The sequence below is a fragment of the Microcaecilia unicolor genome, chromosome 11 (genome assembly GCF_901765095.1).
Source record: "Microcaecilia unicolor chromosome 11, aMicUni1.1, whole genome shotgun sequence".
Lineage (NCBI taxonomy): Eukaryota > Metazoa > Chordata > Amphibia > Gymnophiona > Siphonopidae > Microcaecilia > Microcaecilia unicolor.
Genome location: NC_044041.1, coordinates 207,760,719 through 207,831,196, shown reverse-complemented (window position 1 = coordinate 207,831,196; position 70,478 = coordinate 207,760,719). Strand labels below are relative to the sequence as shown.

The 70,478-nt window shown below is 45.5% G+C and overlaps 3 protein-coding genes across 8 annotated transcripts in view; all 3 read left to right on the top strand.

Moving 5' to 3' along the window:
- Window positions 1-13,911, top strand: part of NT5C1A (5'-nucleotidase, cytosolic IA) — a 17,873-nt gene extending 3,962 nt beyond the window's left edge. The window contains exons 2-6 of the mRNA XM_030218898.1: window positions 4,394-4,561; window positions 5,719-5,848; window positions 7,717-7,839; window positions 8,564-8,748; window positions 12,507-13,911. Of these exons, the coding sequence (XP_030074758.1) occupies window positions 4,394-4,561; window positions 5,719-5,848; window positions 7,717-7,839; window positions 8,564-8,748; window positions 12,507-12,872 (972 nt within the window). The 3' untranslated portion in view covers window positions 12,873-13,911. The remainder of the gene's footprint in view (window positions 1-4,393; window positions 4,562-5,718; window positions 5,849-7,716; window positions 7,840-8,563; window positions 8,749-12,506) is intronic.
- Window positions 13,912-24,122: 10,211 nt separating this feature from the next.
- Window positions 24,123-52,482, top strand: LOC115480309 (polyadenylate-binding protein 4-like). 5 transcript variants are annotated; one of them, XR_003943805.1, is made up of 16 exons: window positions 24,124-24,513; window positions 38,225-38,418; window positions 38,519-38,634; window positions 39,500-39,639; window positions 40,153-40,247; window positions 41,194-41,331; window positions 41,714-41,809; window positions 41,958-42,230; window positions 43,250-43,337; window positions 43,524-43,646; window positions 43,886-44,013; window positions 44,508-44,601; window positions 46,703-46,833; window positions 48,075-48,173; window positions 49,849-50,126; window positions 51,997-52,482. XR_003943805.1 is itself a non-coding variant. In XM_030218894.1 (15 exons), exons 1-14 carry the CDS (start codon window positions 24,312-24,314, stop codon window positions 48,159-48,161), a joined length of 1,905 nt encoding a protein of 634 aa, XP_030074754.1. In that variant the 5' UTR covers window positions 24,123-24,311; the 3' UTR covers window positions 48,162-48,173; window positions 49,835-50,273. The 5 variants fall into 5 exon arrangements, 4 of the variants coding, with proteins under 4 accessions (XP_030074754.1, XP_030074753.1, XP_030074755.1 ...); XM_030218894.1 differs by lacking the exon at window positions 51,997-52,482 and having other exon boundaries at window positions 24,123-24,513; window positions 49,835-50,273; XM_030218893.1 differs by lacking the exon at window positions 51,997-52,482 and having other exon boundaries at window positions 49,849-50,273.
- Window positions 52,483-62,254: 9,772 nt separating this feature from the next.
- Window positions 62,255-70,478, top strand: part of LOC115480313 (peptidyl-prolyl cis-trans isomerase E) — a 9,045-nt gene continuing 821 nt past the window's right edge. The window contains exons 1-8 of one of the 2 annotated variants that reach the window (XM_030218899.1): window positions 62,255-62,356; window positions 62,441-62,539; window positions 66,079-66,122; window positions 66,283-66,309; window positions 66,698-66,779; window positions 68,753-68,850; window positions 69,021-69,144; window positions 70,106-70,291. In XM_030218899.1, coding sequence (XP_030074759.1) covers window positions 62,326-62,356; window positions 62,441-62,539; window positions 66,079-66,122; window positions 66,283-66,309; window positions 66,698-66,779; window positions 68,753-68,850; window positions 69,021-69,144; window positions 70,106-70,291 — 691 coding nt within the window. In that variant the 5' untranslated portion in view covers window positions 62,255-62,325. Of the gene's footprint in view, window positions 62,357-62,440; window positions 62,540-66,078; window positions 66,123-66,282; window positions 66,310-66,697; window positions 66,780-68,752; window positions 68,851-69,020; window positions 69,145-70,105; window positions 70,292-70,478 lie in introns of those variants that run through there. The other variant, XM_030218900.1, reaches the window with a different exon arrangement.

Below are 70,478 nucleotides of genomic sequence, written 5' to 3'. Positions count from 1 at the left end.
AAATGAAAACGGTAACGGAATTCAAACATGTGTGGGATAAACATAAAGGAATCCTGTTCAGAAGGAATGGATCCTAATGAGCTTAGCCAAGATTGGGTGGCAGAGCCGGTGGCGGGAGGCGGGACTGGTGGTTGGGAGGTGGGGATGATGCTGGGCAGACTTATACGGTCTGTGCCAGAACCGGTGGTGGGAGGCGGGGCTGGTGGTTGGGAGGCAGGGATAGTGCTGGGCAGATTTCTACGGTCTGTGCCCTGAAAAGGACAGGTACAAATCAAGGTAAGGTATACACAAAAAGTAGCACATATGAGTTTATCTTGTTGAGCAGACTGATGGACCGTGCAGGTCTTTTTCTGCCGTCATCTACTATGTTACTATGAATTGAATCATGGACGTGCTATAGACGTAATCTACTTAGATTTCAGCAAAGCTTTTGACACGATTCCCCACAGGAGGCTCTTAAATAAACTTGACAGGCTGAAGATAGGACCCGACGTGGTGAACTGGATTAGAAACTGGTTGATGGACAGACGCCAGAGGGTGGTGGTTAATGGAATTCACTCGGATGAGGGAAAGGTGAGTAATGGAGTGCCTCAGGGATTGGTGCTGGGGCCGATTCTGTTCAATATATTTGTGAGTGACATTGCCAAAGGGTTAGAAGGTAAAGTTTGCCTTTTTGCAGATGATACTAAGATTTGTAACAGAGTGGACACCCAGGAGGGAGTGGAAAACATGAAAAAGGATATGCGGAAGCTAGAAGAATGGACTAAGGTTTGGCAATTAAAATTCAATGCGAAGAAATGCAAAGTGATGCACTTAGGGAGTAGAAATCCACAGACCAGCAGAAGAATGGAGGTGTTGATGCCCCTGTATAAGTCATTGGTGAGGCCCCACCTGGAGTATTGTGTTCACTTTTGGAGGCTGTATCTTGCTAAGGATGTAAAAAGAATTGAAGCGGTGCAAAGAAAAGCTACAAAAATGGTATGGGATTTACGTTACAAAACATATGAGGAGAGACCTGCTGACCTGAACATGTATACCCTGAAGGAAAGGAGAAACAAGGGTGATATGATACAGACGTTCAAATATTTGAAAGGTATTAATCCGCAAACAAACCTTTTCCACAGATGGGAAGGCAGTAGAACTAGAGGACATGAAATGAGATTGAAGGGGGGCAGACTCAAGAAAAATGTCAGGAAGTATTTTTTCACAGAGAGAGTGGTGGATATTTGGAATACCCTCCTGCGGGAGGTAGAGATGAAAAAGGTAACGGAGTTCAAAAATGTGTGGGATAAACATAAAGGAATCCTGTTCAGAAGGAATGGATCCTCAGAAGCTTAGCGGAGATTGGGTGGCAGAGCCGGTGTTGGGAGGCGGGGCTAGTGCTGGGCAGATTTCTACGGTCTGTGCCTGAAAATAGCAGAAACAAATCAAGGTCAGGTATACACAAAAAGTAGCACATTTGAGTTTATCTTGTTGGGCAGACTGGATGGACTGTACAGGTCTTTCTCTGCCATCATCTACTCTGTTACTATGAGGGGCATAATCGAACGGCGCCAGCCAAATCGATGGCTGGCGAGTTGAAGAGCCAAGCGTATTTTCGAAATATGCTTGGCGCCGGCCAAATCGCTCGCCGGGTTTAGAGTAGGATCACCGGCGAATCGCCGGGTTGATATGAGATGGCCGGCTTCGGTTTTCAGCCATAATGGAAACCGGACCCGGCCATCTGAAACCCGGCGAATTGCAAGGCATTTGGGCGTGGGAGGAGCCAGCATTTATAGTGCACTGGCCCTCCTCACATGCCAGGACACCAACCGGGCACCCTAGGGGGGACTTCAAAAAAGTTAAAAAAAAAAAAACCCAAATAGGTTCCAGGTGCATAGCACCCTTACCTTGGGTGCTGAGACCCCCCAAATCCCCCCTCCCCAAAACCCACTCGCCACAACTCTACACCATTACCATAGCCCTAAGGGCTTAAAGGGGGCATCTGCATGTGGGTACAGTAGATTTTGGAGGGCTCTACATTAACCACCACAAGTGTAACAGGTAGGGGGGGATGGGCCTGGGTCCACCTGCCTGAAGTGCACTGCACCCACTAAAAACTGCTCCAGGGACCTGCATATTGCTGTCAAGGAGCTGGGTTTGACATTTCAGGCTGGTATACAGGCTGGCAAAAAAAGTTTTAGTTTTTTTTTGGGTGGGAGGGGTTGGTGACCACTGGGGGAGTAAGGGGTGGTGATCCCCGCTTCTCTCCGGTGGTCATCTGGTCAGTTGGGGCACTTTTCCCAGACTTGGTCCTAAAAATAAATGGAGCAAGTCTGGCCGGCGAAATGCTTGTTTGAACCTGCTTCTTTTTTTCCATTATAAGGCGAAGCCGGCCATCTTGTACCCACGCCCCCGCCCCGCCTTCACTACCCTACTAACACACCCCCTTGAAGGTTGGCCAGCGCTGCGATGACAAAGCAGTTGGGGCCGGCCAAAATCGGCTTTCGATAATGCCAATTTGGCTGGAATCAGGAGATCGCCGGTGATCTCCCGATTTGTGTCAGAAGATCGCCGGCGATCACTTTCAAAAATGAGCCTGTATGTTACATCTTGCTTCAGATCTCATCTGATATACATATTTCTTTATTTCAGACTTCCATTGTACAATAAGCCCTTGTTTTTCAGTCTTATGCAAACAAGGTCTGACTGCCCAAATATTTTTGGCATCAGCGTGAGAAAGAATCTCTGGCACTGAGACAGGAAATACTTCAAACTCAACCTTAACCAAGGTCTCCCTCTCTCCCCCCTGCCAGGGGCTCTTCTTTTCTCCTTTCTTCCTCCTTCTGAACAGTGTCACAGAGAAGTAGATTGGATTTTTAGATTTACATACTCATCTTTCCAACTCTGAGCTAATCAATAGAAAGAAAATAAGATGATACCTTATTTATTGGACTAACTTAATACATTTTTGATTAGCTTTCTATCTGATGAAGAAGGGCTACTTTTGAAAGCTAATCAAAAAATGTATTGTAAGTCCAATAAAAAAGGCATCATCTTATTTTCTTTTCTATGTTTTATTTTATTTCTGTTGATTACCTTTAAAAGTGGACTAACACGGCTACCACATCTCTCAACTCTGAGCTGAAGGTGAGTAAGTCTCTGCTAAGGGACCTCACACAATCTAAATTTGTGTCTGAGGTGGTGGAGGGTGAAATAACTTCTCCAATGTCACAATGAGTGTCAGTGGGAGATGAAGGATTTTAATATGGTGTCCAGTTTGCTGCTACAACCACTAGGCTGCTCTTATCCCAGATAAAAAAGGGCTCATATCTGGAACAGAGATAAAGGTGCTCAAGGGAGGCTGAGTGCAAGCTCCTGACTGGGATGGGGTAGAGGTTTATAATGAGGTGAAAGAGAGATCCCCAGAAACAAAAGTATTACAGGAAAGGGGGGGTGGAGAGCTCAGAGCTGAGACAAGGATTGAAAGAGGTTAAGCAGAGGCATTAAATTGGACTCCTGGAGAGACCTAAACCAGCCTGAGTTTCAGGATATCCCACTGCTTCCAGTGTATGTAAATATAATTCGATGTATATTCATTAGGAATACCCTGAAAACCAGATTTATTATTTATTTATTTATTGCACTTGTATCCCACATTTTCCCACCTATTTGCAGGCTCAGATTGGTTTGCAGCCCTCCAGGACAGCGTTTGACACCCCCTGGGCCAGGGATTTGCATTTAGTTCAAGATTAGAGCAGCAGGCTGAGAACCGAGGAAACCAAGTTCAAATCCCTCTGCTGCTCCTCATGATCTTGGGCAAATCACTTCCTCCTCCATTACTTCAGATAAAGACTTTTAGAATAGGAGCCCTCTAGGGACAGGAAAATATGTACTGTATCTGAATGTAACCTACCTGGAGCTATTGAGGTTAGAGAGCACCCCTGCCTGGGACAGGGATCAAGGTGTTACTTGGAGGACAAAGAGAGCTCAGAGGTATTATAGGGAGGTGAGAGAAAGCTCCTGCCTGGGATCATGGAGTAAAGATGTTACTGGGAAATGAGAGTGAGTGAGCTCTTTGCTGACTGGGATAAAGATGTTATTGAGAAGTGAGGTTAGTATGAGTGAGCTCTTGGCTGTCAGGGATAAAGGTGTTACTGGGAGGTGAGGGTGAGTGAGCTCTTGGCTGTCAGGGATAAAGGTGTTACTGGGAGGTGAGAGTGAGTGAGCTCTTGGCTGTCAGGGATAAAGGTGTTACTGGGAGGTGAGGGTGAGTGAGCTCTTGGCTTACATGGATAAAGGTGTTATTGGGAGGTGAGTGTGAGTGAGATCTTGGTTTACAGGAATAGAAGTGTTACAGGGACGGCAGAACCCTTGTACCCTGGATAAAGCCTCGCTCTTTTTTCTCTCACAGCCAAAGCCGCAAAATGCTATAACCATCGCAGTGTCCTCACTAGCCCTCTTCCGTATGGAGGAAGAACAGAAAATTTACAGGGAACGAGGGCTTGAAGAGTATGTGAAATATCAGCTGGAGCATGAAAATGAGCCTCTCAAACCAGGTGCAGCTTTCCCCTTTGTGAAGGTAAGAATTCATCTTTCCTCATCTACATCTAGTCAAAATTCTCCTGCCTCTCAAAGCCAATAAAAGAGACTTCTCTCTCCCCTGCCACCCTGCCCAAAATGCAGTAGAAATAGGACTGGATTAGTAGAATACAGATCCAAGTGATAACCCAATCTTGTTCGTTCGTCCATCCCTCTGTCCAATCATCCACCGCTGGTCCACCTTCAGGTTGTCCTGTTTCCAGTACCCATGCACGATTTTGTTTTAATATGTTTTAAGACATTTGCTATTTTAAGCTGTTTTTGTATTAATAAGGTATTTGTGTGTTATGTGGAATTTGTTTATGCTTTTATGTAATCCGCCTAGAACTGTGTGATGGTGTGGAATATATATTTTCCAAATAAATAAACAAATACAATTTGACTCTCTTCCGTACTTCCCTGCCCCCTTTTCCATATTTAATTTATTTTCTGCCTATACCTAAACATACATCATCAAAAATATCCTAATAAGCATAAACACAAAACATGGGTCATAAAAGAAAAGAAAATAACTAAAACACATATAATCATTAACAACAACCATCATAGACCTGCATAACCACTGTAGAAGGTTAGCAAAGATAAAACAAAATCTCCTTGCCACCAAAGTTGTAATTATCAATCTAATAGATAAGACAACAGAAAACACACCCAGAAGTCCTGCAGCACAACCAAAAACAAAACAAAAATGCTAAAATTAAGTCAGAAAAAGGCTGCATACACAGCGAGACCTTTAATTGTTAAAATATAGGGACCCTTTTACCAAGCAGGGCTAGACAGTGGTCTGAGGTAGCCCCAACGTTGGTCTTTCCTGCATGCTGAGGCCACTTTTACTGCTGCCAGTAAAAGGAAGCTTTTTCTATTTTTCCAATAATTTTTCCAATAATGGCCACACGCTGAGCCCCTACCTCGAGGGCTAACGTGCTAGCCACGCACTAACCTGTTAGCATGAGGCGAAGTAGTGTTCACATGCGAATTGCGAACTCGGAGACAGGGCAACAGGCGTGCACCACGGCACCCACCCAGCGGCATGCACCCGGGACGGACCGCCCCCACCCCCCCCCCAATTGGTACGCCACTGCCTTTGAGGCTTCCCACTGACACAGATGAAACAATTTCCTTTCTTCTACACCACAGGCCCTGGAAGCAGTGAATGCCCACCTGCGAGAAATATATCCTGACAGTGAGGATCTCTTTGATATTGTTCTGGTGACAAATAATCACGCTCAAGTGGGGGTTCGGCTGATTAACACCATAAACCATTACAGTAAGTGAAAAGTCAGTTAGGCATTTTAGAGGCAATTTTCTAAAGACTTTTCAACATGGAAAACCTGTTTTACATATGGAAAAGGGATTTTATAAAGTTGTGTGACCACATCTAAGGACAGGGAAAGGAAAATAGGACTTGATATATCACTGCCTTTCTGTGGTTTTTGCAACTACATTCAAAGCAGTTTACATATTATATACAGGTTACTTATTTGTACCTGGGGCAATGGAGGGTTAAGTGACTTGCCCAGAGTCACAAGGAGCTGCAATGGGAATTGAACCCAGTTCCCTAGGATCAAAGTCTGCTGCACTCCTCCAGTCCGAAAAGGTAGACTTGCATAGGAAACTGTGTGCCTACTTTTAGCTGTTAAGCATGTAGACATTTCTGGAGGTGGAGTCTGGGCAGATCAGACACAGCATACTTTTAATAAATTATGCAAGTAAACATACAGAGTAAAAACTCACCTGTAAGCCATATTGAACTGACAGCTGGATTGGAAAATGTGGGGTAGAAATATAGAAAATAAAAGACATACAGAGGCCCACATTGTCTTTACAAAATAGTTAGAAAATCAGACCCTTGATGTCCAGAGACTGGAGACCCGACACAGCCAAGTGTTCTGAGCTTGGGATCCCTATGAACCATTTGCCCTGAGGCTAGGACTCAAATGGACTGTAGAAAACTGGTGCCTTGAGTCTGGGGCTTCTACAGAGCCAGCTGTCTCAAGCAACTTAGGGCCAGATGCACTAAACTTAAGGAGCCCTTAACGAGCAAGAAGTAAACCCTGGCATGCACTAAAGACTTTTTTCCTACAATGTAGCAGCTAACGAAAACGGAATGCAGATGAGCAAATTGTGTAGAAACCCTATTGTAATGAGATGCACTAACCTTTTCCAATCGCCTTAATGCTGGAAAATCTAACGAGAGGTCTGTACCTCTTGTTGGGGCTGCGCGGGATAAAACTTGGCCCAAAGTAACAAAAAAAGAAATCGGGGAACACAAAAACGCTCTGCTTAAAAAAAAAAAAAAACGTCACCCCCCCCCCCCCGCAGGCTTTAACCCTGCTTCTGAACCCTGAAGAAGAAGAGGTTTCCCTGCTAATCACCCCCCCCCCCCCCGCAATAATAAAAACGTCTTTTTTGGCAGTGCTTCACTCAGCTGAGACCTGGAAGTCCCTGAGCCAATCACAGCGCGTTCAGCCGAGCTAAACGCGCTGTGATTGGCTCAGAGACTTCCTGGTCTCTCAGCTGAGTGAAGCACTGCCAAAAAAGACGTTTTTATTATTGCAGGGGGGGAATGACGGCCAAAATGGACGTTTTTTTTGGATGGGCATCCTCAACTGCACTGTCCTCTGGATCGAGCTGCATCGGAGGGGGTGAGCAGCGCCGCGTATTTGGCATGCGCAGAGCAGCCAGCATAACGCTTGGCTGCTCTGCGCATGCTCGACCGGCCGATTGGCCGACTGTTTAACGATGGAATAGAGAATGCAAGTGAGCTACAACGAGCAGCTCATTTGCATTCTTATTCCTTGATGCATGCCCGTTCCTTACTGATTCGCTAAGAGAATCGGTAAGGAAAGGGCTTTAAGGAGTCTTTAGTGCATCTTGCCCTGAGTCTTTGCCCCTGCACCCAGCACAGGGATTTTACAGAACCAGATGAGCTGAGCCTAAGGTCTCAGGCATCCCGAGCTTGCTGCCCTTACAGAGCTGATACAGCAACATGTCCTTAGCCCTGGGCCTCAACAGAGTAAGGAACAGCATGAGCTTAGACTGTGCCAGTTTCACTACTGCTAATATGAATATGTACTGTTCGTGAGACATAATCACATCTCAAAATAACAGATGTATCTTCTTTTTCCTCGTCAGATCTATTCATCGAACGGTTCTGCATGACCGGGGGCAACAGCCCCATTGGTTACTTGAAAGCATATCACACCAATCTTTATCTCTCCTCCGATTCCCAGAAAGTGCAGGAAGCAATTCAAGAGGGTGAGGAACAGAGACAGAAGTGGAACCTACCTTCAATATTCACTGTGTCATAGGGATTAGGATTAATTCTCACTGCGACTATAGGAGACGGTCTAGGGTTGAGACTCACATTCAGAAATGGATGCCAGAAAAGACTAGGGCTAAGCATGATACTATAAAGGGCGTGTTGCCCGTTATACAGTGCTGCTTTGTGCTGAATCCTGGTGTCCGAGTTGAATGCGCAGACCCAGTATTCCATGCCTATGTGTTCAACCTGTTGGAATGCCTGTGACACGCACATGCCCCTCCCATGGCCACACCCACTTCAGTTACACACTAGGGGAGTTAGGCGTGCTGCCTTATAGACTAGCCTGCAGCCAGGTGCGTACGCAAATTCTAATAATGATTGCCAATTAACTTCAACAGTTTGTCGCAAGCTCATTAGTCAATTAATTTGTGTGCATATTTCTAGAGCCATATTAGAATCTGGGTGTGTATGGCAGGAGCTTTTGGGTTAATACTAAGTGTGTGTGTGCATAGGAAACTCTGTTGTGAATTCCTAAACATAAGCACTTCTAGGGTTAATACCGTCTGTATGAAAGGGGTTTAGGGTTAATAATCACTGTGGCTGTGGAAAGCATTTGAGCTTTAGTAACTGGCTGAAAACATTTATATTATAACAGGAATGAATGAGGATAGTGTTCGGTGGAGAGCACTTTTCCCACTTTCTATTTCATTATGGTAGGAATTGCAGCTGCCACAATCTTCAGCCCCAGTAAGGAGGTGCAGGTCTGTGAGCAGCAGCTTCGGGTGGCCTTTGATGGTGACGCTGTCCTCTTTTCTGATGAGTCTGAGCAGATCGTCAAAGCACATGGACTTGACAAGTTCTTCGAGCATGAAAAAACGTATGAAAACAAACCTCTGGCTCAGGTACTTCCTCATGATCTATTTCGTACACTTCCTATCCCTGTGTCTGCATTTCCTGCAAAACAAGAAAAGATAGTCTCCACTATGTATGTCTGAAGTTTATTATTCAAGCATCTTTCGCAGAAAGATATAACAACGACCCAACACGACCATGTTCCTGCTCACGCCTTCATCGGGGGTCACAAACGTGCTTATTTTCAAAAGAGAAGGGCGCCCATCTTTCGACACAAATTGGGAGATGGGCATCCATCTCCCAGGGTCGCCCAAATTGGCATAATCAAAAGCAGATTTTGGGCATCCTCAACTGCTTTCTGTCGCGAGGACGACCAAAGTTCACGGGGGCGTCGGAAGCATAGTGAAGACGGGACTTGGGCGATAATGGAAAAAAGAAGGGCGTCCCTGATGAACACTTGGCCGACTTTACTTGGTCCTTTTTTTTTTTTTACGACCAAGCCACAAAAATGTGCCCTAAATGACCAGATGACCACCGGAGGGAATTGGGGATGACCTCCCCTTACTCCCTCAGTGGTCAATAACCCCCTCCCACCCTTAAAAAAATGTTTAAATATTTTTTCCAGTCTCTATGCCAGCCTCAAATATCATACCCAGCTCCATGACAGCAGTATGCAGGTCCCTGGAGCAGTTTTAGTGGGTACTGCTGTGCACTTCAGGCAGGCAGACCCAGGCCCATCCCCCCTACCTGTTATACTTGTGGTGGTAAATGTGAGCCCACCAGAAACCCACTGTACCCGCATCTAGGTGCCCCCCTTCATCCCTAAGGGTTATGGTAGTGGTGTACAGATGTGGGGAGTGGGTTTGGGGGGGGTTGGGGGCTCAGCACACAAGGTAAGGGAGCTATGCACCTGGGAGCTTTTTCTGAAGTCCACTGCAGTGCCCAGTTGGTGTCCTGACATGTCAGGGGGACCAGTGCATTACAAATGCTGGCTCCTCCCATGACCAAATGGCTTGGATTTGGTCGTTTCTGAGATGAGCACCTCGGTTTCCATTATCGCTGAAAATCGGGGACAACCATCTCTAAGGTCGACCTAAATGTTGAGATTTGAGCGTCCCCGACCGTATTATCGAAACGAAAGATGGCCGCCCATCTTGTTTTGATAATACGGGTTTCCCCGCCCCTTCGCAGGGATGTCCTCCGAGGACGTCCTCAGGAAAACTTGGGCGGGGTTCGATTATGCCCCTCAAAGTAATGAATTCCACCACAATGATCCAACATACAACGGGCATAATAGCATTGAGTCACGTGTTTTCATTAATATCCTAAGGTAAAATCAAGACAGCAGCACAATCCAAGCGCAAAGAAAACCACTGTCATCTTTCTGGAGATGCAGCCTACTTAGACACTGGCTTTCTTTGCACTTGGATTGTGCTTATGGCTACTATATTTTTGAAATAAGATTATGAAAAGCTGATTAAACAGCCAAATTCTGAGGTCTATTCAAAGAGTCTTTTGATGTGACTGGCTGATATTGCTGTTACATTGCTCAAGCCATTCCTAGATCTGAGTCAGATTAAATGTACCCTTTTCCCTCTGTGTCTCTGGTTTATTCATAGTCATCCTGGATAATTATTGCTGAGTAATTCATTTTCCTTTCCTCTTGTTTGGTGTTTTTCAGTGGCGTACCAAGGAGGGGGCGGTGGGGGCGGTCCACCCAGGGTGCACGCTGCTGGGGGGTGCTGCGGCGAGCGCCTGGCTCCGAGTTCGCTATCTTCGCTCGTTTGCTGCACTGCAGCTCCCTCTGCCCCGGAACAGGTTACTTCCTGTTCCGGGGCAGAGGGAGCTGCAGCGAACAAGTGAAGTTAGGGAACTTTTCGGAGCTGACAGGCGTGCGCCGCGGCACCCCCCCCAGTGGCTTGCACCCTGGGGGGGTTTCATTTTGCTGGGGGGGGGGGGCGCATCAGCGATCCGCCCCGGGTGCCATGCAGGCTAGGAACGCCACTGGTTTTTTTGTATAATTATATTGTAAACCACAGTGATTTGTATTAATTTGTAAGACAGTGTATAAAATAAATTATGAACTTCAGACATTCCTACACAGTGGAGACACTCTTCTTGCTCCTTTGGCTTTGGTGTCCATCATGGTGTCTTTCTTTTTTACTTCTACTTCCTGTTCCTGAACGCCAGGGCTTTTTTTCAGGTGGTACTTGGGGGAACTGAGTACCGGCACCTTTTCCATTGCCTGCTAAAATTGACTCATGGTCCCCAAGTTTTAATGAAAGAGCTCAGGCTCTACACACCAATTCTGCCCTGGCTATTGTGGGGTGGGTCCCTCAGTGATCACCCCACCCCTGAAGGGTGGCCTGGCATTTGAGTACTGGCACCTTTTTCGCTAGAAAAAAAAACGCACTGCTGAACTCCCTGTGCACCTGGGTCACGTGACTCTACTTGGTAAAGTTAAACCACTGCACGGAAGCACATCCCGCCAGTCATATTTTCAGATCTACCACAATGAATATGTGTAAGACAGATTTACGTACAATGCATCCTCCAAATTACGCAAATGTATCTCATATACATTCAGGAGGAGTGGCCTAGTGGTTAGGGTGGTGGACTTTGGTCCTGGGGAACTGAGGAACTGAGTTTGATTCCCACTTCAGGCACAGGCAGCTCCTTGTGACTCTGGGCAAGTCACTTAACCCTCCATTGCCCCATGTAAGCCGCATTGAGCCTGCCATGAGTGGGAAAGCGCAGGGTACAAATGTAACAAAAATAAAATAGATACTATTGGAGATTCTACATGGAATGATGCTAGTGCAGGACGTCAGACCCACAGAAGCAGAAGCCTGCGCAGCCACATTGGTGATCTGCAAGGGCCGACTTCTACATGGAATGTTGCTAGTGGAATAGCAACATTCCATGTAGAATCTCAAATAGTAGCAACAGTGGAGGAGTGGCCTAGTGGTTAGGGTGGTGGACTTTGGTCCTGGGGAACTGAGGAACTTCAGGCACAGGCAGCTCCTTGTGACTCTGGGCAAGTCACTTAACCCTCCATTGCCCCATGTAAGCCGCATTGAGCCTGCCATGAGTGGGAAAGCGCGGGATACAAATGTAACAAAAAATTGAAATCCTGAAGATCTAACTGGCTAGATGTGCCACCAGGCAGGTGCAGGGCTGATGCTGCCATTTGGTGAAATACCCCCCCCCCCCCCCCAATAAAAAAAAAAGCTTCTACAATGCTGACCTCTGCTTCTGTTTGACCCCAGTGTAGAATCTCCTCTCCAACCTTCTGACCCTCCCCGATCTCCCTTCCAACCCTGCATCTACCAGCTCACCATTACCACTGCTGCGTGGCTGCCACATTTGCCTGAGAGCTGCAGCAGCAACAATAACCATAAAAGAAGCAGGACAGCAGAGGGCCTTCGAACCCATGTGTACTCCGAACTGCCAACTACATCCTGCCCCCAAGCACACATGTAGGGGGGGGGGGCAACTGTGGTGGTAGCAGCACAGCCAGGAGAAAGTTAAGAAGCATTATGTTAAAGCAGCAGTACTAGAGTTAACAGAACTGGCAGTTACAAATAAACAAGTTTATTAGTATTTCCCTTTTTCGGTTAGATTTATATTTAATTTCAGAGAGGATGAGTGGTTTACTGGTTGAGGAGAGAAAGAAGCCTATTCCTGTGTTTCTGTCATGGAGATATAGGGAAGGGTACAGCCAGGATACCCAGGTCTAGAGTGCATGTACTGGAAAGGGGTTTATTAATTGAAACATCTAATGATAACATATCATTTTCATACACAGGGCCCCTTAAAGGGCTTCTTGGAAGCACTGGGAAAACTACAGAAAAAGTTTTACTGCAAAGGTCTGAGGATGGAGTGTCCGATTCGAACCTATCTGGTGACAGCCCGGAGTGCTGCCAGTTCAGGCGCTCGTGCACTAAAGACTCTTCGGAGTTGGGGACTGGAGACAGATGAGGCCCTGTTCCTTGCCGGAGCCCCTAAAGGGCCTCTTCTGGAGAAAATTCGGCCACATATTTTCTTTGATGACCAGATGTTTCATGTAGAAGGGGCCAAAGAGATGGGGACTGTTGCAGCACACGTGCCGTATGGTGTAGCACAGAAATACAAGCGGACAACAGAAGAGAAACCTACCAAGAGCTTGGAATAATACAGCTCTGAGACTTCCATTCATGCACTGTTTCTTTCTAGTACTGGTATTAAGTTAATGCCCATTGGAAACGCCACATCCTCTTACACCTTATCACTGCCTCCCTCCATTAAGTCAGCTAATACAGTCCCAGAAACATGAGGTCGAAATCAGGACTTGAGTCACAGCACTTTTATTAGTCCAGTTCCAGCACTTCCACTACAACACAAACTGATCTGCAGCACTTTAATCACAGCAGGAGCTGAGTCTCTACGCTTTCATGACACCAAGAGTTCATCTGAAGCACTTTAATCACAACAGGAGCTGAGTCCCTACGCTTTCATGACACCAAGAGTTCATCTGAAGCACTTTAATCACAGCAGGAGCTGAGTCTCTACGCTTTCATGACACCAAGAGTTCATCTGAAGCACTTTAATCACAACAGGAGCTGAGTCCCTACGCTTTCATGACACCAAGAGTTCATCTGAAGCACTTTAATCACAACACGAGCTAAGTCCCTATGCTTTCATGACACCAAGAGTTCATCTGAAGCACTTTAATCACAACACGAGCTGAGTCCCTACGCTTTCAAGATATCAGGAGTTAATCCAAAGCACATTAGCTTAACAAGAGCTGACTCCAGAGCTAGCTCTGGCCCTGCACATTAATCACAATAACAGCTGAGTCCCTGCACTTTCATTACAGTGACATTTTATCAGAGTTGGAGTTGAGCCTGTGCATTTTGGCTAAAGCAGGTGTTTTGTATAGGGTATTAGACAAGTTCCCACCTGGACAGTTCGCACCTACCACTTCCCTCCCCCCCCCCCCCCCCCCCCCGAGGCAATTCCCTCTTAAGGGGGATAATTCCCACCAAGGACCTTTCCCCCCTGGTCATTTTCCACCCTCCCTATCCTTTTTTTTTACGTTTTTTTATACCAACTGTAGCTTCTTTCTTGTATCGGGTCCCGTAAGTCCTGGAGGTTTGGTTTTTTTAACGGTGTCTGAAACAAGGAGGTTAGAGCAGCAGACAGATGTACACAGAGGACGTATAATAACAGAATAACTTTTCATAGGTAGAGAAGTAATTTGTTATAAATCGTAATCTGTGTGCCATTTGGAGCGGCTGAATTAGGTTGAAACTTAGTTTGGGGAGGTGTGGTGGACATTGCCCCCTCCCCAACATGAACTGCATTTTTTATTTATCTATTTATTTATTTACTTATTGTATTCAGATCCCAGATTAAACATGAATTAGGTTGAAACCTAGTTTTGGGGTGTGTGGGGGGCATTGCCCCCCTCCACATGAACTGCATGTCTGGAAGGGGAAAGGGATGTGTAAAAGAAAATGTAGGGGGCTGTGAGGGGGTACTTCTCCCCCCCCCCCTCCAAATGATCTGGAAGAGAAAACGGAGGGAGATTACTTGTCCTAATGTGTTTTGTATTTTTTGGGTTACGAGTGGGAATTGTCCTCCCTGGTGTGGTGGGAACTGTCCAGGTAGGAGCTGACCTAGAACCGTGTATAGCACTCTGCATTTTCAGAGGTCTTTATTCATTTTCTGTGTAGTTGTATTTGCTCTGCAGGAATGTGCATATTCTCTCTTGTATCCGACATACATGTTCATATGTTGGCTGTTGTGATCAGGTGTCTTCACAAATGTGTATGTCTTATGCTGGCCAGGTTTCCATATTGTGTATTATATGCGCACACGTGCCTGCAAATTTTTATTTACATGTACACAGTTGGCAGTTATGAGGGCGAACTATGAGGAAATTTTCAGTCATTTACCTGGGTGAATTAGCTTGTCTGAAAATAAGTCTGGACATGCATCGTTCATGTCCTTTCGGTTGAGTTAAAAAGGGGTACATCCGGGGCATAGGCGTAGACTGGGGGGGCGAGGGGGGGCAATGCCCCCCCAAACGACGACGAGGCGCCGCCGCGCCATTAGTTAAAAAAAAAACAAAACACATGCACGCACGCGCTCCTCTCCATCCGCTTGGCTTCCCTGCCCTCTTTGTCTGCGTCGGACGCAGACAGAGAGGGCAGGGAAGCCAAGCGGCGTAGCGGACGGAGAGGAGCGTGTCCATCTACCCCTCTCTCTTCCTCCCTCCCTCCCTCCGCCGCAGGCAGCAGTCTTTTCCAGCGTTCCTGGCAGCGGTAGCGTTGTACACGCTGCCTTCGGCTCTGCCCTGAAGCCTTCTCTTCAAGTTCCTGTTCCCACATAGGTGGGAACAGGAACTTGAAGAGAAGGCTTCCGGGGCAGACCGAAGGCAGCGTGTACATCGCTACTGCTGCCAGGAACGCTGAAAAAGCTGAAGACTGTTGCCTGTGCCGGAGGGAGGGAGGAAGAGAGGGGGTAAACAGAGTCACCATCTTGGACCTCGCGGGGGGGGGGGGGAGCAGAGGGAAGATGGATGGTACTGGGAGGGGTGGGGAGCAGAAGGAAGGAGCAAGAGATGGATGGGACTGCGAGGGGTGGGGAGCAGAGGGAAGGAGCAAGAGATGGATGGGACTGCGAGGGGTGGGGAGCAGAGGGAAGGAGCAAGAGATGGATGGGACTGGGAGAGTGGGGAGCAGAGGGAAGCCTACTGGAAAGAAGACACTGCATAAAACAGAAGGCACTGGGACCAAAGCGAATAGAAAAACTAAATGATCAGACAACAAAGGTAGATAAAAGTATTTTATTCATAATTTATTAATTGAAATGTGTCAGCTTTTTGAAATGTGCATCTGTGATATTTTGCCTGTAAATTTCAATTCCTTCCTCCACATTAGCATATTCATTTGCATATGTATATATGCAAATGACATGCTAATATGCTCCGCCCATTCTTTGCCCCCCCAACTGAAACAGTCAAACTACGCCTATGATCCGGGGATATGTTTCATTCAGAGAGGCGATAGCCCACACGTACTTACCCTTTTCAAAGGTATGAGTGTTATTTTAATGCTCCCCTCATAGCCCACATAGGTGGCACATTTAAAAATCATGGGAGCTTCTGACGCGCCTACTCAACACTACCTAAATTTTCAAGTGAAGCAACGCGGTCCTTTGAGACGACCTCCTCTGTGTACATGTGCAGATATGCTTACGTCTGCGGGGCACCTTTTCTAATCATTTGAGATTTTACAGTAGCTGGCATGCAGTGCACACACAAAACATCTTATGCACATAAAACCTCATTTTCTATAGGAGCTCCACATGGGTAACGGGATATCCAGTTTCCTACACATTTTACCAAAGGCTCTGCCAAACGCGGAGACATCACGATGGGAGCAGCGATTCATATCTACACATGGGGAAAAAAAGCAGCATCACTCAGTGGCCTCCATGAATAATTAGCAGCCGCATTTTAGGAAACTATAACTGGCATCAATTCAACAGTGACGACAAAAAGAGGATTAAGGACATTAACTGCTAAAACGAGTGTCTTTATAATAGCTGTGATCACTTTGCAAGAGATACAAAAACTAACATGAAGATCTATCTCATTATGGGGGAAATATTCAGTCCACAGCAGTGAGTGTTTCTTTAAACTCTGGCCACCACTGGTTGAATTAGAACCAGATATCAGTGCCAGCTGCTACCCGGGAGCTGGCCAAATGTTTGGTAGATGTTGAGCCCTTTAGGGTACATCTTCAAAAGGACACATTTCTAAATCTGAATGACTGAAAATGTAGCCCTGCTTAGGTTCAGTTGCCAATTGCTGTAGTTAGGGGAGAGCTGAGTGGGTTAACACTAGATGTAGAGAGAGCCTCAATGTGGGAAGCTATCAAGACCCAGCATTCACCCCACTTTTCCATGATCTAAAGCCAGTTGTACTTCCCTCAAAGCCCTGATCTTAAATTTCAGACTCCCCACCACCACCACTTACCTCCTAAAACTCTGAAATGTACCTTCAGACACCCTGGTTCTCTGCTCACCTCTGATGCATAACCACATCCCTCTTTCTCCCCAGCCCATCAGACCTCCCACTGGTGCCATTTTGAACTTAGTGTTGGAACTGGAGGGGGAAGGAAGGTTATCTCTTATTTTCCAGATGTGAGAGGAGGGCTTGATGACTAGGGGGATGGGTAGACATAAGGACTGAGACCTTGGGGTAAGTGGGCAATCAAAGGGCTCTGCAATTTAGAATTATGGCTCTGGGAGGGAAGATTCTGAGAGGTTTGTCCTCAGAGTGCTGTAGAGGAGTGTGGTAGCCGTGTTAGTCCACTCTTAAGGTTATCAATAGAAATCAAACAAAATAAAACATGGAAAAGAAAATAAGATGATACCTTTTTTATTGGACATAACTTACTACATTTCTTGATTAGCTTTCGAAGGTTGCCCTTCTTCGTCATTAGCACATTTGCTTATTTCCGATCTGATGAAGAAGGGCAACCTTCGAAAGCTAATCAAGAAATGTATTAAGTTATGTCCAATAAAAAAGGTATCATCTTATTTTCTTTTCCATGTTTTATTTTGTTTGATTTCTATTGATAATCCTCAGAGTGCTGGAACTGAAATTAATTTTCAATAGGACACCAAGCTTATATCTAGCTCGTTAAATTGTGATAGAAAATGTTTTTTTTTCTCTAGCCAGCTAAAAACACTGTTAGTGTGGATGGGCAGATAGATAGGCCATATTGTCTTCATCTGCTATCATGTTCTCTGTTTCTGTAGTATATGCTAGGAGCCCTCAAAAATGTACCACTCAATGTTTATTTTCATCACTCTTCTATGTATTATGTTTTGGGGATTAAGACGGGAATAGATTTGCCTATTGTTAAACTCTATACCATATTTATTGCTGTCAGTTTTAATGAGATGTTATAATTAAAAAGCCCTGAGGAGCGATCTTTGAAAGTGTGGAGAAAGGCTGCTCAGACTCCAAGAGAACAGAACGTGAAGTGTAGGAGGGCAGCCTAGTGAAAAAATAATCTTGCCAAATGTAATTGGCATTGAAGAAAGGGAGTTTGCACCAACTGACAGTAGAGAATCATCACAGCGTTACCGAGCCGCTCACCACTAAGCCATCAGCTGAAATCCAGTTTAGCTGGTAGGGACTCTGAAAAGTGGCCTATGGTCTCACTCCAGTTCTTGGTACTATTGTAATCAAGGCCCCTATCAGATTCCTGGAAGTTTGTGAATTGTATGACATATTTTGCCACAAGGAAGAATCCTTTAAGACTTCCTTCCTCCTGGGCTGGGTAAATATATTTGGGTGGAGAACTCCAGGTGGAAAATAAAAAATGCATGGGTGTATAGACCGTCTAGCGGGTGGCGCACTGAACACCTTTCTTCAGTCTGTATCTTCATTGCCTTGAGCAGCTGCAAAAATCAGCCTTTTTACAACAGCTTCTTGTTCAATAGAACTCAAATATCTGGCACCACTTTTAAAAGGGAAGTTCAAATGGTGGAGCCACATTGTCTCTTTGTATGAGCTGCACCTGGTGGTACAACAGTGTCCATGTCACTTGGAAATTACAAGTGATCCAGAAGTTACGTTTCTAATAAGGTCTGTGCACTAGTAACTCATTCTGTTTACTCCTTCCCTGTCTCGAATCCCTTTTCTTTCCCTCTTATAGTCTTTTGATTGATACGTGTAAGATTGCAACTCCTGTATTTGTTGTTCTGTAATAAACTTCTTCCATTAGTCTATTTTCAAAGCCATTTTGTAAGTAAACATAGAGGGGCATAATTGAACGAAAACGTCTATCTCCATGGGCGTTTATCTCCGAGAACGGGTCCGTGAAGGGGCGGACCGAACCGTAATTTCGAAAAAAATAGACATCCATGTTTTATTCGACAATTTGTGAGCTGGGCGTTTTTGTTTTTCAGCGATAATGGAAAATGAAAGCACCCAGCTCAAAAACGAATAAATCCAAGGCATTTGTTCGTGGGAGGGGCCAGGATTCGTAGTGCACTGGTCCCCCTCACATGCCAGGACACCAAATGGGCACCCTAGGGGGCACTTTTACAAAAAAAAAAAAAAAAGATAAAAGAGCTCCCAGTTGCATAGCACCCTTCCCTTGTGTGTTGAGCCCCCCAAATCCCCCTCAAAACCCACTGCCCACAAGTCTACACCATTACTATAGCCCTAAGGGTGAAGGGGGGCACCTACATGTGGGTACAGTGGGTTTGGGGGGGGTTGGACGACTAAGCATTAAGCAGCACAATTGTAACAGGTAGGGGGGGATGGGCCTGGGTCCACCTGCCTGAAGTCCACTGCACCCCCTAACAACTGCTCCAGGGACCTGCATACTGCTGCCAGGGAGGTGGGTTTGACATTTGAGGGTGAAAATAAAAAGTTGTGAAACATCATTTTTTGTAGTGGGAAGGGGTTAGTGACCACTGGGGGAGTCAGGGGAGGTCATCCCCAATTCCCTCTGGTGCTAATCTGGTCATTTAGGGCACTTTTTGGGGCCTTATTCGTGAAAAAACACGCCTCCAATACGCCCCCGTCAACTTTGTATGCTTCCGCGATGGAGTGCAGTTGAAAACGTCCAAGTTCGGCTTTCGATTATACTGCGTTATTCGTTTTTGTGAGATAAACGTCCATCTCCCGATTTAGGTCGGAACTTGGGCGTTTTTCTCGTTCGATTATAAGCAGGACAGTAACATAGACGATGACGGCAGAGAAAGACCCGCATGGTCCATCCAGTTTGCCCAAGATAAACTCATATGTGCTACTTTTTGTGTAAACCTGACCTTGATTTGTATCTGCCATTTTCAGGTCACAGACCGTAGAAGTGTGCCCAGCACTAGCCCCGCCTCCCAACCACTAGCCCCGCCTCCCACCACCGGCTCTGCCACCCAATCTCGGCTAAGCTTCTGAGGATCCATTCCTTCTACTACTACTTAACATTTTTAAAGCGCTACTAGGGTTGCACAGCGCTGTACAATTTAACACAGAAGGACAGTCCCTGCTCAAGGAGCTTACAATGTAAAGGACTGAACAGGATTCTTTTATGTTTATCCTATGCATTTTTGAATTCCGTTACCGTTTTCATCTCCACCACCTCCCTCGGGAGGGTATTCCAAGTAATTTTTTTTTTTTTTTGCACCATCCATGTAAGTGTTGTAGTCAAGCTAAAACATGTGACCAATCTCTCAGTGCTGAGTGTAGCAAGCAATGTCTGGAAGGTGAGGATACAGATTGCTAGTGGAAATGAAAACATGCCAGGTAAAGGTAAGTGCTTGTCTACCTCGATTAGCATGTGGATCTGTAGTCTGCTCATACCTTTCCTGGTAGTTCAAGGAAGTTACATTCAGGTATAGCATACATTCTCCTGTCCTGTTGAAACCTCATTTATTTTCTACATATTTGATATGGTATGGTTCGGGCAGTGACGATCCTAGGTCGGCTGCCACCCGAGGCGGATCGCTGCTACGCACTCCCTCTGGAGTGCAGCACAACACCCCTCCCCCCAGCGCATCAACTCCCCCCCCCCCCCCCCAGGTGCATTCTTGGCTGATGGGAGCAGCCGCGCGGCTGTCTGCTCCACTGGCTCCCTGCTCCCTCTGCCCCGGAACAGGAAGTAACCTGTTCCGGGGCAGAGGGAGCAGGGAATCAGCGGAGCAGACAGCCACACGGCTGCTCTCTGCACCCCTCCAGCACCGTGCACCCGGGGCGGACTGTCTCACCACCCCGCCCTCGGTACACCACTGGGTTCGGGTTAATAAGATATTTGTATGATTGTTGTACTTATAGAATGTCATGGGAGCGGGTAATCGTGGTAAACTGCAGTAATCCGCAGTATGGAGTAGCCTAGCGGTTAGAGCAGCTGGCTGGGAGCCAGAGAAACCAGGGTTCAAATCCCACTACCATGCCTTGAGATCTTGAACAAGTCACTCCATTCTCTCAGGTACAAAGGTAGATCATAAGCCCTCTAGGGACAGGGAAATATCTAGTGTACCTGGCTGTAACTCACCTGAGCTAGTACTGGAAAGGTGTGAGCTAAATTCTTTGGGTCCAGGTTTGTGAAGCTTCCGTGATAGGAAAAAATGCCTGACCACAGATAGATGGGCCACTGGGTTACAATAGGATGTCATATAGGACTCATTAAGCAAATGTAAGGGTGAGGAGCAAGAGGCAGAGAGAGGACCTCAATGGCTGCTCACTCCTCATAAAAACTTTTGTTCTTGTGGCAAAGCTCATGCCCTTTTGCAGTAGTAGCCCAAGAACAAACAACCGTTGGGTACGATGGGTATTGTGCCTATCCCACAAGAACTAGAGCCAAAGGAGGGTTACATTTTTGCAAGATAGATAAAGGACAAAAGTGCACGCTGTCCTAGTCACAAAGGATCTGATGAGGATCATGGTAGAAGGGATGTCACTGATGCAGAGCTATGAGGAGTGAGTGAAGGTTGGACCTTACCCACACCTCGGTGCCAGGACCACTCTGATGGAAAGAAAAGATGAAGCTCTTTTTTATAATATAGATTTCTGCATGGCACAGGCAGCATCAGTGATAACCTGTGTCATGAAAAAACTTCCAGAGTCTATGGCAGGACCTCCTAAGCCAGTGATGGACAACCTTTTGAGCTTGGTGTGTCAAAATTCTCCAAAAAACCGAGCATAACTCGGGTGGCGTGTCACTTTGAGGAAAAAAACCATAATTTCGCAATATTTATAGTTTAAATAACAAAAATGTATAATTGTAATATATAACTGTATTTAATAAACCAAAAACTAATTATTTAACTTACCTGCCGCTATTTCTAATGGCGGGAAATGGCACCCATGATTTATTCTCCCTTTTTGTTTTCCCTCTCTCATAACGAATTGCTACAAACAAGTAGTGAAAGGAGCATTATAAAAGCAATGAAAAGTGATTTCTTAGCTGGACCGGTATTTTTAGGAGTCAGTGTCCAAGCACAGCTGAGCTAAGGCTGCAACAGGATCACAGAGAGGAAGAAAGCAGCCGCTGACCCGACTTTATTTGTCTGAAGAGAGCAGCAGCTGCCTGGGTTACTCGCAACTCAACACTCAGGTTCAACATTTAATCACAATTGCCTCAAGCCTCAGGCAGTTTTTTCACCTGGCTGAGCTACAACTGCAGTGAGCTGTGATTTGTTGTAGGGAGCTGTCTGGCGCCTAAAAGGGCACTCCTAATTGGATGATTCTGATGAAGATGACTGCTGGTTACCAAGGCTTCGAGGTGGGGCGGAGCAGGGGGGTTCCGACTCAGAGGGGGGTTCTGAAGCTGCGATGTCCACCAACGCCCCTGTCACCCCTGCCGAAGACCGGCCCTGGCAGTAAGAGCAGGTAGGCTGGGTTCTATTTGTTGCTGGCTTTCAACCCGCGTGTCATCCAAAATGGCTAAGTGTGTCAGTGCTGACACGCGTGTCATAGGTTCGCCATCAGGGTCCTAAGCAGTGCTTGCTGGTGCAGGTGTGAAGGACACGCCAGGTCAGCGCAGATGTTAGGCTGTAGTGAGCATGCATTACTACTGACTCAGCATTAGCTGCAGGAAAAGTGGAATGTAATTTAGCTGTCCTTGGAACCGTGTATCAAGCCTCCCTGTTACCTAACATAGTAACATAGTAGATGACGGCAGAAAAAGACCTGCACAGTCCATCCAGTCTGCCCAACAAGACAACTCATGTGTGCTACTTTTTGTGTATACCCTACTTTGATTTGTACCTATGCTCTTCAGGGCACAGACCGTATAAGTCTGCCCAGCACTATCCCCGCCTCCCAACCACCAGCCCCGCCTCCCAACCACCGGCTCTGGCACAGACCGTTTAAGTCTGCCCAGCACTATCCCCGCCTCCCACCACCGGCTCTGGCACAGACCGTATAAGTCTGCCCCGCACTATCCCCACCTCCCAACCTCCAGCCCCGCCTCCCACTACCGGCTCTGCTATCCAATCTCGGTTAAGCTCCTGAGGATCCATTCCTTCTGAACAGGATTCCTTTATACAATACCTGTGAAAAATTCTGCTCTGCTCTGTCCAGAGTCCATGTGATACCATCAATAGTCTCATATAGCACAGCGGCCTGGAATCAGTGTGTGTGTGTGTGTGTGTGTGGGGGGGGGGGGGGGGGGTAGAGAGCCTGGGCCTCCGTGCTGCAAAAAAAAAATGGCGCCCACAAACACACAATATCCAGTGTGTAAGCAGCTGTGCAACAGGCTCAGGGGTTTGGAGCCCCTGCCCAGGAAATCCAGTGCCTAGGAAACACAGTGTCAGAGGCATGTCTGGATGCTGCAGGCACAGGCAAGTTTACTGGCATGATGAGAAAGGGACATTGAGGTAGCAGAGTCAAGGCAGGGAGAGTTTGACACAACAATGGCATGGCCCCTGCTGCTGGAAGACTGCAGTAACACTTCACTTTGCTGATGATGACACTGACCCGCTCAATCTGGGGAAGGGGGATGAGGAGCAGTCACAAGCTCCAACGTATGCAGCCACGTATTTTGCATGGTGCCAAGCAAAGTCAGGAAATAACTGTGGCACTGCATGAGAGGCCTGGTATAAATCTTGTGGTATGCTGACTGGGTAGATCTCTCAAGGTGAAAGTCTTTCCCTGAGCATGAATCAGTGTCAAGTCACTGTAGGCTGTGTTGATATCTGATCATTGCACAAGAAATTCTGCAGTTTAGACCAATCTCTGGTCCAGGATGTGACAATCCTAGATGGACAGATCTTGGATTTCAGCAGATAGAATAATAAAATAATAATAAAAAAAGATATGCTTAAGCGAAAGAAAATTCCACGTTCACCTACTGATTTATTGTAAGCTGCCTTATTTATTTATTAGGATTGTATACACACTTGATGGGTACATATAAATACACATTTTTATTTAACGAGGCTTGCCTTAGCGAGTGGTGGGTTTGGAATATCACATCTTGCAGATCTCCTCAGGTTTCTCCTCTCTCTGCGGATCTTTCCTATCCTATAAGAATTACAACATTCCTTTCTTCTTTCACTCCCAGGTACACATCTCACCTTTGCTCCCTTATGTTTTCCCTTGAGGCCTCCAAAATCCACCGCCCCCCTGGTAAAGAGGCACTAAGCAGTGCCCCCATAACTGCCAAGACTGGCCCTATGTATCTGGCTTTGCAGCCCAGCCCAAGCTACTTACCCAGCTCTCCAGCTGACCAAACCGAACAGGCGGGAGCCAATTGCACCGCCAGGTCCGCCACGCACGGGGGCGCTCTGCCTCGTCTGCGACTCGCTAACATCTCCCTGGAGCTCCTCCTCTTTCTCGCGTGCTGCTCGTCGTCAGACGGCGCGCGGTGCATGCCGGGCAGGCTTTAAAGAGGCGGAGCGAGCGCAGGGCGGCCTCTCGGCTCCAGGCCGCGGCGCGTGAGGTGACTGGTCGGCCTCTTTCTATAAAAAAAATAAAAAAAAACATAAAACGAAAAAAAAAAAAACCAAAACCCGGGAAAAAAAGTAATAAAAAAAGGAACAAAAGGAAACGGGGAAAGCGAAGGGGAATCACCGTAAAGTCAAGGAGTGAGAGTCTGTCATGAACAGCGCCGCCACCGCCGCCAGCAGTTACCCCATGGCCTCCCTCTATGTGGGGGACCTGCACCCCGACGTCACCGAGGCCATGTTGTACGAGAAGTTCAGTCCGGCGGGACCTGTGCTGTCCATCCGCGTCTGCAGGGACATGATCACCCGCAGGTCGCTGGGCTATGCCTACGTCAACTTCCAGCAGCCGGCCGACGGTGAGTGCAGTCGGGACCCTGCCTGCGCACGAAGCCCTGCTGCACTCTGAGGGGAGGGGATTAGGCTGGGCTGAGTGTCTTAGAGATGGGGGAAGGGGGTTAGGCTGGGTTGAGTGTCTTAGAGATCGGGGGAGGGGGTTAGGCTGGGTTGAGTGTCTTAGAGATCGGGGGAGGGGGTTAGGCTGGGTTGAGTGTCTTAGAGATCGGGGGAGGGGGTTAGGCTGGGTTGAGTGTCTTAGAGATCGGGGGAGGGGGTTAGGCTGGACTGAGTGTCTCTTAGAGATCGGGGGAGGGGTTTAGGCTGGGCTGAGTGTCTTAGAGATCGGGGAAGGGGGTTAGGCTGGGCTGAGTGTCTCTTAGAGATCGGGGGAGGGGATTAGGCTGGATTGAGTGTCTCTTAGAGATCGGGGGAGGGGATTAGGCTGGGCTGAGTGTCTCTTAGAGTTGGGGGGGGGGGGTTAGGCTGGGTTGAGTGTCTTAGAGATCGGGGGAGGGGGTTAGGCTGGGCTGAGTGTCTCTTAGAGTTGGGGGGAGGGGGTTAGGCAGGGTTGAGTGTCTTAGAGATCGGAGGAGGGGGTTAGGCTGGGCTGAGTGTCTTAGAGATCGGGGGAGGGGGTTAGGCTGGACTGAGTGTCTCTTAGAGATCGGGGGAGGGGTTTAGGCTGGGCTGAGTGTCTTAGAGATCGGGGAAGGGGGTTAGGCTGGGCTGAGTGTCTCTTAGAGATCGGGGGAGGGGATTAGGCTGGATTGAGTGTCTCTTAGAGATCGGGGGAGGGGATTAGGCTGGGCTGAGTGTCTCTTAGAGTTGGGGGGAGGGGGTTAGGCTGGGTTGAGTGTCTTAGAGATCGGGGGAGGGGATTAGGCTGGGCTGAGTGTCTCTTAGAGTTGGGGGGAGGGGGTTAGGCAGGGTTGAGTGTCTTAGAGATCGGAGGAGGGGGTTAGGCTGGGCTGAGTGTCTTAGAGATCGGGGAAGGGGGTTAGGCTGGACTGAGTGTCTCTTAGAGATCAGGGGAGGGAGTTAGGCTGGGTTGAGTATCTTAGAGATCGGGGGAGGGGATTAGGCTGGGCTGAGTGTCTCTTAGAGTTGGGGGGAGGGGGTTAGGCAGGGTTGAGTGTCTTAGAGATCGGAGGAGGGGGTTAGGCTGGGCTGAGTGTCTTAGAGATCGGGGGAGGGGGTTAGGCTGGGTTGAGTGTCTTAGAGATAGGGGGAGGGGTTTAGGCTGGGTTGAGTGTCTTAGAGATGGGGGGAAGAGGGGTCAGGCTGTGTTGAGTGTCTCTCTTAGAGATCGGGGGAGGGGGTTAGGCTGGACTGAGTGTCTCTTAGAGATCAGGGGAGGGAGTTAGGCTGGGTTGAGTGTCTTAGAGATCGGGGGAGGGGATTAGGCTGGGCTGAGTGTCTCTTAGAGTTGGGGGGAGGGGGTTAGGCAGGGTTGAGTGTCTTAGAGATCGGAGGAGGGGGTTAGGCTGGACTGAGTGTCTCTTAGAGATCGGGGGAGGGGATTAGGCTGGATTGAGTGTCTCTTAGAGATCGGGGGAGGGGATTAGGCTGGGCTGAGTGTCTCTTAGAGTTGGGGGGGAGGGGGTTAGGCTGGGTTGAGTGTCTTAGAGATCGGGGGAGGGGATTAGGCTGGGCTGAGTGTCTCTTAGAGTTGGGGGGAGGGGGTTAGGCAGGGTTGAGTGTCTTAGAGATCGGAGGAGGGGGTTAGGCTGGGCTGAGTGTCTTAGAGATCGGGGAAGGGGGTTAGGCTGGACTGAGTGTCTCTTAGAGATCAGGGGAGGGAGTTAGGCTGGGTTGAGTATCTTAGAGATCGGGGGAGGGGATTAGGCTGGGCTGAGTGTCTCTTAGAGTTGGGGGGAGGGGGTTAGGCAGGGTTGAGTGTCTTAGAGATCGGGGGAGGGGGTTAGGCTGGGCTGAGTGTCTTAGAGATCGGGGGAGGGGGTTAGGCTGGGTTGAGTGTCTTAGAGATAGGGGGAGGGGATTAGGCTGGGTTGAGTGTCTTAGAGATGGGGGGAAGAGGGGTCAGGCTGTGTTGAGTGTCTCTCTTAGAGATCGGGGGAGGGGGTTAGGCTGGGCTGAGTGTCTTAGAGATCGGGGGAGGGGGTTAGCCTGGGCTGAGTGTCTTAGAGATCGGGGGAGGGGGTTAGGCTGGGTTGAGTGTCTTAGAGATCGGGGGAGGGGGTTAGGCTGGACTGAGTGTCTCTTAGAGATCGGGGGAGGGGTTTAGGCTGGGCTGAGTGTCTTAGAGATCGGGGAAGGGGGTTAGGCTGGGCTGAGTGTCTCTTAGAGATCGGGGGAGGGGATTAGGCTGGATTGAGTGTCTCTTAGAGATCGGGGGAGGGGATTAGGCTGGGCTGAGTGTCTCTTAGAGTTGGGGGGAGGGGGTTAGGCTGGGTTGAGTGTCTTAGAGATCGGGGGAGGGGATTAGGCTGGGCTGAGTGTCTCTTAGAGTTGGGGGGAGGGGGTTAGGCAGGGTTGAGTGTCTTAGAGATCGGAGGAGGGGGTTAGGCTGGGCTGAGTGTCTTAGAGATCGGGGAAGGGGGTTAGGCTGGACTGAGTGTCTCTTAGAGATCAGGGGAGGGAGTTAGGCTGGGTTGAGTATCTTAGAGATCGGGGGAGGGGATTAGGCTGGGCTGAGTGTCTCTTAGAGTTGGGGGGAGGGGGTTAGGCAGGGTTGAGTGTCTTAGAGATCGGAGGAGGGGGTTAGGCTGGGCTGAGTGTCTTAGAGATCGGGGGAGGGGGTTAGGCTGGGTTGAGTGTCTTAGAGATAGGGGGAGGGGATTAGGCTGGGTTGAGTGTCTTAGAGATGGGGGGAAGAGGGGTCAGGCTGTGTTGAGTGTCTCTCTTAGAGATCGGGGGAGGGGGTTAGGCTGGGCTGAGTGTCTTAGAGATCGGGGGAGGGGGTTAGCCTGGGCTGAGTGTCTTCTTAGAGATCGGAGGAGGGGGTTAGGCTGGGCTGAGTGTCTTAGAGATGGGGGAAGGGGGTTAGGCTGGACTGAGTGTCTCTTAGAGATCAGGGGAGGGGGTTAGGCTGGGCTGAGTGTCTTAGAGATCGGAAGAGGGGGTTAGGCTGGGCTGAGTGTCTTAGAGGACGGGGGAGGGGTTTAGGCTGGGTTGAGTGTCTCAGAGATCGGGGGAGGGGGTTAGGCTGGGCTGAGTGTCTTCTTAGAGATCGGGGGAGGGGGTTAGGCTGAGTGTCTCTGAGAGATGGGGTCAGGACCTGCACCCCGACGTCACCGAGGCCATGTTGTACGAGAAGTTCAGTCCGGCGGGACCTGTGCTGTCCATCCGCGTCTGCAGGGACATGATCACCCACAGGTCGCTGGGCTATGCCTACGTCAACTTTCAGCAGCCGGCCGACGGTGAGTGCAGCCAGGGACCCTGCCTGCGCACGAAGCCCTGCTGCACTCTGAGGGGAGGGGGCGTCAGCTGGGCTGAGTGTCTTAGAGATCGGGGGAGGGGGTTAGGCTGGGTTGAGTGTCTCAGACATCGGGGGAGGGGGTTAGGCTGGGCTGAGTGTCTCAGACATCGGGGGAGCGGGTTAGGCTGGGTTGAGTGTCTCAGAGATCGGGGGAGGGGGTTAGGCTGGGCTGAGTGTCTTCTTAGAGATCGGGGGAGGGGGTTAGGCTGAGTGTCTCTGAGAGATGGGGTCAGGACCTGCACCCCGACGTCACCGAGGCCATGTTGTACGAGAAGTTCAGTCCGGCGGGGACCTGTGCTGTCCATCCGCGTCTGCAGGGACATGATCACCCGCAGGTCGCTGGGCTATGCCTACGTCAACTTCCAGCAGCCGGCCGACGGTGAGTGCAGCCAGGGACCCTGCCTGCGCACGAAGCCCTGCTGCACTCTGAGGGGAGGGGATTAGGCTGGGCTGAGTGTCTCTTAGAGATCGGGGGAGGGGGTTAGGCTGGGTTGAGTGTCTTAGCGATCGGGGGAGGGGGTTAGGCTGGGTTGAGTGTCTCTTAGAGATCGGGGGAGGGGTTTAGGCTGGGCTGAGTGTCTTAGAGATCGGGGGAGGGGGTCACTGGGTTGAGTGTTTTACACATCGAGGGAGGGGGTTAGGCTGGGCTGAGTGTTTCTTAGAGATCGGGGGAGGGGGGTCATTGGGTTGAGTGTCTTACACATCGAGGGAGGGGGTTAGGCTGGGCTGAGTGTTTCTTAGAGATTGGAGGAGGGGGTCAGCTGGGTTGAGTGTCTTAGAGATCGGGGGAGGGGGTTAGGCTGGGCTGAGTGTCTCAGAGATCAGGGGAGGGGAGTAGACTGGGCTGAGTGTCTCTTGGAGATCGGGGGAGGGGGTCAGGCAGAGTTGAGTGTCTCTTTAGAGAGATGGGTGGTCAGGCTGATTTGAGTGTCTCTTAGAGATTGGGAGAGGGGGTTAGGCTGGGCTGAGTGTTTGTTAGAGATCGGGTAGGGGGTTAGGCTGTGCGGGCCTTGAAAACTGAAATGTCAAAAAAAAATCGGGAGGGGGCAAAAACGTTCATCAGGAGCCTCCTTTATTGATGGCCTTTCCCCCCCCCCCCCCCCCGCCCGAGGTCCCCACTGCTCCCCGCTTCCCCCTGCATTGAAATCATAACTTTGTGCAGCCCCGGCTCCCCTCCCTCCCTTTCTCCTCCTTGCTTTGAAATGACATCTCCCGCCATCCTCCACCCCCGTGCTCCGCCCCCCCCCCCCCCCCGGTCATCGCTGCCGCTCCCCACCGGGCCCCCCTCCGTCTGATACCGTGCCCTCACAGCACCTCTCACCTCTGTGTGAAGGCGCTGCACCGGCAAGAACAGCTGATCGCCTTTTCGGACTTCCCTCCTTCGTCAGACGAGGGCGGGCCCCGGAGGAAAGGAGGGGAGTCTGAAGAGGCGAGAGGCACTGTGAGGGCCCGGTATCAGACAGAGGGGGGGAGCGGCGGCGATGACGACCTCAGGGGGGGAGGGGGGGAGGGTGGCAGGAGCTGTCATTTCAAAGAAAGGAGGAGGAAGGGGGGCTAGGGCTGCCCAAAGTTATGATTTCAATGCAGGGGGGCGCAGCGGTGACCGCGGGGGGGGGGGGGGGGGAGACCATCAATAAAGGATGCTCCTGTCGAGCGTTTTTGCCCCCTCCCGATTTTTTTTTGACATTTCAGTTTTCGAGGCCCACACAGCCCCAGCGAGAGGTACAGACTCATTAGCTTTCCCGGAGTTTTCCAGCGTTAGGGCAAGCGGAAAACCTTAGTGCATCTCATTTCAATAGGGTTTCAACACAATTTGCTCATCTGCATTCCGTTTTCGTTCGCTGCTACTGTCGTCTGAAATTGGGCTTTAGTGCATGCCAGGGTAATCTACTTGTTCGTTAAAGGCTCCTTTAGTGCATCTTGCCCTATGTTTTAAGCCTGTAAACTGTATTATTTCTTGAGGTGTATTTTCTATTTTGGCCAGCAGGTGGTGCATGTTTGTTTAAAGCAGTTACAGAGAGAAGACTGTTCCTTCCTTCTTTAGTTAGCACACAGAGAAGAAGTTAACCTGCAGTGATGTGGCCAGCTACTTTTAAAGTTTGCAGTTCTGGGCTCTGATTGGCCCAGGAGCTCTAATTCAGCCAGGATTTACTGGCTTTTTCTCCAGTCTTAGCCAGGTAGAAGAGAGAGAAAGATCTCTTTTCTGAGGCCTTGTGAGTAGCTAGATGTCTTAAACTCCCCAGGTACTATTTAGATAGTAAACAAATGTTTAGGTAGTTTTATAACTAATCCTGTTATTTGTTTGCTGATTGCACCTTTTCTGTTCATTGTTCTAATTTCTCATGACAATAAACATTTTTAGTTTATTGCCTCTGCTTCTCTGGACTAAGAATCCTGGTGGTTTGTGTGTTAGACCTGTGGGTGCTTTCTAGGAACTGTGGGACCACTGGGAGTGTGGCCCAGTAACCTAGAAATCACTGGGGAACTCCTTGAGAGTGAGAGACTTGCCCAGAAGCGGTTGGGACCCAGTCAGTAGGGAGGAGGGTGCTAGTGTGGAGCACAAGAGGCAGGTGCAGGCAGACCTGATCTGAGCTGGGGATAGACCCTCTAATTGGGCTTAGGGTAGCCCCAGGCAAGTGGCTAGGCGTTACACGACAGACCTGTTCTCCTTTTGACAACAGGTTATAACTACACAGGAGATCCCAAAAAGTAGATCTTTTTCTTATAGTTAAGTTATAGGACTAAACCGTGGCTTTCCCAAGCCTACCTGCTTGTGGGCTTCCTCTGGAAACTTGTCCCAACCTCTTTTGAAGCTCACTATGTTCTCCAGCAACGGATTCCTCAGTTTAATTGTGGCAAGTGTGAAAAATATGGTTTGTACGACTTGCTTTTAGTTTGTTGGTTGTTAGTGTCTTGGATCGCCTGCTTGTTTTATTGTTGCTTGAAATGTTACCTTATAAACATCTCTCATGTCCTTCTGTATTGTCTCTTCCAGACTGAAGAGCCAAAACCTGTTCAGCCTCTCTTCATTAGGAAGGTGTTCGTCCCCCTTTTCTAGTGCCGATGGATCACCGTGGTCAGGGGGTGAATCATTTTGGGCTAAGGGGTAATTTCACAACAGCACACTTGTGTCTATGTGAAATAGGCTTGTACAGTGACCATTCCACGAATGTGTACCTTCTCTGAAGCACGTATGAATGTGTGTATGTAGTATGCGCATCTCCGCAGCTTCACCCAGCGCCCTCCCTTGAAATTTCTGCACATAGACTGCATAAAAGTGAACCCATTCCTGCAATGTATCTAGTTTACTTTTTACTATTTTGTAGCAGTTATTTTCCTCAAGTAGACGATGCTTTATATGTGGGAAAGAAAGGCTTTGTGAAATTACCCTTTCTACATCTGACTTGGGGACCCAGGGGACTGGTCATCCTGGGCTGAGTGTCTTGTCCTGGGAGCCAAGCTTGAGGCATATTTTCAAAGCCCTTAGCCTTCCAAAGTTCCATAGGTTTCTTTGGAACTTTGGAAGGCTAAGTGCTTTGAAAATATGCCTCAAGGGGCCACATCATCCAGGACTTGCCTTGGGGGCCTGAGGGGAGGAGGTCAAGTATGGCTCGATGTGCTGCTCTGGGGGTCAGGAGACTGATCTTTCTTGGGGATCCTGGAGGGCTTGGGTTGCTGTGGGTTTAATGTCTGACGGGGATCTTAGGGCATGTCATCCTGGGCTGAGTTTTGGTCCAGGGATTATTTATCCAGGCTGAGTATCTGCCTTGTGGATCCCGGAGGTGGGTTGCCTTGGACTGAGTGTTTGTCATGGGTACCTAAATGCAGCAGCATCTCTGTTTTACAGTGTGATGGTTTATATTTATTAAAGCTGTGGCTCACAGTCCTTATACAGTAAATATGAACTTGAATGTGTTTTCCTCCTGTTCTGAGGAATTATTGAATGATGAGTGCTTGATATTCTCGTTCTGTAGCTGTTGTCGGGGCTGTTTCAGCAGCAGCAAGGTGAAAATTAGTAGCAGCTGCAGTGTGTGTAGGATGAGAGGTTTCCAGCATGTCTGCGCTCTGCGGGATCTGTGTGAGTACTCGCCTCTGTGTTTGTGTCCTGATGTGTCATATCAGCGTGGTTATGCTAAAGTCCGTATTTCTATTCCATGTGACTGAGATTTGCAGGCTCTTTCCGAAAGACAGCTAAGCTGCACTACTTGCTGGTCACTGCTACTGCACAGTGTTCATGTGGCTTGTTATTTTTATATTCCCTTCTTTTTGATTGGGTTTGTCTGGCATTGAGTCTCTTCTGCATTTATGGGATTAACTCTATACAGCGTGTCCTTCGGCAAAGGCACGTTTTACATATGCAGAAGGGTTGTTCTAACACTGCACAGCCAAATTCAGACCTAGACTTTACTAGGAGCAGAGTTGGGGACATGCATGGGTAGTGGAGTAGTGTAATAACAGGGCTCACATGCCAAGGTAACCAAAAGCCCACCCCCCCCTGAGAACCTGCCCCAGTAGCTAAAAGAAGGTGTGAATGTGTTTTCTAAATCTCCACTCACGCCATGTCTCTGGTAGTTCCTTTGATGGTACTTCTTGTTACATATGCCTATTTGGCCATGAGTAGTAGCCATTCTCTGTGGAGTACACACACACACATTGGGCGTCAGCTTGTGCACTCAGAGGTCATGGTATGAGCCTGTTTTATTAGGGCACATAGGCAACCTGATAGATAAATTTCTGAGGTGTGTATGTATTAGAAATCAGCTGTTGCATGCATATGACTGTGAAGCAAGAACCAACCAACACATGTAACAGAAGCAGTATACAATGTGCCAGCAGTCAACCCTGTATCATATATGACAGTTGCGCCTCAGAAATCGATATGATATTCATTACATTTACTGATAACTATAATGCAGACAATCGGGGGTTACAGGTGGTGCACAGGGGCTAGGATTCACTGTATAAACATGCATGGAATCAGCATGTTAAGTGTATGGATATTGTGCCATCGCACATGTGCTGATTCTATATTTATAGTTTATTTAGATTTTGCTATACTGCCCTGCCTAACTAGCAGGGGCGTAGGCAGATGGCCAATTTGGGTGGGCCTGAGTCTAAGGTGATGGCCATGGAATTCATCCCCCCTGTTTGCTCCTCTCTCCACCCCTCCCTGTCCACAAACCCCAAATATTAAATATTTGAACTGGCGGGGATCCCCAAACTTTGCCAGCTGAAGATTTCCTCCTGCTCAAGCAGCCAGCACTCTTCCAAATGTTGGCCAGCAGCACTTGCTTTAAATTGATGCTGCTGCCGGCAGGCCGTGCATGATCAGTGCTTTTGCTTGTGCGAAAACTGAGCATGTGCAGAAGGGCCAGTCTCAGCCTCAGTTCAAGGCAAGTGCTACTGGTCAACATTTGGAAGAGTGGGGACTGCCCAAGGACAGAAAATCTTCAGCTGGCAAGGTTTAGGGATCCCCACCAGCTACAGCAAAATTATCACAATTTTGGGTGGGCCCAGGCCCACCTGTGGCTACGCCACTGCTAACTAGCAAATACCAAAATAACATATGAGAAAATAGGGGTTAGCTGCTTGCTGTACCTATATTTCTATGAAACCGCACAAAGTGGACAGTTAGTTCTATGGGTAATGCAGGCTAGGTTCCTGAATAAGGACAAAAACAAAGTGAAAGGGGAAAAAAAGCTGTTTTGAAATGCACATGACCGCAAATACGCGAGTACAGCGGCACGAATGGAGAATTGAATCCTCTATTCGCACCTTCACGGATTTGCAAAACAGCAAATACCGAATGTGTGGATAACAAGAACACACTGCACGGAGATTGGCGTCTTATCAAACTGTTTTTTATTCCTCTACTGCCTTGAGCACTGTCTTCTGTGAGTTTATAGCACTGCACGGCACAGATTCTACTCCCTTCACCTTTGCATTCCATGCTCTTTTTTACCTGCCTGTGCTGGCATCTGCGCCCTTCCTGTCTGTCCTTTTCAGTTTTCCTTCTTCCTAGTCTCTCGTGTTTTCTTCTGCTGTTCTTATCACTTTGGTGCTGAAGATAGGCTTTTTGCTCCATCACATTATACTACTTCTGCATTCTCTTCCACACTATTTATCAGCCTGTCTGCTGTACCAATCGGGATTTTCAAAAGCCATTTACCCGGAAAGTACCAGGCTGTCTGAAAATTGTCTCCTCATCATTGCCAGGTTTTCACAGTTAGATTTAACCCACAGAAAAGCCAGTAATACCTTTGGGCAACTTTTAAAGAAAAGGATGTGTTGACGTTATCTTTGCTAGTTTGTACAGTGATAGTGAGTCCAAAGCTTTGAAAATTGCTTCCTTAGATACCATTATTATCATATTGCCCATTTTGATAAAAGAAATCAGAGATGCAAACAAAATGGGCAATGTGATAATAATGGGTGACTTCAATTATCCAAATGTAGACTGGGTAAATGTAACATCGGGACACGCTACAGAGGTACAATTCCTTGATGAAATCAAGGACAGCTTTATGGAGCAGCTGGTGCAGGAGCCGACGAGAGAAGGAAAAATTCTAGACTTGGTCCTTAGTGGAGCGCATGATCTGGTGAGGGACGTTATGGTACTGGGGCCGCTTGATAACAGTGATCATAATATGATCAGTTTTGATATCACCCCTGAAGTATCTATACACAGGAAGTCAAATACGTTAGCGTTTAACTTTAAAAAAGGAGACTATGATAAAACTTAGGGGGGCAACTGAGAGGGTAAAAACTGTACAACAGGCATGGACGCTGTTCAAAAATACCATCCTGGAGGCCCAGGCTAAACCTATTCCGCGAATTAGAAAAGAAAGACGGAGGTCCAAAAGACAGCCGGCGTGGTTGAAAAGTGAGGTGAAGGAAGCTATTAGGGCTAAAAGAAATGCCTTCAGAAAATGGAAGAAGGAACCGTCTGAAAATAACAAGAAGCAGCATAAGGAGTGTCAAAGCAAATGCAAGGCGCAGATAAAGAAGGCCAAGAGGGATTACGAAAAAAAGATAGCATTAGAGGCAAAAAAAACATAGCAAAAATGTTTTTTGGTATATTAAAAGCAGGAAGCCGGCAAAAGAATTGTTTGGGCCGCTGGATGACCGAGGGGTAAAAGGGGCAATCAAGGAACATAAAGACATAGCGGAGAGATTGAATGAATTCTTTGCTTCGGTCTTTACCGAGGAAGATTTGGGTGGGATACTTGTGTCGGAAATGGTATTTCAAGCGGACGAGTCGGAGAAACTTACTGACTTCACGGTAAACCTGAAGGACGTAATGGGGCAGTTCAGCAAACTGAAGAGTAGCAAATCTCCTGGACCGAATGGTATTCATCCTAGAGTACTGATAGAACTGAAAAATGAGATTGTGGAGCTACTGTTAGTGATATGTACTTTATCCTTAAAATCAAGCGTGGTACCAGAAGATTGGAAGGTGGCTAATGTAACGCCGATTTTTAAAAAGGTTCCAGGGGAGATCCGGGAAATTATAGACTGGTGAGTCTGACGTCGGTGCCGGGGAAAATGGTAGAGACTATTATCAAAAACAAAATTACAGAGCACATCCGAGGACATGGATTACTGAGACCGAGTCAGCACGGCTTTTGTGTGGGGAAATCTTGCCTGACCAATTTACTTCAATTCTTTGAGGGAGTAAACAAACATGTGGACAAAGGGGAGCCGGTTGATATTGTGTATCTGGATTTTCAAAAGGTGTTTGACAAGATACCTCATGAAAGGCTACAGTGGAAATTGGAGGGTCATGGGATAGGAGGAAATGTTCTATTGTGGATTAAAAACTGGTTGAAGGATAGGAAACAGAGAGTGGGTTTAAATGGGCAGTATTCACAATGGAGAAGGGTAGTTAGTGGGGTTCCTCAGGGGTCTGTGCTAGGACCGCTGCTTTTTAACATATTTATAAATGATTTAGAGATGGGAGTAACTAGCAAGGTAATTAAATTTGCTGATGACACAAAGTTATTCAAAGTCGTTAACTCGCAACAGGATTGTGAAAAATTACAGAAGGACCTTACGAGACTGGGAGACTGGGCGGCTAAATGGCAGATGACGTTTAATGTGAGCAAGTGCAAGGTGATGCATGTGGGAAAAAAGAACCCGAATTATAGCTACGTCATGCAAGGTTCCACGTTAGGAGTTACGGACCAAGAAAGGGATCTGGGTGTCGTCGTTGATAATACACTGAAACCTTCTGCTGAGTGTGCTGCTGCGGCTAGGAAAGCGAATAGAATGTTGGGTATCATTAGGAAAAGTATGGAAAACAGGTGTGAGGATGTTATAATGCCGTTGTATCGCTCCATGGTGCGACCGCACCTTGAGTACTGTGTTCCATTCTAGTCGCCGCATCTCAAGAAAGATATAGTAGAATTGGAAAAGGTGCAGCGAAGGGTGACTAAAATGATAGCGGGGATGGGACAACTTCCCTGTCTAGAAAGACTAAGGAGGCTAGGGCTTTTCAGCTTGGAGAAGAGACAGCTGAGGGGAGACATGATAGAGGTATATAAAATATTGAGTGGAGTGGAACAGGTGGATGCGAAGCGTCTGTTCACGCTTTCCAAAAATACTAGGACTAGGGGGCATGCGATGAAACTACAGTGTAGTAAATTTAAAACAAATCGGAGAAAATGTTTCTTCACCCAATGCGGAATTAGACTCTGGAATTCGTTGCCGGAGAATGTGGTGAAGCAGTTAGCAGAGTTTAAAAGGGGGTTAGACAGTTTCCTAAAGGACAAGTCAATAAACCACTACTAAATGGACTTGGGAAAAATCCACAATTCCAGGAATAACATGTATGGAATGTTTGTACGTTTGGGAAGCTTGACAGGTGCCCTTGGCCTGGATTGGCCGCTGTTGTGGACAGGATGCTGGGCTCGATGGACCTTTGGCCTTTTCCCAGTGTGGCATTACTTATGTACTTATAAATCCTTCCAAGGCTGAAGCTCTTATTTACTCTTAGGTTCCTCTTCTCTTCTGACTGTAGCAAACTTTGGAATCTCTCTTTTAATGACAGAATATATCCCTCTGTTACCTATGAACGCATGTTCCACACTGGTTTCACTTAGTTCATTACCTTCCCATTAATTGTAGGTAGCATTCAAAAGTGCAGTATTTACCTGTAAAATCATTCTCTACCCTTCTCTTCTGCTTCCTTACCAACACACTCCCTTTGATCCAGTCATCGATCCTTTATTTCACTCCTTGCTTTCAAGCTTCTTCACTGTTGTGTGTTCTCAGTTAATAAGCTCCTCTCAGACTTCCAAAATTGTCTGATTTGCGACCCAACCTGAAAATATTGTCTACACCAGGGTTCCCCAATCTACAGTCTGCAGTAGAATGATAGGTGGCAGCATGTGACTGTAGGAGCATTGGAAATGTGTACAGGCCTTTCTGTGCTTACTGATCTTGCTGGTGTGGGGAAAAGCAGCAGGATGCGCCCCATTACTTTGCTTGCCACAGTCGTTCACTAGCTGGAAAGAGGAGCTGCTCACAGCCCAAGAGCTGCATGGTGCATTGAAGTGGGCTCAGCACCTCTTGGCAGTTGCTTCCTCTAAGCAACCTGGTTTCATGCTGTCTCTTTTACGCTTGATTCTGCCAGGTCTGTTCCCTGGGGAAGCGAGAAGGCCAGCTTCCAAGAAACAGGAATATTGTTGCTGACAGCTTGAATGAAATATTTAAGGAGGGCTCTCTTCTGCACTGGCAAATTCCCCTTTTCTGGCCCTTGCAGTGACATCAGTATGGCGTCTCTGCTGTCAAGTGTTGGGACTCCATGTCCACTCCATCCGGCCTATCGCAGACCTTACGCACTCTTTCTGATTGTTTTCTTTATCGAGCAACTTCATACTGTTTGTTTCAGTGTAGTACCCTTATTGCCAGGTGCCTTACACTAAAAGAATAAAAGCAGGACTTCCCGAAAATCCATATGTCCCTGCATAGTGCCACCCCCTCTGTCCATACAAGAAAATACTAAGGTTGAATCCCTAAAAGAATAGAAAAAAGCAAAGATATGAAGAGCTTGTTTCCTGGACTCAGAGTCTGACCGGGAGCTTCCAATCAAAATAGAAAGAGAGGTAGGAGCTATTGCAGTCACTGCTAAAAGGATTTGGGTTAACCTTGAAGTGCAACTTGTCAGCGGCTGTGAGGTCAGTTGAAATCCTAATGTGTTTAGCTCTTGATGCTTAGAAATTGTGAAGTTCAGTGTCTGATAAGTACAAAGCAATGAAATAAAGGTGTTCACTCACTCCCCCTCTCTTTAGCGGAACGTGCTCTGGACACCATGAATTTTGATGTGATAAAAGGCAAACCCATTCGTATCATGTGGTCTCAGCGTGATCCTTCCCTGAGGAAATCGGGGGTTGGCAATGTCTTCATCAAGAATTTGGACAAGTCCATAGACAATAAAGCACTTTATGACACCTTCTCTGCATTTGGGAACATTCTGTCCTGCAAGGTGAGCTGTAGCACACACTGTCCTTGCTTGTGTGGAGAAAGAGACCTCTCCCTCCCTGCACTGCTCACTCTGAATGTTTTCTTATCTGGTGCACTTGTAGGTGGTGTGTGATGAGAATGGCTCTAAAGGCTATGCCTTTGTACACTTTGAGACCCAGGATGCAGCAGACAGAGCGATTGAGAAAATGAATGGCATGCTGCTAAATGACCGTAAGGTGTAAGTACCTGATCACTGTGCATCTGGCTCCCTTCTGCCTCACCTTTCACTGCTCACTCAGTCTTAGGGTTACCATTTGTGTCCTCTGAAAAAGAGGACACATGTCACGCCCCCTACCCCGCCACGCCTCATACCCCGCCCCCGCCACGCCCCCTTCGGGTCCTCGTTCCGCCCCTCTATTCCCCGCCCCCCGTCACATGGTTCCCCCCCTCACTTACTATCTAGCGCTGCCTGTCCTTGCCTGCTGCATCCTCCTCGGTCTGGCTGGAGATTCAAAATGGCCACCGAGAGTTGAAGTGGCCTCGCGAGAGTTCAACTCTCGGCGGCCATTTTGAATCCCCAGCCAGACCGAGGAGGATGATAGACAGGGGAGGCAGCGCTCCAGGCAGGAAAGAGGGGGCTCTTTCCTGCCTCGAAGACGTCACTAGACCACCAGGGAACATGGTAAGGAAGGGGAGGGGACGGGAGTAGGTTACCACGGCGCCGATCGCTTGCCCACACGCACGCGCCTGCCCGCACCCGCGCCGACAGTTTGTCCAGAAATCCGGACAAACGTGGGTGCAGGCAAAATCCGCCGGACGCCCCGGACATTCCCTCAAAAAGAGGACATGTCCGGGGAAATCCAGACGAATGGTAACCCTACTCAGTCTCGTCCTAGCCCACTTTTTAGTTTTTATTGCCTGTCATCTTTTTCCTCCTTGTTGCTCCTTCTGTGACTTCTCTCCTTCTGCCTGTTCTCTTCTGTCTGCTTTTATTACCAGCCTTATCCTTCCCCCTTTCATTTCCATCGTGTGCCTAATTCTCCAAGGACAGGACAGCCTCTTTCAGCTTCCTGAGGACCACTTGTCTTTTTCTGTCCTGTTAGCTTTGTTGGACGCTTTAAGTCTCAAAAAGAGCGGGAGGCGGAGCTGGGAGCAAGAGCAAAGGAATTCACAAACGTTTACATCAAGAACTTTGGAGATGACATGGATGACGAGAGACTGAAGGAGATGTTCAGCAAATATGGTAAAAGCTTGAAAAATTCAGTATACTCACTCCAGCATGCACTCCTGGGGACAGCATCACACACATCACACTTGTGCATACCCTATATGTTCACGTGCCCCGTACAGGGATTTATTTTCACATAAACATGTACGAAGTTGTGGGTATGTTTGTTACAAATATGCAATGACTTTTGTACTCTGGCAAGGTCGACAGAGTTGCTGTTAAGAGAGTGATTTTATAAACAAGTTATACATACAGAAAAATAACTCCTCAAACTGCACAGATAATCCTGGGAGCGGAATTGTGATCTACACTGTGTTAACAAAATACACGCACATACATGTAGATTTCGTGCATGCACATGTGTAGATTAGATGCACACACACACAGATTACATATTTTGTACTTTGGTTACCTGTGGAAGTTGTGTGGACCCTCTTTTTTCTTTTGGCTAATGAAGCGCGGTCATATGGACAACTGTCTTACAAATAAGCTCTGACATGACATCTACTGAATGTGTTTTTGCTGCAGGGAAGACTCTGAGTGTTAAAGTGATGACAGATTCCACTGGTAAATCCAAAGGTTTTGGCTTTGTCAGTTTTGAGAAGCATGAGGATGCCAACAAGGTAGGAGCCTGGTTTGCTCCCAAACTGGTAGCTACCCCTCATCTGAGCCAGAACCCCTAGCAAGTCTCCTGATAACTAAACTCCAGTGGGTTTATTTTCAAAGGGTTTAATCATCAACTTCAGGAATTAGCTGGTTGAAACTTAATCATTTGGAAACAGAGAAGACCATACAGTCTGTCCAGGGTTCATAATTTAACTGCATAAAAAAGGGGCAGGGCCAGAGGCATGGCTGAGTTGGAGACAGACTTTAGGTGTTTAGCACTGATTTTCCTCACTAACCGGTTAAGTAATCCACTTAATGCTGAGTGGAAAATAGCAACCCTGAATCTAGCAGGGGCCAACTTCTCCAGCTAGTTTGGGGGAATTTTCAGTTGAAAAGCTAGCTGTTAGGTTCAGCTGAAAATTTCTGATTATCTTTCATGTTCAGCAGGCTTATAAAAGTACACATAATTACTGTGTTTGATCTTATATCCCCATGTACCCATCCTGTAGTTCCTGGAAATGTATTCTTGTTTCTTAACGATAGCAGCTGATCTTCAGCAGTTGCTGAGTATAAATCTGTATATATGTATTTTTGTAGACATAACAATTAGCACCCTTCATTCCACACCTGTAGTACCTGAGCAGATTTTCTGCTTTGATTAAATGCTGTGAGTAATCCTGAAATCGGAGAACTGGGTCTTAATAGTATGGAATGTACCATGGTCGGCAGAGTCCATGTGTTAATGGTGTGAATTGTACTGGGGTCAGTAGGGCTGGGTGTTTGTGGCCTGGGTTACACCAGGGTCAGCAGGGCTGGATGTTTTTGGCGTGGGTTACATCAGGATCATGTGTTAATGCTGAGAATTGTACTGGGGTCAGCAGGGCTGGGTGTTTGTGGTGTGGGTTACACTTGGGTCAATTTAGGATGCTTCTGTAGTCTGATGGTGATACATTTCCTGCATAGGCTGTGGAGGAGATGAATGGAAAGGACATCAATGGGAAAATGGTGTTTGTGGGCCGTGCTCAAAAAAAGGTGGAGCGTCAGGCAGAACTGAAAAGGAAGTTTGAGCAACTGAAACAGGAGAGAATCAGCAGGTACCAGGTGAGAAAGTGAAATTGCTTACTTGTAATTGAGGTTCTTCAAGAAGTGTTTCAGATGGGTTCATTAGAAAATGGATCTACCTCTGAAGAAACTTGCAGGTACACAGGCTGAGGTGGGACTCTTTCTGCCTTGGTGTATGCAAGTAGGGGGAGGGGGAACAGCTTGCATGAGCTGCTAGTGTTCTAAGAGTTAATAATGGTAATTTTATGCAGGGAACCTACTGAGGCCACAAAACATCTGTTAGTTTGTAGAGTAGATCGTGACTTGACATGGACTCTCACTTTAAGTTCACCATCTCTCCTTTCTTCCCTGCCCTTCTGTTTTCTTGCACTATCCTGTCAGCTCTTCCTGCCTCTTCCTCAGATGGTATCTCTTCTTTCAGGGTGTGAATCTGTACATTAAGAACCTGGATGACACCATTGATGATGAAAAATTGAGGAAAGAGTTCTCTCCGTTTGGCTCTATTACCAGTGCCAAGGTAACATCAGAGTCAGGCATCAAACATCCAGCCAGAAATGCAACGCTGTATTCTGACATCCCAGTGATGTAGCTCTTGCCTGGACATTGCTGTCCCCACGGCTGGTTCCCTTATGCTGTAACATTGTGCTCTGACTGTCCTTTTGCAGGTGATGCTAGAAGAGGGACGGAGTAAAGGCTTTGGATTTGTGTGTTTCTCCTCACCGGAAGAGGCCACCAAAGCTGTCACAGAGATGAATGGACGCATTGTGGGTTCTAAGCCCCTCTATGTGGCACTAGCGCAAAGGAAAGAGGAGAGGAAGGCACATCTCACCAGTCAGTACATGCAGCGCATTGCAGGCATGAGAGCCTTGCCTGCAAGCACCATCATCAACCAGTTCCAGCCAGCTGCTGGGGGATACTTCATGCCAGCAGTGCCTCAGGTGAGAACTGGTGCTTGTTTCAGGGGCTGCTATATTTTATTTGCTGGAGGGGAAAGATCAGTGTTACCTCTACTATTGGTTGATGATTTAGAGGTATGTGATGGAGGAAGGGATCAGTGTTGTCTCTGAAAGGAATGCTCAGGTAGGGTAAGGCAATAGCAAAAAAATTAAACGTTTCTCTGCCTGAGGAGCATATTGATGTCAGACTAACACTGAAAACCACCTTTGATGGTGATGGGTCAGAACAACTAAAGCACCTGCAATGTAATAGTACAAATTGACAAACTGAAGAGCAACAAATTGTCAGGACTGTGGAACGTGAAGGTGAAAATACTAACCTGTGATTTATCATTCAAAACTGCCACGATACCTGAGAATTGGAGGGTCATCAGTGTGACCAATTTTTGAAACAGTAACATGGGGTGATCCAGAAAACTACTGAGAGCCCAACATCGGTGCCGGGAAAAATGGCTGAAGCTGTATTTAAAAAACCCCACAGAATTACTGCCCATATAGGAGGAAGGGGGGAAAAGGATTGGGACTTGATATACTGCCTTCTGTAGGTTTTTTTTTTTTTTTTTTTGCAACTACATTCAAAGCGGTTTACATAGTATCATAGTATATACAGGTCCTTATTTGTACCTGGGGCAATGGAGGGTTAAGTGACTTGCCCAGAGTCACAAGGAGCTGCAGCAGGAATCAAACCCAGTTCCCCGGGATCAAAGTCCACTGCACTAACCACTAGGCTACTCCACTCCATTCCACTCCACTCTCTCCAAAGTTGAAGAGATTTTATGTTTGTGTCACCTAGATGAAATGATGAAATAAAAGATTGATACTGTTTGCTTGTTATTTGCTATCTCTGTTTATGGTGGATGGGATTTGCCACCTTTTACAGTTTTGTCACCTGCTTTGGGTTATATTATTAAAAAATATATATTTTTTGTTAATGAAAGCAGACTTCCAGTGCAAATAGTTATTAAAGATCAGTTTCTATTTTACTCATCTCGTTCATGCAGACTCAAAGCAGACCTGCTTACTATGCACCCAACCAGATGGCTCAAATAAGACCGAATCCACGTTGGCAACAGGGGGGAAGACCTCAGGGTGAGTGAATGTGGCAGGGGAAATTTGTGTGTTCTGTTGTATTGGAGGGGTAGTTCTCTGTCATGTTACTGATCTTGGTGCCTCTGTCTTTTTCTACTACTCATTTCGTCTGGTTTTCTTTCTTTACTTATCACACACACATGCTGATGAGACGTTGGTGGTGGGTTTTTTCTGCTCGTTTTCTAGCTGGGTTCCAGGGCATGCCAAACTTAATGCGCCAGAGTGGGCCAAGACCAACGCTGCGTCATCTGGGACCATCTGCCAGCACCCAGGGCTCCCGGAGCCTTCTGAGTACTACACACAGAGGCGGTAAGAAACTTACTAGACAGAAGGGGGGGGGGTGGATTATTGGCTTTAGTTTAACTGTGGAGGATTCAAATGTGGTTTAACTCCTACGTAGCTGCTTCTGCATAGCTAACACGGTAGTGAAATGGAGAAAGAAGCTCCCAGTGTCCTTGTACCTGCTACCCCTATATTCTCCTTGCTGTAGAGAGAGTTCAGCTGTGTATTTACCTAATGTTTTTTTTTTTTTTTTTTTTGTTCTCCAGGAGTCACCCCTGGTACTCAGAACCTTGTTCCTCGTACAGCAGTTGCTATTCCACCTCCCCGGGCAGTTCCTCCCTACAAGTACAGCCCTAGTGCTCGGAGTCCCCACCCAGCAGTGCAGCCTTTGCAGGTAAAAAAAAAAGCTACAGTAAATGCAGAAGCAGTCATTGACCTGACTGCTGACATAGGGCCCAAATGACAGGCTAGAAAGTGAATCCTATGCGTGCCCTGCAGGAGCTGCCTTCTGCCTTATATATGCAGACAGACTTCCGTCTTGAGCATGGGATCATTTTTGTGTTCTTACTCTGCTCCCATTCAGTCTACCGTAGTTTACAGTCTGAACTTCACTCACTCTTTGCTCTGGACTTTTCCATCTTTCCTTTTGCCTTAGTCATGCGCCGTCTTTATTTTGGCAGTTTTTGTGCTGTTCCATGCTTGTAGATTTCCTGCCATGTAGTGCATAGGAGTTACTGATTGTTTTGACCAAATGTGATCGATTGTAGAGGAGGTTTTATCCCTTAGGCTTCCAAGTATTCTCCTGCTCTTGAGGGTCATCGAGGGGCTTCAACAAACTGTTGTAAGATATACTTCAGTATAATTTGTTGGCTGATCTTTTTCCTCCAGGCGCCTCAGCCTGCTGTCCATGTGCAGGGACAGGAGCCCCTGACAGCTTCCATGCTGGCTGCCGCCCCACCACAGGAACAGAAACAAATGTTGGGTGAGTGTATACTGGAGCTGCTCACGTGTAAACAGGAAAGCTATTTTCAGACATTGTTGTGTACTGGCCTTGCTTTCTTTGTTTTAAGGAGCAATATTTTAACATTCTGCCCATGGTCATTGCACCAATTTTCAGAGAGAGTATATTAACTTATTTAAAATATTTATAAACAACTCTATCCAGTTGCTTTAGACAGTGTACAACACAGCAACTAACATCTGTGAAACTTGTATCCATCCACATGCACTTGCTACAGAACATTTTTATATTGAATGTAAGGTATGGTTACCAAATTTTGTGTGACCACAACCCCATTTTTGCAGCTACAGACAAGCATGTGACCTCTGGGCCTTGGACCAGAGATGTTGCTCCCATCCTTCTCACAGCATTGGCTGTGATGCTGACTTCATCCCCCATTTTCCGTGGAACCCACGCAGACCTGGCTGTAGCGTGGGCTCAGTGGAGGTGCTGGCAGATCTCTCCTTTTTAATTGTTTTTCCCTTAACCTGGTCTCAGCCTCAAGTGTAGATTTTATGATCTCATGTGGGGTGGGCTGGTGTGAGGAGGCATAGAGTGTTGAAAATGCAGGCTGTGCTATTGAGATAGACCTAGAGGAAGCCACTGCTTGCCCTGGGATTGCACTGTTCAAAGCAGGATACTGGGCTAGATGGAGCATTGGTCTAACCCAGTTTAGCTATTCTTTTCTTATGTTCCTTGTCCAACCTAAACAGAACTTCCACTGCTAAGTGCTGCCAACATAGCGGGTACTGTGGAACGACACACTTATGTAACCCACATTCAGGGATGCCAATTTATTATTAGCAATTCAGAAGAGCAAGACGTTAGTGAATGTTTGTGTCCTAAGAAATATCCTATATAATAAAAGGCACCTCCAACATTCTGAAGCTGACTGCATGGCTGAGACATTCCTGCTCTCTGTATCCATCTCCTGAATTGATATCACGTACTTCCGGGTTCATCACAAGCAGAAGTGACCAACCACATGAGGTTTCTCGGCTTCAGAATGTTGGAGGTGCATTCTATTAAATAGGATTCCTTAGCGTCCCTCCGGACTGGCCCAGGATTGGACTGATGGGTTATCCACGCCTACCATCCGGTCCGGAGGGACTAAAGGAAAGCAAATTAGCAGGTAAGGTCTAATTTCTCCTTGGTCAGTTCCTTGGTCTAATTTCTCCTTGGTCAGTTCCTTGAAGCACAGCCAGAGCTCAGCATCCTGCACAGTGATGCTCAGACACCAGAGAGGGGGAGGGGGGGGGGGGCTGACACCAGAGAGAGGGAGGGGGGGCCTGACACCAGAGGGGAGGGTATCTCTGTCCCACACTCTCTCTCACAGTCAATGTCTTTCTCTCTCTCTCACACTGTATCACATTCACTCTCTATGTGTCACACAGTCACTCACACACTCTTGGTCTCACAGAGACAACTTCAATTCAGGTCTTATATACTGCTAATATCCCCCATTTGGAGTTCAGTGCGGTTTATGTGCTAAGTGGGACTTGGGTTGGATACAGTGTTGTATGTGGAACATTTGTTGAATATAGTTTTACAAGCAGTTTAAAAACTTATTAGATGACATCAATCTTGTATAAAGATATAGAGTGTGAGGGTAATCGATGTGTTTGGCTTAATGATTTTTGAGACCAGTGAAAGTTAATGTTATGATTTTTTTTTCATTTAGGCGATAAAGATACGACACTGTATTCAACCTAAGTCCAACTTAGTATGTAAACCAAACTGAACTCCAAATGGGGGATATTAGCAGTATATAAGACCAGAATTGAATAAAACTATAAAATTGTATGGTAAAAAATGCTACATTTTTCTCTAGTCTTTTCTACAAAAATATCAGGTTTGTCTGGTTTTTGTGGTTTTTGTATTAGCAAGTAGGAATCGTGGAGTGCTTTTCTGCAGAATTAACCTTACTGGCAATGCAGGGGATTCCCTGTGGCTGGCTGGATATGACTGTGGTTGGGTTTCAGATGTAATCCTAAAAACTCTTGGATGTTATGTTACAGCATTTGTCATGAATTGGGTTCTTGCTGTTTCTCTCTCTCCTTAACCTTTTCTTTCTTTTTTTTAGGGGAACGCTTGTTTCCACTGATCCAAGGTATGCACCCCAGCTTAGCTGGGAAGATCACAGGAATGCTGCTAGAGATAGATAACTCTGAGTTATTGCACATGCTGGAGTCACCAGAATCTCTCCGCTCAAAGGTAAGTAACTGCACTTCTTTCCCACTTCTCCTCTGCTTCCCTAGAGAATGGGAATTTCCTGTGATTGGCTGGATCTGACTGGTGATGTCGGGGATTCCCTATGGTTGGCTGAATTTGACTGATGTAGGGGATTCTCTGTGGTTGGCTGAATCTGACCGATGTAGGAGTTTCCCTATGGTTGGCTGAATCTGACTGGTGATGTGGGGGATTCCCTGTGGTTGACTGAATCTGACTGGTGATGTGGGGGATTCCCTATGGTTGGCTGAATTTGACTGGTGATGTGGGGGATTCCCTATGGTTGGCTGAATTTGACTGGTGATGTAGGGGATTCTCTGTGGTTGGCTGAATCTGACTGATGATGTGGGGGAGGGAGGGGATTCCCTGCGATTGGCTGGATCTGACTGATGATGCGGTGGGGGGGGGTATTCCCTGTGGTTGACTGGATCATCTGACTGGTTTATGGCTTATTTTGACTTGCTGAATTGTCATTTTACCAAATAATTTAAGGGGATGTATAATAAAATGAAACCAAGGAAAAGAACTCTAAAATATTTATAGGAGAGCACACCAATCATATATGAGTTTTAAGACTTAAAATACTTCATATATGATTAGCTCGAATTCCAAGAGGCAGATTGTTCAATGGAATGGGGCCATAAAGTAAAAGGCAGTTTTTTGTGTTGACTCTCAGTAGGCTTGAGGTGGGTTTGGTAGAACAAGTCTGGGGTCATTAATCAAACAAAGTAGATGAGGGGGGGCATACAGAATTGTTAATTTGGAGAGAAAATCTGGTAGTCGAGTACAAAGGGCCTTAAATGTTAAAATAAGTATTTTTAAACTGGATTCTATAACTTTCTGGAAGCCATTGCAGTTTTTTTAAGGAACAGGGTAACGTGATCTGTTTTCCTAGCATGAGAAAGTAACTGAGCTGCTGTGTCTTGCAACGTTTGGAGGTGCATTCCCTGTGGTTGGCTGGATCTGACTGTTGATGCTGGGAGGGGGGATTCCCTGTGATTGGCAGGTTCTGATTGGTGATGTGGGGAGGGGGGCATTCCCTGTGGTAGGCTGGATCTGACTGATGATATTGGGAGGATTCCCTGTGGTTGGCTAGGTCTGAGTGGTGAAGCAGGGGTGGGGGATTCCCTGTGAATGGCTGGATCTGATTGTGAAGCGAGTATGGGGGAATTCCCTGTGATTGGCTGAATCTGACTGGATTCACTAACTGAGTCACTGTTCTACAGGTGGAGGAAGCTGTGGCTGTGTTACAAGCTCATCAGGCTAAAAAGGAAGCTGCCCAAAAGGTGGGCGTGGTCACTGCTACCTCTTAACTCAAAAGACTTGTAAGTATGTCCTGCATTCTTTGTAGTGTCAGAGAAAAAAATACCTAGCTATATTAAGATTTAGGGTGTCTATTTTCTCCTGCTGCGGGGGCAGTGTGAAGATTTGGCAGGAGGGATGCAAGTATTATGCAGAGTAAATTCAGATGCCATCTCCTGTCTTTCACAATAGGTTTGTCTCTACAATTTTGCTATATTTGACTTATCACGTTGGGGGTGTAAGTAAAGAGAGTAGTGTTCAGAGTCATGGCAGAGACTGAAGTCCATAGATCATAGTTCAAATTTATTTGATATACCCCTCATTATAAAATATTTAAGCGGTTTCTAATAGCACAGATAAAAACAATAGGACAAGGATATCGTTTATTCATTTACTAGACTGTTACTTATTACAAAGGTAAATCAGAACGGTTTACAATATAGTATAACATTAAAATATACCATTAAAATACTCTAAAACACACTCTGAAATCCATTTATAATAGGAAAGCACAGCAAACCAGACAGTCAATTAAACAATACGAGTTACTAGAACTATAATCATAAGTACATAAAAACATTTACTAAAAATCTAAAAGAAAAGAAGAGAAAAATATATTCTCTCCCTTTTTATTTTTTTAACCCCTTATCTCCTACTCTTCTCTGCCCCCCCTTCTTTTTTCTTTTCTTCTCCTATACCTTTCTGTTTTTAAATAATTAAAAATTGTATTAAACATTATCTTCAAATATATCTCAAAAATGCGTTTTTTAAAATTTTATGGAAATGAGTATAGGAATCTTCAAGCCTAAGTTCCTTGGGAAGGCAGTTCCAAAGAGCAGGGGCTAAGAAATGCAGATGCTCACGTTGATTCCCATCTAGCTTTACATGGCGATGGAATTACCAATCTATTATCTGTCAACGACCGAAGTGTTCGCGCTGGTGTATAAGGAATAATAAGATTAGACAAATACGATGGACTAGATAAGTAAAATGGTTTGTGTGTCAATATAAGAATTTTGAATTTTATCTTAACTTCTATTGGAAGCCAGTGCAATTGATATAACAGTGGAGTAATTCTGTCATATTTTGAAGCTGTACAAATGATGCGGGCTGCAGTGTTTTGAATTGTCTGTATTCGTTTTTTGTTAAGTTTTGAAAGACCTGCATAAACTATATTACAATAGTCCAAACGTGATAAAACATAAGCATAAGTTAAGGTACATAGGAAGCCTAGGTATCTTATAAAATCAAGAAGTAAAAAGTCATTAATATAGGAGAAGATGTAGGAAAGGAGTGAAGCAAAATCCCAAGAGATAATCCAGGTGATCCTAAATTAGAAATTTCCTGATCAGGGGAAATGCCTTTGTGAAGTAAAATGTTTTCAGGTTAGTGATGGTAGAGACAATGGAAGGTGTGGGGGTACAGCTTGCACTTTGTTTCAAGCTCTTTCTTGAATGGGAAGATCAGAGAAAGAACCTAGATATGGGGCATTGTCTTCAGTCAACAGAGCACTGCCTGAGAAGTGAGGGTTGTGGTGATTCTGGGGGACTGACTGGTCCTGGAAAGTGGCTTTCTATTCTACACTTTTTCTGCATGCTCATGCCAAGGTTGGTCGTTTGAGGCACAATGTCTGAAGTATTTCTGCAACCAGATTCTTGGAATTTTTCAGTTTGTATTTTAACAGCTTATCTTTCACAGGATACCAAGAAGCCAAATTCATTGCTCTCAAACTTCAGCTCCAGGGTGTGAAGATGGGTCTAGGACTGTCTACAGATTTCTGTATCATGCAGCTCATGTCAGCCATCTCTACAGACGTCTGGATTGTTCTGTAGCTATTAGAACTGTGCAACAACCAGAGATGCTATGGCCTACATTTTCTTGGAGCAAACATTATTTAAAATATTAATGCACTATGAAGCTTGATGTTCCTAGGCTGAGAATGAAGATTTGAGTCTCCCTCTTTGGACAGGACAGAGGTATTTTGTCTTTTCTGATAATGGGACAACAAGGTTTTCTGATTGCAGACTTCATTTGTTTTTATCAGGAATTTTAATTTAACACCCAGTTTGCAAAGTCTGGAAACTGTTTTCCAAATAAAGATACTGGTTTCAGTATGACTATTGGAGTATTTTGACCAGTTTATGTTCGTAACTCTTCTTATTTGTTAGAAAATGATTGGCTGAGAATATCCATGAGCAGCAGTGTAGCGTCCATGTTCTGCTATTCAGACCGGTGAAGGACAGTGTTCCAACAAGAACAATTCTTTTCCATTGTTACCAGAATTATTGAAAGATGTCCCAGGTGTTTTATGTTGAAGAACCTTTGGGAGCACTGAATATAACTTTTTTTAAATCCTCCTTTTTTAAAATTGTAATGTGGATTTTTTTCAAAAATTAATGGACAGACAGGGGTGCTTAAGGGGAGATCAAAGGATGCAAATTATCCCCGTCAACTTCTAAGCAGCTTGTAGATGAAAGGGAAAAACACAATTTGAAATGTCTGCATACAAATTCTAGAAGCCTAAAAAATAAGATGGGGAGCGAAAGTACTAAATGAAGAGATAGATGTAAAAGGCATCTCAGAGACCTGGTAAAAGGACAGTCAATGGGACAATGTGTTATCGGGGTGCAAATTATATTGCAGTCATAGAGTGGATCAGATTGAAGGAGGGGGGTTACGCTGTATGTTAAAGAGGGAAGGAGTCAAACAAAATAAACATTCTACATGAAACAGCAGTGTGAAATCCTTATGGATAGAAATTCCATGTGTGAAGGGACAGGGCAAACAGAAAAGAAATGTTTACAGAAATGAGAAAACCTGGCAAATTAGGTAACAGTATAATAATGGGTGATTTCAGTTACCTCCGTGTTGATTAGATAAATGGGGAGATTAAATTCCTAGATGTAATGACTGCTTCTTGAAGCAACTGGTCCGACAAGAAAGGGAGCTATTTTACATCTAGTCCTTAGTGGAACTCAGGGCATAGTACGAGAGGTAATGGTGTCAGGTCCACTGGGAAACAGTGATCATAACATGATCAAATTTGAGCTGAGATCTGGAGTGAAGTCGCTAAGGAAATCTACTGTAGCAGCATTTAATTTTCAAAAGGGCAACGATAATATGAGGAAAATGGTTAAAAAGAAGCTAAATGGATTGGCTGCAAAGGTTAGGACTTTAAATCAGGCATGGACATAGTTTAAAAATACCATTGTGGAAGCCCAGACCAGATGTATTCCACGTATTAACCATGGTGGAAAGAAGAGCAATCGACAGCCAACATACTTGAAAGGTAAAGTGAAAGAGGCTATTAGAGCCAAAAGAACATACTGATGTGCCTCTGGGTCGGAGTTACTGGCCACGTTAACATCTTTTTGAGGCCACTATGTGTTCTGTTAGGCACGCTTGGCCTATATTACAGAATTCATGCTGATGATATACAGTTTTTCTTTAAATTAGAACAACCATATTTGAAGCCTGCAGTTTATGATGATTAGTTTCTGGATTTTTGCCTTAGAGTTATTGATTGCCTGTTTAGATATTTTTATTGAGAATGTATTTTATGTTTATATTATGTCTTATGTAATTTGTTTTGTTCATTTTTATTATATGTCTGATTTGATATTATGTATATTTAATTTGTACTCTGCCTAGAATTTGGCAGATAGTGCAGACTATAAATACTGAAAATAAATAAATCCTTCAAAGAATGGAAAAGGATCTGAATGAAGAAAATAAGCAACATATGTGTTGGCAAGCTAGATGCAAAGAATTGATAAAGAAGGCTAGAAGAGAATATAAAGAGAATCTTGCCACAGAGGCAAAAACTCATAGTAATGACTTTTTCAGGTACATCAAAAGCAGAAAGCCTGTGAGGGAATGCGTGGGACCGTTAGATCATCAAGAAGTAAAAGAGGCACTCGGGGAGGACAAGACCATAGCGGAGAGACTATTAATTCTTTCCTTCAGTCTTTATGGAAGAAGATCTACCAGAAATGGTTTTCAAGGGTGATGATGCAGTGAACCTGGAAGACGTACTCTGCCAAGTTGACAAGTTAAAGAATGATAAATCACCTGTACCAGATGGTATAAACCTCAGGGTACTGAAAGAACTCAAACACAAAATTGTTGACTTGCTGTTAGTGATCTTTAACCTGTAAATTAAATTGTCCGTAGTACCTGAAGATTAGAGGGTGACCAATGTAACACCAATTTTTAAAAAGGGTTCCAGGGGTGATCTGGGAAATTAGACTAGTAAGCCTGATTTCAATGCTTGGCAAAATAGTGGAAACTATTATAAAGAATAAAATTTGCTTCATTTTGTTGAAGGCATGGATAAAGGTGAGCTGGTCGATGTAGTGTGTCTAGATTTTCAGAAAGCTTCACAGAGTTGCTCATGAGAGACTCCTGAGAAAATTAAAAACTCATGGGGTAGGAAGTAATGTTATTTTGTGGATTAGGAGTTGGTTATTGGACAGAAACCAGAGGGTAGGGTTAAATGGCCATTTTCCTCAATGGAGGAGGGTGGATAGTGGAGTGATACAGGGATCTGTACTGGGACCGGTGCCAATTAACATATTTATAAATGAACTGAAAATTGGAATAACAAGTGAGGTGATTAAATTTGCACATGACACAAAACTATTCAAAGTTGTTAAAACACATTTGGACTGTGAAACATTGCAGAAAGACCTTAAGAAATTGGAAGACTGGCTCTGTTATGAAGAGGATTATATCTCTTTTAATTATATTTATTAAATAAAACTTAATATGGCTTTAAACAAATAGACATAAAGCGGTTTATAAAATAGAAAAATCTAAAAAAACAAATACATAAAATTCAAACATTAAAAACTCAAGCTTAAAAAAAAGTGAAATTACAGTAGTGTGTTTTATTTCTTGACTTTCCTTCTTTCTCTTCTTGATGTGGGCTAGATATTAATAATTTGTTTAATTTTGTATTTACTTTGATATGTGCCTGTGTTTGAGGTTAGTTTCTATTTTTGCTTGTTGTATTATGCAACATATACAATAAAATCAAATTTAAAAAAGAAAAATTGGAAGATTGGACATCCAAATGGCAGATATTTAATATGGACAAATGCAAAGTAATGCCCTTTGGGAAGAATAATCCAGATCATAGTTACCTGTTACTAGGGTCCACCTTAGGAGTCAGCACCCAAGAAAAAGATTTAGGTGTCGTAGTCAGTATGGTAAAATATTCTTCCCAGTGTGCAGCGGCGGCCAAAAAAGCAAATGGAATGCTAGGAATTATAAGGAAAATGATAGTAAATAAGACCAAGACTATTATAATGCCTCTGTATCACTCCATCGTGTGACCTCATCTTGAGTATTGCATTCAGTTCTGGTCTCTGTATTGCAAAAAGGATATAGCGGAATTAGAACAGGTTCAAAGAAGAGCAACCAAAATGATAAAGAGGATGGAACGCCTCCCATATGAGGAAAGGCTAAAGAGGATAGGCCTCTTTAGCTTTTTAAAAAGACAGATGAGGGGTAATATGATTGAGGTCTTCAAAACCCTGAGTGGTGTAGAACGGGTTAAAGTGAATCGATTTTTCACTCTTTCAAAAAATTCCAAGACCTGGGGACACACCATGAAATTACATGGAAATACTATTAAAACAAATAGGATGAAATATGTTTTCACTTAAAGAATAGTTAAGCGCTGGAACTCATTGCCAGAGGATGTGGTAACAGCAGTTAGCATATTTGGGTTTAAAAAAAAAAAAGTTTGGACAAGTTCCTGGAGGAAAATCCCATAGTCTGCTATTGCGATAGACATGGGAGTGGAGGAGTGGCCTAGTGGTTAGAGCACCGGTCTTGTAATCCAGAGGTGGCCGGTTAAAATCCCGCTACTGCTCCTTGTGATCTTGAGTATGGAATAGTGCCATAAATGAAGTTCCAGGTGAAGAAGGAGGTTGGAGTTGGGGATTGTAAGGGAAGGTAGGTGGGTCAGTTAAGGGAGATTGGCGATTATTAATTAAGTACCAATTGTAATTGTATCTTTTCTCATTTATTTCTTTCAACGTTATTGCATCCTAGTGGGAAGAGTGGCTGTGTTACATAAAACAATCCTAAAATCTACATACCTAACAAATAGGAACCAATAAATCAATTATGCCACTTAAGATAGTTGACCATAACACAGTTAACGCTTTGTATTTCCTTTATACATGGCAGGTTTTACCTGTAGGTACCTACAGTAGACTTTATAAACAAATGATTTGGATCCTTAACAACAGGAACCCAATACCAATGTATTTTGGAAAGGGATTTGAGTACTAAAATCCAAAATATCCCTTGCTTTGAGGGTTATTGTCAGTTCTTTCTCTCCTTTTACCTCCCATGAGAAAAAGCTTTGGTGAATCCAGTTACAGTCCTGGATATTAGCATCTTGGATTAGGTTGGCAATTTAACTTGCTGTTTTGATCCGAGGGCAACAAAGGGGAACTAGAGTAATTGTATTGACGTCTAGTTTACTTTTGTAAGGGAGATTGGCCTGCTCTCTTGATGAAAATGTGAACTGCTTAGAACTTTGTGGTAGGATATAAATATCATTGTTATGTTATAGTCACCCAGAGTGACAACTAAGGTGATGCCAGTTGAAACCAAACCAAATATCAGAACATTACCTGTCATCCAGCTTGTACCAGACTATTCCACATCTTCAGGCTCACAAAGGAGAGGGAAAGCTCTGTTTTATTGTATGGATTTATTTATACTATTTCATAGAACACCCTTCTAATACAATGACATCAGAGCGGGTTACATAATTGTCCAGCAGTATAAAACAGTTTGTAATCTTTGGAGACTGGTAGATCTCAAACTGCCAGCTGAGAAAATCTTAACTCTAAAACCCACCTCTTTACCACTGCTTTTGACTCCTAACTCACTTGCCCTGTCCCTTATCCTCACCTCTTTATTCCCTTACCCTTAATTGTTCTGTTTACCTGTCTTATCTAGATTGTAAGCTCTTTGAGCAGGGACTGTCCTTTTTGTATGGTGTACAGCGCTGCGTATGCCTTGTAGCGCTATAGAAATGATAAGTAGTAGTAAGTCACTTAATCCTCCATTGCCTCAGGTACAAACTTAGATTGTGAGCCCTCCTGGGGCTAAATAAATAAAATGGGGAAAGCCACTGCTTGCCTGGGATCGGTATCATGGAATGTTACTAATATTTGGGTTTCTGCCAGGTACTTGTGACCTGGATTGGTCACTACTGGAAGCAGGATACTGGGCTAGATGGACCATTGATCTCACTCAGTATGGCTAGTCCTATGTCTTAACCAACAACACACCTGCTGTTCTTTCTGGACTTTTCTGGAATCCTATTGCCTAAGAGGGTATGTCTTGAGTTCTGTTCATGCTGCTAGGGGTGAGGAAGGCTAAAGTGCTCAGAAAATCTGTTCCTTGTTATACTGGTATTACTTTGGTGCATAGATAGATTATAAAATGACGTTCTGAAGAGAGTGAGAGAGCAGAATGCTGACTTTAGGGTAGGAAGTTGGAGGGAGCAACGCATTGATTTTGTTTTCATCTGGGTAAAATTGGAATATCCAAGAATCTTATTTTATAAATTTATTTATTTATAGCATTTATATCACACATTTTCCCACCCACGGGCAGGCCCAATGTGGCTTACATCAGTCTGAAAAAGGCATACATTAATCCGGCATAAACAATCAAGTACATGGAAGTAGGAGAGATCAGTGAATAATTACAAATTTATAATCTGTCTACAGGTAGACGGAGTACCAAAAAGGAGTCAAATCTGTACAAACAGATTTTCCCATAGAGTTGTGTTGTGGAAACACTCTGCATTTACAGAAGAAACGTAAACCCCAGACAGAAGCGCATCTGGTAGTTATGGGGCACTTGCCTAACACTTCAATAGGGCCTGTCAATTATGATATCTCTTGGACTGTTGTTGGGGGTTGAAGGCTTTTGTACTGGATCTAATCTTAGTCTACAGTGTGTGCGTCCACTGTCTGCTCCTGTGCTGCCTTTGATTTGGAGCTTTTCCTCAGTGCTTTTGTATAATTATTGTGCCGTACTCTCCACAACCTGATATATGTCTGCATTTCTTCTCCTTTTCGGGTAATTTATATAGGCCTCCTTTAGACTGAATAATTCTTTCCAGAAGAACATTACCCATGGAGTTGACTCATACATTTTGACATTAGAAAGGAAACTATTTAAATGTATTTTCTTATCATCCAGCCAGACCTGTCCACACTAGTGGTTGTATCCTCCAACCAGCAGATGGAAGCAGAGAAAAGACAAGATTCAGTGACATCACCAGTGATGACAGGTGTAGCCTCGAGCTGGTCAGTATTTTCTCTGCCTCCAACAGATGGTGCAGTTTGGAGTGGTGTGGTAGGTTTTGATTTTTGGAGTTTTTTTTTGTCTCTTGGGGTGGCCTGACTCCCACAGTGCCTAGCTGTGGGCCGGTAGCTGGTTGACTGAGTCCTGTTGCTGGGGCTTTTCCCAGGGATTGGGTCACAGTTAATTTCTGGGTGCCCTTTGCGCCTCCTCCTTATTTGGGTCCTCACTTTTAGCTAGTTCCTGTGGTATCCCTGACCTGCCCCTTCTTTCCTTCTTCCTCCAGAGCTTTCAAGCTTAAAAAAAAAACAATTGGAGAGGAGATGGCTGCTGCAGATTTTTCAAATGCATAAAATTTAGCAAAACAATAAAATGGGGAAACTCTCTGTCAAAGTAAATAAGACCAGGAATACTATAATGCCTCTGTATTGCTCCATGGTGTGACCTCACCTTGAATATTGCATTATCTCAAAAAAATATATAGCAGAATTAGAAAAGGTTCAAAGAAGAGCAACTAAAATGATAAAGGGGATGGAAGTCCTTTGACATAAGGAAAGGCTAAAGAGGTAGGGCTCTGGAACTCATTGCCGGAGGATGTAGTAACAATGGCTAGTGTATCTGGGTTTAAAAAAGGTTTGAACAAGTTCCTGGAGGAAAAGACCACAGTCTGCTATCGAGATAGACATGGGGAAGCCATTGCTTGCCCTGGGATTGGTAGCATGGAAGGTTGCTATTATTTGGGATTCTACCAGGTGTGTGTGACCTGGATTGGCCACCGTTGGAAACAGGATATTGTTCTGACCAAATATGGCTATTCTTATGTTGCTTAAGCTGCTCTCCTCTGCAGAGCAAAAGGCACAGATCGGTCTACTGTTCTTGGGCAGCCCATTTAGGAATTTCCTGGTTTTTAATGCAGCAACAGTGGGTCATGGACCGGATATCTGTGGCTACCAGCTCTACTTGCCCCAACTATGGGACAGGACTTTTGAGGGAGAGTGGGGCGCACGTAAGGGACTCCCCCAGAGCTGCCTATGGGTATCTTGGTTGGGGTGGAATGCATTTCAGACTTAGGCCAAAACCACAGATGTTTTTTGGCAGGAGCGCTGGCCATCTTGGATACTGCGCAGCTCCTGGGGAGGAGCATGGAAGGGGCCCAGGTATGAACCGTTTGGTGGGGAGCCCTTAGGGGGTTCTGGCCGGGATTATGGGCCCCCGGTTGTAGCAGCCTTTTCTGAAGGGATCACTAGGGCCCTGGTGGTCTGGAGAGGGCGCAATTTGGCAATAGTGGTGCCAGGAATGCTCCTCCACTCTCCTCCTCTGCTCGCCCATTGTAAATGAGTTAGGGTGGCCAGTGGGGGTTCCAATGACCTTCTTGCGCTATTCCCATATAGACACCTGAACTAGGAGGATGACTTGGTGGTCTGCTTGGCTTCTCCCGTTCACTCAAACACATTAGAGTCCAGGGAGCTGTCTCCGGAGGAAGGCAGGCAGTCTACCATAGTACAGCTGTTTAGGAGGGCTTTCTGCCCTTATTAATCAAGTTTTAGATGAGCTTCAGTTGTCTGTGGCCTCCCCACAAAAGACCAGGGGAGGGCATCTTCTTCTGTCTGGCTACTGTAAGCTGGCCAAGATCTTTTCTGACCACTGGGCCCTCTTGGAAATGGTCCTCAAGGAATGGGAGAACCTGGTTGCTGCTCTCTGAGGGAGCAAACTCATGCTAGGGAAGAAGTTGATTGTTTTTTTTTCCTCTCCCTGCTTTTGGTGAAGGGCAGACCAAGACGACTACCATTCTGGTAAGGGGTGGGTACATCCCTCAAGTACATCCATCAATTGCACGACCCTCAAGGTGCAGGCCTCGATCTGTAAGAAGCTATGTAGCCTAGGCTATGCTACAGAGAGTTCAGCTCCTGACCTCCCCAGAGGCAGCCCAGTTGGAATCTAGGGTGGTGTACCTGGCAAACTTGCTCTGTGATTTGGTACAAGTGTGCTCCTAATCAGTCACTTTGGCTGCAAAATTGGGCAGCATATCTGAAATATAAGGATTGCCTCATTCGGCTGCCTTTTCACGGTTGGTTGATGTTTGGTAGGAAGGCAGATCAAATAGTTCCAGCACTCCAGTTCCCTCCTGAGGGAGGAGAGTCATGAATGCTTGAGTTTGAGGCTCCACTGAGAGGGCAGAGCCTTCTGAAGGAGGCACATAAGAGCCCAAGCCCAAGGCACTGCCTCCAGAGTGGCTTCTGAGCCTGGAGCTTGGCAATTCTCTCCAGCGTTAGACCCATCCTGGGACAGTCAGAAGTGCATACCCAGATAGACCAACTTCTGCGCTGGCTTGAGGTGGCTCCTCCAGTTGACTACCAACTGAGCCATTCTAAAGTCTCTATGACCCAAGCTGTTGCTGCTCAAGAGTCCTCCTCCAAATCTGCCCATATCAAGATAAGGGTGCACACATACCCCCCTTCCATGTGGAGGAAGGCATTAAGCACCACCATCACTTTGGAAAAGGTCTGAGGTGCTGTGGGCAAATCAAAGGGAAGGGACTGAAACTGAACGTGTTTCCCAGAACACAGAAGCAGAGAAACGCCTGCGTTCCGGCCAAATTATGTGAAAATAGGCCTTAGTCAGATCCAAAGAGGACAGAGACGCCCCATGGCAAACTGATTCAATCACGGAGCGGAGGGTTCCATATGGCCATATTGACTCCTTTGAGATCGAGAATGGGTCGAAAGGACCTCCCCTTGTGGCCCCAGCCTCACTATGCAAGGGGAACATCCTCTTTGGCATCCAGCTGGATCTGGTCATCCAAGGTGTCCTGCACCACCCGTCTCTTGAGAGGGAAGCCACAGAAGAACACAAAAGTGATGGAACTCAGGGATGTTAAGTCCAAGGCATAACTGTTTCAAATCACTTCCAAGATCCGCTGGAACAAGGTGATCAGGGTCCACTCCCAGATAAAAATGGCATGATAAGCTTATTTGCTATGGGTCGGGAGTGATCCCCTGACCTTCAATTGGAAGGATTTCATGGTTGCAGTCAGGGTCCTCCTCCATCTCTGAACCACCTGGTGCCATGAAGGACTGCCTCTTTTCACCCCTAAGGCCTGAACCTCCAGAAAACTTACTAGAAAGGTATAAGCCCCAATCTTGCAGCTGATTCTGCCCCCAGAAGCTGTTGGCCTCCGGGACTTATCTTCAAGTAGCCACTGTGGCTTCACGTCACCAAGACCTTTTACCAACTTTTCCAGATCCTCACTAAACATCAACTGACTGTGAAAAGGTAGCTGACTGCTGCCCAATTTTGCAGCCAAAGTCAGTGGTGTGAGTTCCCATAGCCAGAGCGACTGATTGGGAGCACGTGTACCAAATCATAGAGAAGTCTGCCAGATATGCCACCAAAGATTCCAACTGGGCTGCCTCTGGGAAGGAGGGAACTGAACTCTCTTTAGTGGAGCTAAACAGCTGTTGATGATGGTATCCATCTTATGGTCATAGGGGTGCTTGAGGGATGTACCCCACCCCCCCTTTACCAGATCGGTAGTCGTCTTGGTCAGCCCCTGACAAAAAGCAGGGAGAAGGAAAAAACAACAACTTCTCTAGGAAGGGGGTAGCGTTTGCTCCTGTAGAAAACAACCCAGTTCTCCCATTCCTTGAGGGCCTCTCTTCTTAGCTCAGATCTCTCTATGGGGATAGCGCGGGAAGGTCGTCGGAACCCCCACTGGCCGCCCGGACTCATTTACAAGGGGAAGAGGAGCAGCAGGCTGACAACCTGTTCCTGGCACCACTCTTGCCAAATTGGGCCCTCTCCAGATGACTACGGCCCTTATAAGTACATAAGTATTGCCATACTGGGAAAGACCAAAGGTCCATCAAGCCCAGCATCCTGTTTCCAACAGTGACCAATCCAGGTCACAAATACCCGGCAAGATCCCCAAAAAGTACAAAACATTTTATACTGCTTATCCCAGAAATAGTGGATTTTCCCCAAGCCCATTCAATAACAGTCTATGCACTTTTCCTTTAGGAAGCTATCCAAACCTTTTTTAAACTCCGCTAAACTAACTGCCTTTACCACATTCTCTGGCAACGAATTCCAGAGTTTAATTACATGTTGAGTGAAGAAAAATTTTCTTTGATTCGTTTTAAATTTACTACATTGTAGCTTCATCGCATGCCCCCTAGTCCTAGTATTTTTGGAAAGCGTAAACAGATGCTTCACATCTACCCGTTCAACTCATTATTTTATAGACCTCTATCATATCTCCCTTCAGCCGCCTTTTCTCCAAGCTGAAGGTTATCAATAGAAATCAAACAAAATAAAACATGGAAAAGAAATTAAGATGATACCTTTTTTATTGGACATAACTTAATACATTTCTTGATTAGCTTTCGAAGGTTGCTCTTCTTCCTCAGATCGGAAATAAGCAAATGTGGTAGCAGATAGTATATATGAGAGAAACATCAAAGCATTACTTTGACAGTCTGACAGAGTGGGAGGGTGGGGGTATGCTACCACATTTGCTTATTTCCGATCTGAGGAAGGGCAACCTTCGAAAGCTAATCAAGAAATGTATTAAGTTATGCCCAATAAAAAAGGTATCATCTTATTTTCTTTTCCATGTTTTATTTTGTTTGATTTCTATTGATAACCTTTAAGCGTGGACTAACACGGCTACCACACCTCTCTACTCCAAGCTGAAGAGACCTAGCTTTTCCTCATAGGGAAGTCGTCCATCCCCTTTATAATTTTCATCACCCTTCTCTGCATCTAATTCCACTATATGTTTTTTGAGATGCGGCAACCAGCATTGAACACAATATTTGAGGTGCGGTCGCACCATGGAGCGATACAAAGGCATTATAACAGCCTCATTTTGTTTTCCATTCCTTTCCTAATAATACCTGAAATTCTGTTTGCTTTCTTTGCTACCGCAGCAGCAGCACACTGAGCAGAAGGTTTCAAAGTATCATCGACGATGACACCTAGATCCCTTTCTTGGTCCACGACTCCTAATGTGGAACCTTGCATGATGACGCTATAATTCGGGTTCCTCTTTCTCACATGCATCACTTTGCACTTGCTCACATTAAATGTCATCTGCCATTTAGACGCCCAGTCTCACAAGGTCCTCTTGTAATTTTTCACAATCCTGTGATTTAATGACTTTGAATAACTTTGTGTCATCAGCAAATCCCTTCAGGAAAGGCTGCTGCAAGCAGGGGCCCAAAATCCCAGCCAGTACCCCTAAGTGCCCCCCCCCCCCCCCAAACCACATGGGTTCCAACCTGGGCCTCCACAGTGCATACAGCCAAGATGGCTTGCGTTCCCCTGCCAAAACACACATCTAGTATTTTAGCCCATGTCTGTGAGCATTCTACCCCAGCCAAGCTACCAATAGGCAGCTCTGGAGGAGTCCCTGAGGTGCTCCCTCCCTACTTTCCCTCAAAGGTCCTGCCATTGTTGGAGCAAGTAGAGCTGGTAGCCATAGACATCTGGTCCCTCGCCCACTGCAGCAAAAACCTGGAAATCCCTTAATGGTCTGCCCAAGAACAGTAGACCAACCTGTGCCTTTTTGCTAGGCAGAGGAAAGCAGCTTAAGAAACATAAAAATAGCCATATTGCGTCCATCTAGCCCAGCCAGTATCCTGTTTGCAACGGTAGCCAATCCGGCTCACAAGCTCCTCCCATGCTACACAATGACTAAGCCACGCCTAGTCAGCCTTTGAAAGGCCGCTCTGCGGCTGCGCTTACTCCGCCTGCCCGCAGCGTACACAACGCTCAGAACGTTGCGGCTACGAGGCTCTCGCTACGGGGGCCGAGAGGGCCACAAGGAGTACCAAGATGGCGGCAACCAAGCGGGTGCTGTATGTAGGTAAGGTGAGGGCTGTTGTTGCCGGGTGTGCGGCCAGCGTTGGGTGTCGCCTATGTCCAGTAACCTATGCCTTTGGCTTTACAGGTGGCCTGGCCGAGGAGGTGGACGAGAAGGTTCTACACGCGGCCTTCATTCCCTTCGGTGATATCACGGACATCCAGATCCCGCTGGACTACGAGACCGGTGCGAAGGCTTTCCTCCTCCTCTTCATCTTTGCATATTTCAATTGTGTGTCAAGGATTTCTTTATAAATATCTGTGTTTAACAGGACCTCCTGCAGCTGCCGGGATTGGGGGTTTTGCTGTTGGAAAATATCTTGGTCTGTTCGTAAACTTCAGATGGCTTTGGTCCTGGTGATTTCCTTGGGCCGCTGATATTTCTTGAATTACTAGGATTATTGCTTTGCTAGAACTTCTGCAGTAACAGCTGTTGTCTTCCCACACCCTTGTGGGCAGCCCCAAGCCAGACCCTGTGTATGGAGTATGTATAGCTTGGATTTCCTGTGCTGCACTCATATGATTTTGAGCCGTCGTGTTTAAAAGGTTGGAAAGTGCTTCTGCTTAATAACAGGATGCAAATTGGATAGACTAGATGGGTCCAGCCATCAGCATTGTATCGTGTGTCTCTGTTTAATGTATCTTAGCATTATATCTTAATATTGAAAATTGGTCAAGTATCTATGCCTGTGGCTGTCTTTTGTGCTATCATTTGTCTAAAGCAGTGGTTCCCTGTTGGACCCTTGCACCCAGCCAGTCAGGATTTCAGGGTATCGACAACGAATATGCATGAGATAAATCTGCATGCAGTGGAGGCAGTGTATGCAAATCTGTGGTCTTTCATTTCTAGTTCTCCCCTTCTTGCTGCTGCATCTTGTATCTTGGGAGAAGGGGAGGGGATAGAGCAATGATGGAGGAATGGCCTAGTGGTTAGAGCACCAGTATTGCAATCCAGAGGTGGCCAGTTCAAATCCCACTGCTGCTCCTTGTGATCTTGGGCAAGTCACTTATCCCTCCATTGCCTCAGATACAAACTTAGATTGTGAGCCCTCTTGGGACAGAGAAATATTCAGAGTACCTGAATGTAACTCACCTTGAGCTACTACTGAAAAAGGTGTGAGCAAAATCTAAATAATAATGAGTAAATGCACACTTTGAGGAGAACCAGTTTTTCCCCTGGTCTCCACAGCATGTGTATGTGATAAATGCACACCAATGAATACAGACACAGTGAAGGCAGTAGGTGTGGTTACTTTATTCTGTAACTAAAAACATTCTGGTGGTCTGTTTTGTATACCTCTGTAATGATAGGATAGTAAAAAAATACCTTAATGCTTTCCTTTTGTTTTTTTTTATTCAGTCACGTGTGCTGTCAAACATTTCAAGTTATTAAAAATAACATCAAACACTGCATCATTATTTAAAAAAAAACTGTTCTTATTTGTTTTTTAACCAAAAATAAGTCTCTTCAGTGGTGTACCAAGGGTGGGGGCAGTCCGCCCCGGGTGCACGCCACTGGGGGGTGCCGCGCGCCGGTCAGCTCGTTCGTTTCCATGCTCCCTCTGCCCCGGAACAGGTTACTTCCTGTTCGGGGCAGAGGGAGCATGGAAACGAACGACGCTGACCGGCACGCGGCCCCCCCCCCCCCCCCCCCCAGCGGTGTGCACCCGGGGGTGAGGGAATTCCCTTGCTGGGGGGGGGGGGCGCATCAGCGATCCGCCCCGGGTGTCAGCGCCCCTAGGAATGCCACTTCGTCTCTTTAAATTCATTCAGATTCAGCCACCAATACTGAATATTGACCCAAGACTTTGAAAAATAGCCTTGTTAATACCCCTGTGAAATCTGAGTAGGTTTCTTTCCTGATGCATCAGATTAAGGAATTTAATTACAGCTTCAACATATATTTATATAGTAACATAGTAGATGACAGCAGATAAAGATCCACACGGTCCATCCAGTCTGCCCAACAAGATAACCTCATATAGTCTGATGTGATATATGCATACCTTATCTTGATCTGTTCTTAAAATGGCACAGACTGTAGAAGTCTGCTCAGCACTAGCCTTATTCCCAAACTGCTAGAGTTCCCATCAAAGCCCCACTCCAGCCCATCAAGATGTATCTAGTCTTGAGGACAGTTCTGATAGGCAGATAATTTGATAGGTTATTAAGTATCTTGGCCCTAAATGATATAAAAACTTTGTAGCTAAACAAAGGATTTTAAGCTGCCTGGTTTTGATCATGTTACACCCTTGTATGTGCATTACAGTGGTTGCCTGTATTTTACCATATTTGATTTAAATTGGTGGTGGTTCTTACTCATAAATTCGTGATCACTTCCTCTTAGGTCAGAATCTTCTTTTTGACAATTTTAAGATCGGACTCAAGACTTTTTCAATTTGGCATTTGATGGCTTTCTTGCCCAGTGAATTTTAGATTTCTTATTTTAGATATCCGTTCTGAGGGTTTCCTGTAACGCAGGATATGCCTATGGTTGGCAACCATGGAATGTCTGTTGTATGATTCTCTTGTGTGTGTGTTCATCTGTCCTATTTAATTTTTGGTGTTCTTTACTTACCTTTTTGTTATGATTTTACTGTGACTCGCCTTGACTTGGTTTAGTGAAAAGGCGGGTTTAGCAAATTGTAATAAATGATAAATATGTGCCATCTAGGTCTTTGTGATCTTTGAATATGTTAATGTTGGCATCTGTGAAGGAGATACATGTTATGTCTACTAGGAAGGGTTTTTTTTTTTGTATCTGACACTTTCCATGTGGAATTCCCTCCTAAAATCTTTGTGGGAAGTACAGTCTTTACCATGGTTTAAGTGCCTCTTAAAAAAGCACACTTTTTTTTCACTTGGTTTTTCATGTATCCCTCACTAGGGATTAGCAGTGATCAAGCCTAGAGGTCTGTTTTAATGTTTAATTTGTATGCATTTCTTTGCTATTTGTGGGGTATATTGTGGCTATGGATCAGTATGTGTGATCTTGTGTGAGTCAATCTGGCCTATTTTTTTTTACTGGAGTTCTTTTCTAGTTGTTTGGGGATTGTAAACCACTGTGATGTTGTTTTTAAGCCTAGCAGTATAGTATATTTCTGCAAATCTAATATAACCCACGGGCTATACAAGATTTTACTTACCGTGGTTACCCAGTGCGGGGTAAACAAAAGTGTGGGTTAAAATCATTACATTTAAAGGTTACTGACCATAGTCTGTTTGTTTTGATTTTGGACTGCACTGGCTGACTTTCTGGTGTAAACAGCTTTTTAAATAAGGCGTGCTGACCTGGCACGCATTATTAGCATGCTAGACACTGCAGTTTGGGCAAACGCTTTGTTGTACTGCACTGGGTAAGTTGTTTTATTGTCTCTCTTTTTTTTGACTGTTTTTCTCATCACTAGATTATTTTTCACAGTCTGGCTTTATTACACATGGATTATGCTTTTAGTTAAATTGGGAAGCGCGTATTTTTGTGCCCGGTGTAATTATATACAGTTTCCTGATAACTGATTGATATTTATTTGAGCAAATGCAGCATTTTCTTTTTTGGTCTTCACTGATTTTGTTTCTTCATTGTATTCTCTCCTAGCAGGGAACACAAGGGTGCGGGTTATTTTTTACAAAACTAACTATAACTATAATTACAGTCTCTCTTCTACAGAATAACTAGTGTAACTCTTCCGACGTGAGTGGTAACTGCTTGCTTTTCTCTGTTCCTAGAAAAGCACAGAGGATTTGCTTTCATCGAATTTGAGATGGCAGAGGTGAAAATGATTCTTTTCTTTCCTTCTCTATAATTACTTTGCTTTGAAGAAATTCTTACCATTACTCTGCTGTACATTAGTCACTTATATGAGCAGATTCTGGAAGATAAGTGGATGAATGACTGACTAGTAATGTGATTTTATTTCTTTCTGTTAATAGGATGCTGCAGCAGCTATTGATAACATGGTATGAACCAGACTTTTGCATTATACAGTTCACCTTTCCCAGGCCTGAATGTGTGTTCACCATCCCCTGTGTGTTTAACGGTAGCAAATACTGCCTTTCATTGTAACTGCTAATTTGGTCTTCCTGTTCAGACTCTTCTATAAAATAAATTATACATCTAGAAGTCTTTGGTGTCCCTCTGTGCAGAATCTTTGTGAATAATCCTGTTGGTTTTCTGTATTTTACATAAACGAAGTTTTTATTTTACCTGTTTGTATCTTTAAAAAAAAAAAAAGTTACACTGGTCTTTTGTACACACCTCTCTGCTGTGGGGGTTTTTTTTCACCCAGTAGAATTGTTTCTGCCATTTGAGAGGAATTTTTACTTTTTTTTGTTCAATTCTCTACAGAATGAATCTGAGTTGTTTGGTAGAACAATTCGTGTCAACTTGGCTAAACCAATGAGGATTAAAGAGGGGTCTTCCAGAGCTGGTATGTTGAAAAAACAGGCAGGTGGCATTGAGAGACTTCTTGGAGGTTGAAAGTTTCTAGACAGGTATTTTTGACTGCAGCAGCAAAACTAACAGAGATATGTGGTACCATATAGACTGACAAACACATTGAACCGTGAGTTTTTGTGGCCAGAAGTCCAATTCATCAGTGTGACAAAACGGGACTTATATACACTGAAACCTTCCAGATACGCTTGGTTTTCTCTTGCAAACCTTCAACTGATAGTCAGCAGCCTAACCTTTTCCTTGAAGCTGGTACAGTAAGCATGGTACAGGACTCGGAAATGAGCACATTTTTGGCCTTTGGTAAAGGAGGTGGATATTTTGTTACCGTGTAAAGTGATGTAATTTGCACAGTGCTGCATGAGAGCCATCTATCTAGTTGCTATGTGGGGAAATTTGTGCATGCAAATGTCTTTTACTTTGTGATTTTATTTATATGATTTTTGTGCAGAATTAACCTATCACAAGGCTTGGCTCCTCCCCAACCAATGCTTCATTTTCTTCTCACTCCCTCTTTCTCCCCCACCGTCAGGGCCAAGCACCAGCTTTCTCTGTCCTCTCTCCAATGTATTTAACTCCCAGTTTTCTCGCTCTGCTCCTTTATCAGTGTCTCCAGGCTTGAGTTCTGTTCCTTCTGTCCTACTTGAGTTCTTTTCTCCCCCCCACCAAAAAAAAAAACAAAAACAGCTCTGGCACACAATTCCTTGTTTGTGTGCCCTGCGGCAGTCACTGCCCATTGGACCATATCTTCTCCTGCTGCCAGTTAGTCAGAGCGTTGATCTGAAATTCAGGGGACAGCTTGAAGCGCTGCAGTTCAAATCAGCATCTGAATCCAGACAGCAGAGGAGCATGATGAGGCCCAGTGTGTACCGCTCTCCTCTTCCTCCTGTTGCCTGATGGGCATGGGGGGAGGTGAGGGGGTGCTGCTTATATTGTGCAACTGCACAGAATTCCCCCAGCTGTAGGGAGCTGCTCGTTGTCTGTTGCCAAAAGGCAGTGAGTACATGGTGGCACCTCACCCTGAGCATTAGCTTCCAAGGGAGTATTAAGTGAGTGTTTTGGCCGGAATGAGACGTGTGTATGTTCTGTGCTTACCATGAAGCTGTGGAGGGTAACAGATAGTCTTTAGTATTCTGGCCTTAGAATTAGAGTGACTGCTAATAACTGGGGGTGAGGGGGGAATAACTACTAAGTTTCAGTTGGGGCTTGTTGAGAGAGTCAGATGTTGAGTACAGCTGGGAAGAGGTGACTTAGCAGAGGGTGTCAACTAATATAAACTAGGGTTGTTTGGTTATAGGCTGCATAGTATGGCCTACAGGAAAGAATCTCTACGTCAGAAAAGCCAAACAGGAGAAAGTAGAGGCTGATCAAGGGACGGTTCCAACTCAGGAGACGTAATCAAAATCTGCTTTTTCTATACACAATCGTACCCCGCAGAACTTGCTAGTGTGGGTTCAGTTGTGTGCGACTCTGAATCAGCCCGATTAGAATTGCAGTTCTCTGGTTTGATATTTGCAGCATTCCTCCAGATTCTCTCGGATGAATTATTGATTTTCTATGCCAAAATACGGACCGTGTCTGGTCCCTGAATATCTGCATTGATAAAGTAGATTTTGATTACATCTCCTGAGTCGGAACTGTCCTTTGATCAGCCTCTTTCTCCTGTTGAGTATGGCCTATAGTCAGTTTTGTGGGGTAAAAATAGAACTAAGAAGTAAAGTAAGTGCAGTCATTTTAGAGGGACAATTATCAATCATGAACTTTTTGTCTTGCAGTGTAGACAAACCTTTTAAGTTCTTAAGCATGTAACTGGTTTCTCACTACTTCTGCCTCACTCTCCACCCCAGGACTTTGGTGCACTCATTCTCTGACATCTGCTTGGCTTTCTATCCCAGGTCTTTTTTTTTTTTTTTTAATTATTATTATTATTATTATTTTTCTGTTCTGCAGTTTGGTCTGATGATGACTGGCTGAAGAAGTTCTCAGGCAAGACACTGGAGAATGCTGAAGAAGGTGCTTCAGAACCTACAAAACACATAACCGAAGATGTAGGTAGCAAAGCTGCAGATAAAATGGGAACAGACTTTTTTGTTGTCTGGGGAGCTCTGGCTATAGTGTGATCCATTGTATTAAATGAATACCTGCACTGAGAGCAGACTGTGCTAAATGGAGGTTCTGTGCTTTCAGGATTAGTAAGTCTTTAGTTTTTGCCTTTCAGGTTGAGCCCCCAGCTAAAAAGTCGAGAGCAAATCCTCAGGTTTACATGGACATAAAAATTGGAAATAAGCCAGCAGGCAGGATCCGGTTCCTCTTGCGTTCTGACATTGTGCCAATGACAGCGGGTAAGTGCTCACTTCTGAAGTAAAGACCCTCCTGCCCTGCTAAGACAACCAGAGAGATGAGATATCTCTTAAAACAGTATTGTGGCGAAATGGGGTTTTATCCTAAAAGCTTTAGGCAGCCACTTGCTTATCGGGTCAGTTCCCTTCACGTGGGCTAGTGTGTAGGTGTCAGGTCGAGCCTTGCAAAATTATATTGCAGACTGAGGCCTGGACAGCTTGTTTCCCTTGTCATGAAGCTGTTACTTTGTGTCCTAATTAGACCTTAGCTGCACCCATGGAGAACTATCCCCAGAGTTTCTAGAGGAAACTGGTCTGTGGCACGGTCCTGTCTCAGCTCCTGCAATTGACCTGTTGAATATCATTCATGCGCAACAAAATCACCAGAGGTGGAAAAGTCTCGGGAGCAGGTAGAGGAGTGGGAACTGAACCCGGCAGACCAAAGGCGTCCAATGTTTAAAATATAGTTTATTGAAAGAAGACTCTACAAGGTACCCTGTTTCGGCACTAAGAATGCCTTCCTCAGGAGTCTGGATACTTTGTTGTAAGAAAAAAAAAAAAAAAAACTAGCAGCCTTATCTTTTAATATATACTAAAGGTCTTTCTTAAGACCAAAACGTCACTTACAAAAGACTCTATCCAGCGCACTTTGTCAACTAACCTTTCAAGACGAAGCATCCAGACTCCTGAGGAAGGCATTCTTAGTGCCGAAACAGGGTACCTTGTAGAGTCTTCTTTCAATAAATTATATTTCAAACTTTGGATGCCTTCGGTCTGCTCTGCTTTTTCAAGAGCCGGGTTCTGTTCCCACTCCTGCTTCTGAATATCATTCATGGCCATTTTGCTGAAGTGGCTGATTTTAGAAAATAAAGCTAAACTTAGCCACTTAGTGTAGTATTTAAAGGGTCATTTGATGCCTAGGTCTTGCTTTCTTATGCTTTATTTTTACCACCTTATTTTCCAGAGAATTTCCGCTGTCTGTGTACTCATGAGAAGGGCTTTGGCTTTAAGGGTAGCAGTTTTCACCGTGTAATTCCACAATTCATGTGTCAGGGTGGTGATTTCACAAACCACAATGGCTCTGGTGGCAAATCTATCTATGGGAAGAAATTTGCAGATGAGAATTTCATCCTGAAACATACAGAACCAGGTAAGGCCTAGGCTGTCCTTACCTTTCTATTTTGCCTTCTCTTTGCTTGTACTTTCTTTTCAGGCTCGTTCATTTTGCTTTATGGTTATTATGTTTAATATAATTGTTTTCCTAAAATTGAATAAGGTGGGTTTACAATTGGTGTGGAAAAAACATTCTTTGTAACTGTTAGCGTTACCATATATAC

Coding starts and splice junctions, on each gene's coding strand:
- LOC115480309 (XM_030218894.1), top strand. CDS start 24,312: ATGAACAGCGCCGCCACCGCCGCCAGCAGTTACCCCATGGCCTCCCTC. Junction 41,810..41,957: donor GCTCTATTACCAGTGCCAAG/GTAACATCAGAG, acceptor GTCCTTTTGCAG/GTGATGCTAGAAGAGGGACG. Junction 44,602..46,702: donor GGAACAGAAACAAATGTTGG/GTGAGTGTATAC, acceptor TCTTTTTTTTAG/GGGAACGCTTGTTTCCACTG.